At 44.8% G+C, this 71,315-nt stretch overlaps 2 protein-coding genes across 3 annotated transcripts in view; one reads left to right on the top strand and one right to left on the bottom strand.

The window, feature by feature from the left end:
* Positions 1 to 10,725: 10,725 nt before the first annotated feature.
* prrt4b (proline rich transmembrane protein 4b) lies at positions 10,726 to 50,442 on the top strand (the record flags this gene model as incomplete). The annotated part of the gene is made up of 3 exons (XM_080754344.1): positions 10,726 to 11,815; positions 32,081 to 32,254; positions 48,338 to 50,442. The coding sequence occupies 3 exons, from the start codon at positions 10,726 to 10,728 to the stop codon at positions 50,440 to 50,442; spliced, it is 3,369 nt and encodes a 1,122-aa protein (XP_080610470.1).
* A 4,770-nt stretch (positions 50,443 to 55,212) lies between these two features.
* impdh1b (IMP (inosine 5'-monophosphate) dehydrogenase 1b) overlaps positions 55,213 to 71,315 on the bottom strand; it is a 56,353-nt gene continuing 40,250 nt past the window's right edge. For both annotated transcript variants that reach the window (XM_080754062.1, XM_080754063.1), the window contains 7 exons: positions 70,122 to 70,212; positions 69,510 to 69,605; positions 68,678 to 68,821; positions 67,825 to 67,969; positions 60,369 to 60,512; positions 59,768 to 59,851; positions 55,213 to 55,378 (listed from right to left, as the gene is read on the bottom strand). In XM_080754062.1, the coding sequence (XP_080610188.1) occupies positions 55,357 to 55,378; positions 59,768 to 59,851; positions 60,369 to 60,512; positions 67,825 to 67,969; positions 68,678 to 68,821; positions 69,510 to 69,605; positions 70,122 to 70,212 (726 nt within the window). In that variant the 3' untranslated portion in view covers positions 55,213 to 55,356. The remainder of the gene's footprint in view (positions 55,379 to 59,767; positions 59,852 to 60,368; positions 60,513 to 67,824; positions 67,970 to 68,677; positions 68,822 to 69,509; positions 69,606 to 70,121; positions 70,213 to 71,315) is intronic.

The raw sequence follows: 71,315 nt of genomic DNA, 5'->3' as shown, positions 1-71,315 counted from the left end.
CCTTGTATGTCCAAAACCATTCGTTTTTATCATTTAAAGAAAATTTAACTAAACTAGTGAAAACAGCCGATCTACAAGCACTTGTAGATCTGCTGTTTTCACTACTTTTGTGCGACAGCCTTGTCAGGCCTTGAGCAGGGCTTTACCTCGCGAAAAGAACTACAAATTTGAAATTTGGGGATACGTGGTTTCTGCCCGACAGTGACGATATGCTATTTCCGCCAAATGTTCCCCTAAGAAGAGGGATTCTGGGGCTTGTGTGGTCTAGTGACAAATCTGAAAATACTTCTTCCACAACTGATCATGGCTACTTCCTTGCCTAAACCAAGCAGTGATAACACTCATAACACCCTATGAGGATGAGGAATATTGTCACTGTGGGGTACTAGAAACCTCATGTGTGCAAAACCGTTACTTTTCAGGATTCAAATTGAAAAACAGCAAACATAGTAGATCTAAAATGGTAAAATGGTGCATTTATATAGCGCTTTTATCCAAGGCGCTATACATAGATTGTGCATTACATTCACCCATTCACGCACACATTCATACACCGGTGGCGGTGTATGGTGAATAGGCACCAAACCTATTCACCGGGAGCAATTAGGGGTTCAGAGTCTTGCTGAAGGACTCTTCGACATTAACTCAGGGGGAGCCCGGATTCGAACTCGGAACCCTTCGGGAACCCTTTGTGCTCTAATAATGGTTTCTCTACCCCTGAGCTATGCCGCCCCCATATCTACAATCTGTATACTTGTTTTGACGATTTTGTGTGACGCTGTAGTATGATCAAGTATTGGGCTTTAATTTACAAAACAAAAAAACATAAAAAGCTGAAATAGGCAGATAAGAGGTTTCGGTGGTGGACTGGTGTGGTGGCTAACAGTCAGATAGCATGTGTGTGTGTGTGTGTGTGTGTGTGTGTGTGTGTGTGTGTGTGTGTGTGTGTGTGTGTGTGTGTGTGTGTGTGTGTGTGTGTGTGTGTGTGTGTGTACCGCGTACAGCGTTGACATTCCTTTGTGGATTCAAGGCCGAGGGAGACAGATAGGACAAAGTTAAAGCTCCCCTCCCTCTGTGCCGGGAGCCGGGAGCATCAATGGGACAGAGTCACACACACACACACACAGTCAGCCAGCTGCACGTGGACAGACAGACACACACACACACACACACACATGCACAGCGGTCACATGTACAGTCCGTGGTCACAGACACACATACCAGCCGAGGCAGAGAGGATTTCACATGTTCTGCTCCAGGATCGAAAACACATGGAACACACGGTTGCACGTGTCCATACAGGCGCGAATACACACACACACACGTGTGCACACACACACGTGTGCACACGCACGCGCACACATAAATACCTTGAATGAAAAAGGGTTAGGAATACATAAAAACAAACCATAAACACTAATAGTATGGCCACTGCGCTGGCAGGACAGGGGTTAAATCACTCTATTATCCAATGGCGTGTCATTGATCGCGGAGCCCTCTGGTGTGGTTATGGCAGGCTTGTTAAATAGTAATGGCACTGGGCCCGAGCGGTCAATCCATCTCATTGGAGATGGGCCCTCCCTCGCTCGGTCCAGCAGATATCCATTTCAATCACTCGATTCGTGCCTCTAATTCGGTGGGCAGCTTGAATCACGTTATTTTATTTTCTTTCTCTCTCTCTCTCTCTCCCTTTCTCTCTATCTCTCTCTGTCTCTCTCTGCCTTTATCTCTTTACTTCACTCCCTCTTCATCTGTCACTTTCTCTTTCTGGCATGGGTTTAACCCATTCAGAACGGGTACACATATTGGGTATCATTATGTTATGCTTTAACTAATGAAAAATAGCAGATATACAAGCTCACAGCGCGGCACCGAGTGCCGCGCTGCGAGCTTGTAGATCTGCTATTTTTGAAAAATCGTGAAAATTAGAATTTTGACACGATTCTATAAGTGTCTTTTGAATCCTTCTAAGGTTTTTTTGAAAAACCTATGTTTCTATATGTCAGCAATCTGGCCAGCCATCATCAAAGAAAAGGTCCTTTTCACTTAACTGGAGCTAGTTAGTCTGTTCTTGAGAGACTGCTATGTCAGTATTTCTCAAACCTTTTCATGTCAAGGACCCCCAAAATGATATTTATTTGGCCACGGACCCCCTTCTCAAAATATTTAGTTCCAGGGACCACTTAAAAAAGACTTATATTCAAAGATTTTCACACATTTTCACGACTCTTCAAAAATAGCAGATCCACAAGCTCGCAGTGCGGCACTCGTGCCACGCTGCAAGCTTTTATATCTGCTATTTTTTCAATAGTTAAAGCATTCAATAATCCTAGGCCTAAATTTAATACGCTGATATGAGAGGCCTACGTGGTCATCGTGACCAGCACAGGGATGAAGGAGTTGCGTATAGCGATGATGATGAATAACTCATAATAGCGCGGGAGAGGAGTGATAACGCATCCCGCTCCCATGGGAGACATGTAACGGAGCTGCAAACGCAGCCTGATTTAAGCCAAAATGGCTGACCCTTCAAAGAGGAGAGAGAGAGAGAGAGAGAGAGAGAGAGAGAGAGAGAGAGAGAGAGAGAGAGAGAGAGAGAGAGAGAGAGAGAGTGATTGGAAGTGTGCAGTCGGTGCACGGCACCGGCACATGGCGCACAGACACGCGCGTGAACGGGTTCGTACTGTATTACCAGACTTGTGAGGACATAGTTTTTCTTTTCTTTTTTTTTTTGCTTAAAGCCTGACTTACTATACTCAGCTCATTGGGTCCTGTCAAGCCTGATTAATGCAGATTTAAGCAAAAACAGCAAAAAGAAAGAAAAAAGAAAATAGCAGACCTAGAAGCAGCTTACAAGGCTTGTGGGCTTATAGGTCTATTTTGTCAAGCTACCCAGTTACATGGCGAAAACAGCATGACTTGAAAGCTACATCATTCTGAAATAGTGAAGCTGATTGGTCCCTATCAGTGTCATATAAATAGAGAGTTATGACACTTACGTCGACTCCCATAGTAAGCGTGGAAAGCCTATTTACTCTATGGTGGGAAGCTAACTTAGCCTAGCTTACGCATGCGCACGCATGCACGCATGGAGCCTGTTCTCATTCCTAGCTAGCCTCTGCTGCTCTTCAGCCCCGTCCGCTCCCATTCTAGCCGAGGCATTTTCACTCGCTGGTAAGTAGACTAAATCACGTCTTTTTCACCCTTTTAATAATGTTATCTACCTTGGAGAGGCCTGTGAATGCGTTAACATGGTGAAAAAGACATGATTTAGTCTACTTACCAGCGAGTGAAAATACTTCGGCTAGAATGGGGGCGGACGGGGCAGGAGAGGAGCAGAGGCTCGCTAGGAATGAGAACGGCTCCATGCGATGCCACTTCCGGTCTGCAGCGAGTTCAAAGCGTGTGTCGTCACTATCTTTAGACCGCTCTGGTCCCTATGACATAGCATCATGTCCAGGAAGGGATGTACTTTCAATCAAGTACTGTACATCAAGCCGCTTCACGCTGTACGAAAACAGAAGGGCTCCTGCCCAACAGGCCACATACCTGTATGGCTCCTGCCCAAAGGGCAGGAGCACATATTGCTCAGGTTCCCAAGGTTGCTTTACCCCAGGAATTCTCAAACAGTTTTGTCTCAGGTCACCCCTGTAAATAACTGTTTCACCCCTGAATTACATTACCTTACAGCAACTTAAATTTATGTCATATTACGATACATAAATATGTTCGCATTATCTATCTTTGCATTACAGAACATAATTGAAAATAGCTTTATATTTGATGTTTAACCACTTGAACACCAGCATCCCTATTCTGGGTGGAGCATTTGCCAATAATAGCAGGTTTACGAGCTCATTGTAGATCTGCTATTTTTGGCAAACAGATTCTATCTAGTTGTAGAAAAATAACGCACAGTGCAAAACTAGAGGGTCTAAGTGGTTCAACTGAAGAGAGATTGATGAATTCCAAATATTATCAAAGTGTTCTGTGGCACCCCTGGACTTGCGTCACGGCACCCACTTTGAGAGCCATAAGAGTTACTGGGGGAAGTAGCAAGATATCGTCACTGTCAGGCAGAAACCTTGTATCTCCAAGTTTCAAATTTGTAAAGCCCTGCTTCATCAGACAAGGCCGTCGCACAAAAGTAGTGCGAGGCGTTGTGTGCTTGTAGATCGGCTGTTTTCACTAGTTTAGTACATTTTTTGAAATGATAAAAACAAACAGTTTTGGACATACAAGGTTTCCACCCGACAACGACGATATAATTACTGAATAGCTAAGCTACTTCCCAACACTGGAAACCATGATGAAAAGAACATGAGTTTGGACTATGGCCGTGTGTGAACCATCGCTAACAACTATCATGCCTGTTAAAATGAATCAAAGTCAGGATAAACAGTATGAGAAACACTCCAGTCTTCACAGATCACAGAGAAGAGGATGTTCCAAAGGTCACCTCACCCGCTCACCCACAACAACTGTTATTCTCTGTGTTATTTTTACAAGTCTCCATAGGATAGTTACTACAGGCATTTTAAAAACATTCACAGCAGCTAAACCGGTGATTGCTTAAATGCTTAAATTTAAAGTCCTTGGCACTTATTTAAATCAGAGAGTTTACCAATGGAACAAACCAAATGGACCAGAAACGGACCAGTAAGGGTAGCCTGCTTCCAGACCATTCTCCATCACTCTCAGAGTGGACTTTTTCTTTGGTCTGGAGCTGAGTACATGAATCGGGATTTATTTTTGGCCCGTCCAATGGGCGCGGGGGGTGGGGGTGGGTCTAACGAATATCCAATCCGCACAGCAGTTGAAACGATTCAAACGAAGTTCACACACACAGGCAGGCTGAGGAAGGCACACACACTGACACACACACACACGCGCGCTGATTTCACCAAGCTGTTAATGTTGATTACATGTTTCTGGTCGCAGTTCTGTGTGGAAGCAGTCACTGGCACAGACAGAGACACACACACAATCACACACACACACACGGCGACCGCGCGTTGCGTCCGCCGTACGTCGCGATCACTCGCACGCGGACGCGCGAGTGCACGCTCGCAAAAAAGTCCCTCCCCCGTAAATCGCTCAGAATAGGCACAGTTTCAGACTACTGCGTGAGCTGAGTCTGAGATCAGGCTACAGACAGTAAGGGTTCATTTTGTTAAATCATTTGGCCCTGAAACACCCCCTGGTTGTCCGAGAAACCCAAGGTTGACAATCACTGAGCGAGACAATTTTAATGGGATCAAGAACATGTTGGAAGATTCACAGTCAAATCTGTGTCGTTAATTTAACTCTGAGACGGTGCAAATGGAACCGCAAGAGTAAAATGACTGAGTAGCCTATGTGAAAGCTTTAGTGAAGAGTTCATTAGTTAAGTGGTTCTCAGAAAGGCGTGCAGGGACCCTTAAAATAGCATCAAAATCAGTTTAACCACTTGAACCCAATTTTATACTACGGCTATCCAAAAATAGACGATCTACAACGATGCGGCCCGTTGTGAGCTTGCCATTCTTGTTGCCAGGTTTTTTTTTTATTATCATTTTATATCTAGAATATTTAGCAAACACTGCAACGTTTTGAATCATTTTGAATTTCTTTAAAACACAAATCTTCTCTTCTGGGGGTCTTTTTCAGACAGAGGTTCGTGTCTGCATCAATTTGGGAGTCCTCGAAATGAAAAATGTTTGCGAACCATTGCATTATAGCAGGGGTCTTCAACAGAGACTCCTAGGGGGTCCTCAGAGTTTCTATATATTTTTTTACATTAACCACCAAAGCAATCCCTATTGGGGAACATTAGCCGCAAATAGCAGATCGCGCTGCGAGGCATTGTAGATCGGCTATTTTCGGCAAAGAGGTTTGGTTTAGACAGAGGGGAAAAGAGCAGACCAAGTACAAGTTTTCTAAGTATTGAGGGCTTAAGTGGTTATGCATATAATCTGCACGACAATTTTATACAATATTTAGTGGGAGGTCCCTGCTAAGGGGTCCTTCCTTGGGCCTGAAAAACCTTGAAGACCCCTGCATTATACTGACACAGAACCTGTAACACTTGTGTGAAGGTGGTACCACTGAATCCAACTCTTGAGAGGAAAGTGAAATGTGAGAACATGCACCAGCATAAATTATACACAATCCCCACACACTGTTAATAATTGATCCGTCGACGTGTCAAATTGCAGAAAAAAGGCAGAGGGATAATTTGCTCAGCGCAGAGCTCGCGGCTAATTGAAGCAATTTGGCGTGAGATAAAGAATTACCCAAATTTTCTCGACGAACCGTCTTTCTTCTTTTTGCAAGAGCGGCACTAAGTAGTTTATTTGCAAATTCCAGCTATGTTCATTGGATGTGTCTTGGGCTCTAAATCGTTTGCGCCTGCTACCCTACCGCAGCGTACATGTGTGGGCGACAATGTACTGTACAGTACAGTATGTGGGTACATAAATATGCCAAAGATGTATTTGCGAGTATGCATGTGTACACAGTGTGTGTGTGTGTGTGTGTGTGTGTGTGTGTGTGTGTGTGTGTGTGTGTGTGTGTGTGTGTGTGTGGGAGGAGGAGGTTGTGAGTGTGAGCCTTCCTTCAATGGAAAATGGATTTCACGGTATTCAGTCGAGTGTCATAACCGCTCGCTGATGTGTGGGCAGCTCTCGCCGCAAAACAAAACATTTCCCATAGTATACCGTTGGTTCTCAAAGTGTGGTCTGCGAGGGGGTTCCAGGGGGTCCCCACCAGCGGCCGCTTTTGGCCCACTGGGCCCACTTCCCAGTTCAATCCCTTGCTCCCTCAGAGTTGGTGTCAAAGTGTCTTTGAGCAAGACACTGAACCCTTACTCTATTGCTCCCGATGAGCAGGTTGGTACCTTGCATGGTTTCCTCCACCATCTGTGTGTGAATGGGTAATGCACAATAATGTAATGTAATGTAGCATACTGTAGCATCACAATCATTTGAACCACTTTCTCCATTTATGCAGATCTATGCAAATCTACAATCTCACAGAGTGCCACTTTGTGCTGTGCTGCGAGCTTGTACATCTGCTTTTATGTATTTATTTTAATCAAAAATTGGTTGGAAACCTTTGAACAATAATGGCAATGTTTAACATAGCATAAATGTTCTCTTCTGGGGGGGGCGCCCGCTGTCCCGGTCCAGGTGCATACCACATATAGGCTAATGATCCCGACAACCTTTGCTGCATGTCACTCCCTATCTCTCTCTGCCTGTTTTCTGTCCTATTTTCACTGTAATACTACCAGTAAGACTCCCTAATCGGGAGATAAGTGACCGCCAGGTCGCATACACAAACTTTAGAAGGCAATGGTAGGCAATCAGGAGGGAATATGGGGAATGGGACAGATCCATGTTGATGACATGACTTTAGAGATACTGTGTGTACCGCTTTGAGTGATTTTAGGCCAAAATCTGTAGGAGCAGTGTCCAAAAATGTGTTTTGCAAGAATCGGCCTCATGGTGGCGCTAGAAGAGGGGCATGTGAGAAATGAGGGGTGGATGTTGTGGTTTGGCAGCCAAGGAGTGTGTGTGCAAATTTTGGCATGGATAGGGGTAACGGTGGCAGAGATATGAGTAGGGGAAAAGTGTGACGTGGCGGACAGACTGACAGACTGACTGACAGACTGACTGACTGACAAGACAGCCGGTGGAGGTTTTGAGAGATACTAAAGGCAGGAAAAGCAAAAAAGCAAAAAAAGGACTGGGTGTCCCTAGCTGGCACAAAACATGTTCAGATGGGGGCTGCAGGGGGCTGCTACAAAAATGTTTGAGAACCCCTGCAGTACAGTCAGGGGCGTCACACCAAATTCTGGGCCCTGGGTACAAGGATTCACTGCGGGCCCCCCATGAATGTTAACTATTGAAAAACATCAGATATACAAGCTCACAGAGCTTGTAGATCTGCTGTTTTTGAAAAATCGTGAAAATGTGTGCAAGAAACTTATGTTTCTATGTCAGTGGTGCTCAAACGTTTTCATGTGACGGACCCTGAAGATGATATGTATTTGGCCACGGACCCCCATCTCAAAATATTTAGTTCCAGGGACCCCCCCCCCGGAAGCAAAATTTGAGTTACAAATGTTCGCTTAAAAAATACATATTCAAAGATGCACACATTTTCACGACTTTTCAAAAATAGCAGATCTAGTGAGCTTGTAGATCTGCTATTTTTCAATAGCTAAAGTTACTAGGGCCCCTCCACCTTGGGCCCTAGTAACTCAGTCCCACTTTCCTACCCCTTGTGACGCCCCTGAGTACAGTACATGTGCTTAGTTATACCTTCCAAACACTGGTGGACCCCTGGACCCCCCCCTCCCCCAACCCAAACCAACCCACAGAACAGAAAGTGTTCACATGGCTGTATAGCTGGTTCCTCCCCCAGGCAGCAACACAGCTACACAGTCATGCAGACCCACTCAGGTCAGCTCTGAGGTGGGACGACTCTGCTCTCCTCCCCGTCACCCCAGATCAAGGCCACAGCTCTGGCACACATAGACATCAAAGGGGGCTTGAGCCCCCTGCCTTTTTATCCATCTGTAAAAAGTGCCCCTCTCCAGACCATGAATGCAAGTAGTGAAAATAGCCAACCTCCAAGCTCATAACGCGTCGCGCTGTGAGCCTGCGACGCGTTATGAGCTTGGAGGTCTGCTATTTTCACTATGTTCACCAAAAGGCCCTTTTTAGATATTTCAGCCCCTGCCTCTCTAACATTCTCTGCACGTCCCTGCTTATAATAGTGGCTGATTGATCGAGTGCATGCGCGTGCCTGTTTGCGTGTGCGTGCACGTGTGCACGTCTGTGTCTCTCTATGGCTGTTTGCGTGTAACAGTCATGTCTGTACTGAACGCCGATGACATGAAATGATATACTGTATAAGTACGTCGTGCAGAGAGAAGAATAAACCAACTGGCAGGAAAAGGATCGAGGCTCATGGATTTTGCTGCGTGGGAAAACATGTGATTCAATCACAGAGCGATACTGTATCACCATCGAGGCAGCTGCAGGGGGGCACCGAGGCTGGCAGCTCCAGGGGCGTCACAAGGGGGGGGGGGAGTGGGACTGAGTTACTAGGGCCCAAGGTGGAGGGGCCTTCATTATTTTATATCATTTAGCTATTGAAAAATAGCAGATCTACAAGCTCACAGCGCGGCACCGAGTGCCGCGCTGCAAGCTTGTAGATCTGCTATTTTTGAAAAGTTGTGAAAATGTGAGCAAATCTTTGAATATATGTATTTTTAAGCGAACATTTGTAACTCATTTTGATTCTAGGGGGGGTCCCTGGAACAAAATATTTTGAGATGGGGGTCCGTGGACAAATATATATCATTTGGGGTGTCCTTCGCATGAAAGAGTTTGAGGACCACTGACATAGAAACATAGGTTTTTCAACAAAAAAAAAAGAAAGAAAAAGAAAATCTTAGAAGGTTTTGAAATATTCAAAGATCTACAAGCTTGCAACGCTGCACTCAGTGCCACGCTGTGAGCTTGTATATCTGCTATTTTTCAATGGTTAAAGCACAAATTGTGAGTGAATCCTTGTACCCAGGGCCCAGAATTTGGTGTGACACGCCTGCCACTGTGTTTTCAGATAGAATCGCAGAGAATCCTGGCTATTTTTCTCGCTCCCATTTGAGAGCAAAACACACTCCCACGCAAACATCTTTCTCTCACTCTCTCTTTCTCTCTCTCTCACTCTCATTCTCTCTCTCTCTCTCTCTCTCTCTCTGCTTTAAAGGACAAGTAAATCAGAGATTGAATGGGAACAGAGCTTTGGGAGGAGAGCACTTCTAAAAAGCACACAGGTTGTTGTTGTTCTCCCGGGGGGGGAAATTCCATTGGTGCTCCAGTCATTTCGCTGAGGCAACTGCTGGATAGTGACTTTGAACCAATCAGAGACCACCACCCCCCGCCCCCCAGCATTGTTACGTTGATGACAAGAGGGAGCCCCTATAACTCTAGCCCCCCTTCCCCCTAAACGCACAGACAGGCACGTGCACACATAGACATCAAAGGGGGATTGAGCCCCTGCCCTTATATCCGTCTGTAAAGAGTGCCCTCTCCAGACCATGAATGCAGTTTTTACTATGGTGAAAGAAATGCAAATGCCCCTCTTTCCATGCCATACCTGAAGGCAGCATTTAAGAGAATTACCTTCTCCAAAGTAAACTCATGAACTTGAATGCAGCATCTTATGTTGAAATAATTGCCCTCTCTGTGTAGAAATCCATGCCCTTACGCCACATGTCCTGTATTCACTTGATTACACATAGTTTAATGTGGTTTCAAGTACCGAAAATAGCCGACCGCCAAGCTCACAACGTGTTGCAGCGCGACGCATTGTGAGCTTGGATGTCTGCTATTTTCAATATTTCCACGTCGCTAATTCAAATGACACCCGCAAATGGAAACATGCTAAATTCGCTTTGTCTTAATGGGTATTTCTGATAATTCGCTTCCCTAATTCGAATAGGTTTATGGAAACGCCACTAGTGCCTCACTTTGTACCGCTCTGCGAGCTTGTGCATCTGCTAAAACCTTGAAAGTGTTTGAAAAATAATACTAATAGTCTTAGAACCAATAGTTTAATGGGGTATTGTGTTCTTGTCTTATAGGTCACGTGGGCAGAGCATTGGGGGCCACGGGCAGCAGGGCCAGGATGACCAGAACCATGTGACCGCTCCAGCCTCCGCTCAGCAGCATGCCTCGCCTCCGCCGGACCTGGGATCGGTGCTTCTGGTGCTGTTTGCTGCTCGTGGTTTACGGACGCCATACCCTCGCCGACGAGGAGGGCCTCTGGGGACCGGCGCCCTCCTCCGAGGAACCGCCGCGGGAACACACGCCTCCTTCTCCCAACCAGCCTGGTTCTGCTCTGCCAAAGTCCTCCTCGCTTCCGTCGCCGCTGCCGCCCGGCCCATGGCCCGGGGACTCGGAAACCGAGAGCGAGGCTGCCGCGTCGACCGACTGGTCGACGGAACCGATCGATCGCTTTTCAGAACATTCAGGTTCCGGGGAAGAGAGCCTTTCTTCCTCCACGTCCAGGCCGCCGACCACCTCTGCTCGGGAGCACCTCGCCAGCGCCACGCTAGAGATAAGAACCGACTCCGTCCCCAAAGGGACATCAGGAACCCCACGCGGTAGCGTGATCCGGAGTGACAAAGATCCTCTTGTCTCAGTCTCTCTCTCCCCCGACAGCACTTCTATCAGAGATATGCCATTCTCCCACAGTCCCACCGGCGCACACGCTCCGGCGCGCACGGCAACACATACCCTCCCACCGCCAGGCTCTGCACAAACCGCAGAGCACAACGTGGATGCCAGCGCCGACGAACACCTCCCGGAGGAGCCCGCCGCTGACAAAGAGGAAGTTGCAGATTCTCAGACAGAGCCGTTGACAGTCGCTTCAACGGAGCGGCCAGAAACCACAGTTCCCACCGCTTTGATATCGGTAACATACCGACCCATGACAACAAACCCAGGCCTGCGGGAGACCACGCTGGCCAGACGGCCGCTGGGGTCCGTCACACCTACAACCCCGGGAACAATGTCCGCCACAACGCCAAGGAAGTTGACAGTTAGCGCTAGCATTACCGCCAGCACCACAGTGACGGACGTTCGGCCCACTCGGTCTGAGCCGCACTCAGGCGTATCCGAGGCCAAATCTGGGCCGGTGGAGGAACACGTCTGGATGCTCACCAGCGCCGCCGCGGTGATCAAAGACCAGCGCGTGTCGGAGGAGGCCGTTACAAGCACGTCTCGCGGGGCAAAGGTTAACTTCCCAATACCAGTAGGTAAGCAAATCAATGGCGGTTTGTATCAAATCAATGAATGTGATCAATCATCCGCAGACGGCTGGTGATTCCTTTCGATAAATGGCGATCAAATGGCGGTTCCGACAGTTCGATGTGATTGATGGCGTCCCTGACTTGCTAAGACGTCAATGGGAGCTAAAGCTGTCCATAAGTCCAAATCAATTTGAAATCCCCGTCAACGCTTCTTAATTACAAGATGTTAAAGCTATATAATCCGTAACATTTATGTCCGTTGTCTCTCTCCCGACACAGAGAGGTACTTGCAATGATGTCCAAACTCCAAAAGTGCCCGTCGTAAATAACATTATTGACACTTTCAACCATTACGTGTCCTACCCGGCACAATGGAAGAGTTGGGGGTCCACTTCTAACCACCGCAGATATCGTCACTGTCGGACAGAAACCTCGTATCTCCAAGTTTCAAATTCGTACATTTTTTCGCAAAGTAAAGCAGCTTCATCATACAAGGACATCGCACAAAAGTAGTGAAAACAGCTGATCTACAAGCACACAACGCCTCGCACCGAGGCGGTGTGTGCTTGTCGGCTGTTTTCACTAGTTTAAATCATTTTAAAAATGATAACAAAACAAACGGTTTTGGACATACAAGGTTTCCACCCGAGAACGACAATATACTACTTTGTATTGCACCATACTCTACCATACAGGTTGGTCAGAATAACCTTTCATTCACTAAAATAAGTCCAAATTTGCAGACTTATACGTTTAGCAATTCAGATGTTAAACCTACAGGTCTGCATCATCTGCATAAGCGGACTATAACGAGACAGAATAATTCACCTCCAACATAATATAACCGCTTACACTCTATTATTTGTCATACAACGAATAGTAGAATTTGCAATGCGCTGTAGTGCAATGCGCTGTGATATTGTAGATCTGCCATTTTCGCTATTTGGAAAAATGTGCACAAACGGCAACAGGGAAAGTGGCTAGATAGTGGAAGGTCACCAGCAATTTGCATCAATATAAAGGGATGCACTGCTCTCCGCGTGCACGGTGCAGAGCAGGAGGGGGACGCTGCGACGCCAGGTTATTTGGAATCGCTTTCACGTTGACATTGAGAGAACACCTCCTTCTCCCCCGTCCGCCCATCCCCCATCACTGCGGCGAAGCACGCATGGCGGAGGCCTGGCGTCTATAGCAGTCTTAATGACTCCTCACACGTATAGCCCCTCCTGCCGCCAGACACACATTCATCATAGGAGGGTCATAGGTGGCTGTGCTGAAATGATGAGGCGATTACTCTGGATACTCTGTGGTCTTCAGTAGGGATGGGACGATATGAACATTTCATATCACGATTATTGTGACGAAAGAAATCGCGATTTGCGATATTATCGCGATATTATCGCGATATTATCGCGATAATCAAAATCCATTATCCCGGGGGGAAACATTTGCCAAAAAATAGCAGATCTACAAGCTCACAACGCGTCGCAACGAGCTTGTAGATCTGCAAAGATAATTGGTAGATAGTGAAAAAAGGACCGTATCAAGGACATATATTATAAGTAACTTTTACCAGGGTTTAAGTGGTACCAGATATGCAGCTCAGCAAATAAAAGGTGAATTGATCCCAGTGCATGACGGAGGACGATATCACGATAAATCAGATACGATTATCGTGAGCGTTTTTTTATCACGATAAACGATAATATCGCGTATCGTCCCATCCCTAGTCTTCAGTGCGGCATGGTGGTGGGGCATCACAGAACAATACTCATGTACACACACTCCCCGATGAGAAGGGATTTGTACGTTTATGTCCCGGGTGTGTTGTTGTTTGGGTCGAAAGGCTGTTGCCTGTGTGTGCGTGGGGCCATGCAGGTTGTTGTTACGTTTGCGCGCTTCCCGGGCTACAACTCAGCTGCAGTATATACATCTGTACACACAGCTCACTGCTGTCATGTTATGTCTGGAGCAATCAGTGTTGTGTCTGCGCCTGCCCTAGCGTTGGGTTTCTCCATGGCAACGGGGACCTGGCTGCGGTGGGGGGAGGGAGGGGGAAGCCTTTCCGTATAGGAGCTGTATCAGTATTCCGAGCGCGCACTCAGCGAAAAGCGCCTCCATTCCTATGGGACCGTCCCGCTCAACGGTCCCCTGCTCATGGATGCTGAACATGCTTCTTGCCATTTAAGTCTCCCCCACCTCTCCCTCCTCCCTCGCCCCTCCCTCCATTTCTCTCTATCTCGCTCCTTCCCACCAGTGTTGATTTCGTCGACTAAAAATATGACGAAAAACGTTTGTCGACTGCGCTTTTTCACTGACGAAAACTAAATAAAAACTAAATAAAAACTAAGCTGTGATGACTAAAACTGAGACTAAATATATTGACAATTTAATAAAAACGTCAACACAATAAAAACTAGACTAAAACGTTAGGGAGGGACTAGTGGAGAAGACAGTAATTTATGTTTGGTTGCTCTCAGGTGTTGCGTGCTGAAAATAGCAGATCTACAAGCTCACAACGCGTCGCGCTGCGACGCGTTGTAGATCGGCTCTTTTCAGCACGCAACCAAGTGTAAAATCAGTCATTACGATGCCATCAAGGCCTGCCAAAATACATTTCAGTTGACTAAATCAACTGTAGATTTAGTCTACTAAAATTAGACTAAAACTAAAACTTTTCTGGTGACTAAATTATGACTAAAACTAAATTACATTTTATTCAAAAGACTATGACTAAAACTAAATCAAAATTTGCTGTCAAAAACAACACTGCTTCCCACCCTCTCTCATCTACCTCCCAGACTCCCCCCACCTCTCCTCGATCTGGAGAGCACGGGCGTCTCGATTGGGACAGAGAGTAGCTCGTGGCTTTATATCCAGGCGAGGATTAAACCGTGTTCCTCCCCCCAGCAGATCCTGTCTCTGCTAGGTAACAGTCTGGATTTCTGCAGCGAGCAGCGAACGACTGAGCCAATAACATCACCAAAGGACACGCAACAGCTGTGATGCTATAAATGATCACTAAGGGCACCTCTGCCATTTCCATGCACGTCATCCCACCATGCATGTTGTCCTCTGTGCACACGTTGTTCGCGCATACAAGTATTATTCTGGGAATGAGTACGTCTCGTAGAAATGCACGCAGAATGCCGCCAAGCGTGTTTCATTCTCAATTTGCGTGCCGGTGTCGTGAAAACAGCAGATCTGCAAGATCACAGAGCGTCGTATTTTTGGCATGCCGTGAGCAACACACGTGCGTCCCCAAACCACAGAAATACACAAATAGAGCAGACTATTAGCAACAGTGTGTTTGCATGGCGAACGTGAATGGTTAAGCAGCAGAGTAAAGCGGATGTGAACCACAAAGTAGGGCGCTTATCAGGCACGTGCACGCATAGACATCAGAGGGGGCTTGAGCCCCTGCCCTTTTATCCATCTGTAAAAAAGTGCCCTCTCAAGACAATGAATGCAGTTTTTACTAATGTGTAAGAAACGCAAATGCCCTCTTTCCATGCCATACCTGAAGGCAGCATTCAAGAGAATTGCCTTGTCCAAACTCTCCTGAACTTTAATGCAGCATCTTACAGTATGTTGAAAGAATTTTATTGCCCTCACATATGTAGAAGTCGAGCATTGAAAATAGCAGACCTCCAAGGTCACAACGGGTCGCAGCACGACGCGTTGTGAGCTTGGAGGTCTGCTATTTTCAATATTTTCACCAAAAGGCCCTTTTAGAAAGCCCCCGCCTCTCTAACATTCTCTGCACGTCCCTGGCGCTACTGTCTTACAATGCATACCCTGCATTGGGTTGTCTTCAGAGGGACGGCAAGGTCAACTGTAAGGAATGGAAAAGGAGGAGCGCGGAGGAGGCAAGGAGGTGAAGGTCGCGGAGGAGTAGATTGAGAGATTGTGTGGTATGTAGGATGAGGAGACGCGCGGGGGGGATGAAAAACGAGGTGCTTTAATGCGTCTCCGATAGCGATCATCATACATTTCCTCCCCAAGCAGCCTGATTTCTTCATATCTTTCTTCTCTCTCTCTCTCTCTCTCTCTCTCTCTCACACTCTCTCTCTCTCCTCTCATTAGCATATGATCCATTATTAGAGAGGCTGTGCGCTCGTAGCTGCACTCTATTTTTACTTGCACTACACAGTATTCCTTTGGCAGCGGCCAACAGTGCAGCAGCAAGCCTATACTGTATATATGAGAAAGACATGTCCAACCAGTGGTGGAAAAATAACTCAAATGTTTTACTTAAGTTAAAGTATCACTACTGCAAAGCAGAAATACTCTGTTACAAGTAGAAGTCCGTAATTCAAAATGTCCTTGAGTGAAAGTAGAAAAGTACCTCAAGTACCTCAAGATTGTAAAAAGTACAGTACTTAAAGGAGTAGTTCACCCCAAAATGAAAGTTTTTCTCTATTGATTACTCATGCCATGGAGACTTGAGTTCAATAATACTTTTTTTTGTTTTTTGTCACATTCCTAAGACAATAATTTGATTACAATAAATTTGCCCCCATCAATTCCGGATGGGGACCCAAATAATGTGGGTCCCAAATAGCAAAAAAATATTATTGAACTCAAACTTCCATGGCGTGAGTAATCGATAGGGGGAAAAAATCATTTTGGGGGTGAACTACTCCTTTAAGTAAATGTACTTATCGTCGTTGTCGTGTGAAAACCTCTTATCTCCAAGTTTCAAATTTGTAAGTTCTTTCGCAAAGTAAAGCCCTGCTTCATCATACAAGGCCGTCGTACAAAAGTAGTGAAAACAGCAGATCTACAAGCACACAACGCCTCGCACCGCGAGGCGTTGTGTGCTTGTAGATTGGCTGTTTTCACTAGTTTAAATCATTTTTAAAAATGATAAATCCTAAACGAGCGGTTTTGGACATACAAGGTTTTCATCCGACAACGATGTTATACTTTCCACCACTGCACATCCAACGCATTATCAACGGTGTAACCGATTGTGGACGTGGGACGCACGCCGAGCATGTGACACGGATACCTGCGTGACGCCCACGCCTCCCCTCGCAGAGATGATCACTGGGAAACAGATTAGGGGGAAAAAATTACACGAGAGCAGTGTTGTATTATGGATAAGGACAGGGGCGTCACACGGCTGGGAAAAGTGAGACTGCGTCACTAGGGCCCAAGGTGGAGGGGGGGCCTTAATTATTTTATACTTATAGGGTATAGCAAAAATAGCAGATATACAAGCTCACAGCGCGGCACCGAGTGCCGCGCTGCGAGCTTGTAGATCTGCTATTTTTGAATAGTCGCGACAATGGGTGCAAATCTTTGAATATATGTATTTTTTAAAGCGAACATTTGTATCTCAGATTTTGCTTCTGGGTGGTCCCTGGAACTAAGTATTTTGAGGGGTCCGTGGCCAAATACATATCATTTTGGGGGTCCTTCACATGAAAAGGTTTGAGCACCACTGTCATAGAAACATGTTTTTTTTTCTCTCTCCAAAAAACCTTAGAAGGATTTGAAATATTCAAGAAGAAGAATATTCATTCTTCAATAGTTAAAGCACAAAACAATGCGTAATAATGCGTTCCCAGTTCTCCCTATGAAGAACATTCACGGGGGGCCCGCAGTGAATCCTTGTACCCGGGGCCCAGAATTTGGGGCGACACCCCTGGATAAGGATATTATGGATACTTTCATCTTTTCATAATTAGTGGTCCTACCGGCCGGAGGTTCACAGAGTCCATGTGTTCTAATAAACGGGATGGATTAGGCCTGTTTGTCTTTAAGCTTGGACACAGCATGCAGTCACTGCGGCAGAGCTGAATAGAAGCGAGCCATATTATAGACCCCCCCGACTTTGGGGACCTTTCGTTCGTTCTCCATGCAAGGTTACTATGGCAACTTTAATTAAGCCCGACCGCCTTTATTTGTCAGCGCATGGTTGCTTGTTGGCTAACAGCGAACATGGGAACGGAGCGCGAGCGTTTCTCACGCTCACATCTGAAGAAATGTAAGCTGTTGTTCCTATTTTTAGGGCATTATAGGTGAACATTCTTATTCGTTTTTCAAATAATAAAAATTAAATAAAAAAAATATAATGTAAAAAAATCTAAGATAGCTTATGTACAATTTAGACAATTTAGGCATTTAGAGCGACTTATAATTGATTGATTGATTGAATCATTTATTTGGACAAACATGAATAACATTGATAAGTACAGACGACACAGCAGTGCATCCAGTCCAAAAAAGGAACATCCCCTTTTACGGCTTTGTTTATGTTGGAAGTCCTTGGTATTCAATTCATCGCAAAATAGTACAAGAACAACATTTAATGCAATTATAAAAAACATTATATGTACAGAGTAAAAACTACATTCGATGTAATTATAAAATACTAGAAGCTCGGCCGCCCTTCGGGCGGCCGAGCGTCTAGTCGGCGCCCTGGCCAACTCGGGAACAATGTAAATAGGGGATGAATGCCCCGTCCTTTAATGCAAACCCCATTATACCTGTTGTCATACAGTAGGATCTGTTTTGACCATCTGTTTGCGTGTGTCCATTTATGCCCATGGCTTGTGAGATGCGTCGGTTATCTCCATATAGAGATTCAACACGTGCAAAGTACAGGAGTGATGTCAGAATGAGTCAGCAGAAGTGATGTCAGAATGCCCATATGCCCATATATGGAGATCTCTGTATCTGTGTCCCCTTTATGCCCATATACGGAGATTGCGTCCATTTTATGTCACAATGAGTCAGCGCTTGCGCCGATACATCCATTTATGCCCATATATGGAGATGTGCGGCCGAGCATCTAGTCGGCGCCCTAGCCAACTCGGGAACAATGTAAATATGCCCATATATGGAGATCTCTGTAGGACCCGTTATGCCCATATATGGAGATGCGCGGCCGAGCGTCTAGTCGGCGCCCTAGCCAACTCGGGAACAATGTAAATATGCCCATATATGGAGATCTCTGTAGGACCCGTTTTGACCATCTGTTTGCCTGTTTGTCTTTGAGTCAGCAGAAGTGATGTCAGAATGCCCATATGCCCATATATGGAGATCACTGTATCTGTGTCCCCTTTATGCCCATATACGGAGATTGCGGCCGAGCGTCTAGTCGGCGCCCTGGCCAACTCGGGAACAATGTAAATATGCCCGTGTTGTCATAGGAGTGTGGGGTCATGTGGTGTACGTGATGTCAGAGCCTTTTATGAAGTGATGTCACAATGACATGATTTCCTCCGGAACAGCCTGATGTCAACAATCAGCTCCGCATAAGGAGATTCCGAACGTTTTGCGCCGTTTCGGAAAAAAAGTGCGTCGGGTCGGGTTGAGGCCCGGCACTGCACTCCGCGCCACGGCGGAGAACGTGCGTGCCGAATCTGAAGCCGGTGGGACGAACGGTTCTCGAGATACGCGGGTTACATACACGCAGAGATACATACACGCAGAGATTTGGAGATGCGCGGCCGAGCGTCTAGTCGGCGCCCTAGCCAACTCGGGAACAATGTAAATATGCCCATATATGGAGATCTCTGTAGGACCCGTTTTGACCATCTGTTTGCCTGTTTGTCTTTGAGTCAGCAGAAGTGATGTCAGAATGCCCATATGCCCATATATGGAGATCACTGTATCTGTGTCCCCTTTATGCCCATATACGGAGATTGCGTCCATTGTATGTCACAATGAGTCAGCGCTTGCGCCGATACGTCCATTTATGCCCATATATGGAGATGGGCGGCCGAGCGTCTAGTCGGCGCCCTGGCCAACTCGGGAACAATGTAAATATGCCCGTGTTGTCATAGGAGTGTGGGGTCATGTGGTGTACGTGATGTCAGAGCCTTTTATGAAGTGATGTCACAATGACATGATTTCCTCCGGAACAGCCTGATGTCAACAATCAGCTCCGCATAAGGAGATTCCGAACGTTTTGCGCCGTTTCGGAAAAAACGCGCGTCGGGTCGGGTCGAGGCCGGGCACTGCACTCCGCGCCGCGGCGGAGAACGTGCGTGCCGAATCTGAAGCCGGTGGGACGAACGGTTCTCGAGATACGCGGATTACATACACGCAGACAGACAGACAGACACGCAGAGACTTCTCGCATTTATAGATATAAATAAAATGAATGGGGGGGGTGGGTGTTCACTGGGAGTGACTACCTTCGCCTCTGGCCTCCTGAAAGGTGGATTTTCAGGGCAGCTTTGAAGGGGCCCAGCGAGCTGAATGTCTTAAGGGAAACAGTCAAGGAAGTCCACACTTGAGTGGCAGTATTGTAGAAGGAGAATTTACCCATATTTGTGCTGTGTGTTTGTATTATCAGATTGTTTTGTGCGCTCCCTCTGGTGCTGTGTGTCGCTAACTTTTTGGAGGTGATTGGTCAGACAAGCAGGTACCAGGGGCGTCGGTACAAGGATTCACTGCGGGCCCCCCATGAATGTTCTTCATAGGGGGAGGGGGTTTAACCCATTTAGACGGAGAACACATTATTACGCATTATTTTGTGCTTGAAAAATAGCAGATATACAAGCTCACAGCGTGGCACCGAGTACTGCGCTGTGAGCTTGTTTATCTGCTATTCTTGAAAAAAAGCCTTTGAACATTTCAAATCCTAAGGTTTTTTGAAAAACCTATGTTTCTATGTCAGTGGTGCTCAAACCTTTTCATGTGAAGGACCCCAAAAATGATATGTATTTGGCCACGGACCCCCATCTCAAAATATTTAGTTCCAGGGACCAAAACCTTTGTTACAAAAGTTTGCTTAAAGAATACATATTCAAAGATTTGCACACATTTTGACCAATTTTCAAAAATATCAGATCTACAAGCTCACAGCGCTGTGAGCTTGTAGATCTGCTATTTTTCAATAGCTAAAATATAAGATAATTAAGGCCCCTCCACCTTGGGCCCTAACTCAATTATTGCTGTTTTTCAATAGCTAAAGTTACTAGGGCCCCTCCACCTTGGGCCCTAGTAACTCAGTCCCACTCCCCCCCCCCCCTTTGTGATGCAACTGGCAGGTACTGTGGGGGTTGAGGGCCAATAACAATGAGCAAGGACAACACAAGGTAATACATCAAATGCATAGAAACAGTAATCTAGGATCATAGGTAAACCAACCTCTCATCAGTCTAACATGACTGTGGTTGTGGCCAACTACCGGTATGTGGTTGAAATATGTCAAGAACAAAGCTGATCAATTGAGATGGATTGCGGCGCTAAGGAATGAATGCAAAATGCAGATGCTGCGTTGTAAGGTTACTTTGTTAAAAGCATAACAGATATTCCAGGATTAGACATCCGAGAGCCACAGGCAATTTCTATATGGCGTTATCTGTTTTCCCCCGCAGAGCCGATCGTATACCTGCTTCAATTTAATTTTTTCCTTATCGGTCAACTCATCCAATCACTCTGTGAAGCACAAGCCCCCCCCCCCCCCCCCCCCCCCCCCCCACACACACACACACACACACACACACACACAGGGGCGTCACAAGTGGTGGGGGGGGGGGGGGGGGGGGGGGCGGTGGGACTGAGTTACTAGGGTCCAAGGTGGAGGGGCCCTAGTAACTTTAGCTATTGAAAAATAGCAGATCTACGAGCTCACAGTGCGGAATATATGTATTTCAAATTTTGCTTCTGGGGAAAAAAATATTTGAGATGGGGGTCCATGGCCAAATAATACATATCATTTTGGGGGTCCTTCACATGAAAACGTTTGAGCACCACTGACATAGAAACTTAAGTTTTTTTTGAAACCCTTAGGATTTGAAATGATTTAAAACCGAGTGCCGCGCTGTGAGCTTGTATATCTGCTGTTTTTCAATAGTTAAAGCACAAAATAATTGAAGTGAATCCTTGTACCCAGGGCCCAGAATTTGATGCGACACTCCTGCGCACACACACACACACACACACACACACACACACACACACACACACACACACACACACACACACACACACACACACACACACACACACACACACACACACACACACACACACACACACACACACACACACACACACACACACACACACACACACACACACACACACACAACTGACAGAGATAAAACAGAGTGGCAGGATGAAGGGATAGAATGTCTGATTTAATTCACTGTTTACTATTCCTGGGAGAAGAAAAACGTGAACGACAGACTGTGAGTAATATCGCGCCCGGCTACAGTAGCAGATCAAGCTAACACGTTTGATCTGCTGCTGCTGCTGCTGCAATACAATACACACATGGACGTTATGAACAAGATGAGAGTCCGCACCAGAAGCTTTGCTGTCTGGGAGTGGGACGTGTCGTTCTAAATCCAATTTATATCTCCCACCACGAGGTAATCCCATTAGGGTGATGGTGCAGAGATGCACTAACCGTCCTGGAGGAGAGCCGATCCCTTTTGAAGAATCACTTTGTACCGTCTTAAGCCTGTATCATAGTCGGGTCCGCGGTGGAAGGCTTTACACCGCGGTGTAGTCTTTTCGAGTCTTTTTGAGTCATGAAACTACAACGTTACATCATTCCTCACGGTGGAGAGCTTTCCACCGTGAGTCCCAACACATCTCTCTGTTTTTACTATCAGACAGGCAGGCTCTACACCCCGTTCACTGATTGGTCGACCTGAACCGGTCTAGACGGGGTAAAGGACTTCACCGTGGGCCGTGACTATGATGGCCTGCACTTATTTTCTGACTTGAGGTGGAAAGCTTTCCACCTCAAATTTGCGGTGGATAGGTCTCCACCGTACACTCTGATACAGGCTTTATCGTCACTGTCGGGCAGAAACTTGGCTGATCAATTGAGATGGATTGCGGCGCTAAGGAATGAATGCAAAATGCAGATGCTGCGTTGTAAGGTTACTTTGTTAAAAGCATAACAGATATTCCAGGATTAGACATCCGAGAGCCACAATGGGCAATTTCTATATGGCGTTATCTGTTTTCCCCCGCAGAGCCGATCGTATACCTGCTTCAATTTCATTTTTTCCTTATCGGTCAACTCATCCAATCACTCGGTGAAGCACAAGTTTCAAATTTGGAATTTTTTACGCAAAGCCAGCCCTGCTTCAACATACAAGGCCGTCGCACAAAAGTAGTGAAAACAGCAGATCTACAAGCATTTTTAAAATGATAAATACAAAACAAACGGTTTTGGACACACAAGGTTTCCGCCTGACGACAACGTTATTCAAAGCTACGATCCGTACGTTGAACTGTGTAAAGATGCCGAGATTCGAACCCGGGTCTCAAGCGCGGGAAGGGACATGAAAACTAGCGTTAATGTTGATGTAGTTAGTCATAGTCTTTTGAATACAACTTAATTTAGCTTTAATCATATTTTAGTCATCAGATTTTTGGGGGTTTTAGTTGACTAAATATCATACAATTTTAGTCGACTAAACTTAGTTGATTTTGTCGACAACAATATTTTGCCAGGCCTTGACGGTGTTGCAATGGCTGATTTTACAATTGCATGCATCGTCACTGAAAAAAGGTATAGTTGACGGACATTTTTCATCATAGTTTTGGTCTTCAGGCAGAGGCTCTGAGCCACTCTTGGGAAGGTTCTCAAACCATTCAGGCCGCAAGACCTGTGTGTGTGTGTGTGTGTGTGTGTGTGTGTGTGTGTGTGTGTGTGTGTGTGTGTGTGTGTGTGTGTGTGTGTGTGTGTGTGCGTGCACGAAGCTGGGTCTGAGCCATTCCCAGTGTGTGGACTTTATAGAGACATGCAAGCAGGGGTGTCACACCAAATTCTGGGCCCTGGGTACAAGGATTCACTGCGGGGCCCCCATGAATGTTCTTCGTAGCGGGAGTGGGTTTAACCCATTTAGACTGGTAACGCATTATTACACATTATTTTGTGCTTTAACTATTGATGTCTTTTTTTGAAAAAAAACGATGTTCCTATGTCAGTGGTGCTCAAACTATTTCATGTGAAGGACCCCCAAAATTATATGTATTTGGCCACGGACCCCCATCTCAAAATATTTAGTTCCAGGGACCCCCCAGAAGCAACATTTTAGTTACAAATGTTCGCTTAAAAAATACATATATTCAAAGATTTGCACACATTTTCACGAGCAGATCTGCTATTTTTCAATAGCTAAAGTATAAAATAATTAAGGTCCCTCCACCTTGGGCCCTAGTAACTTAGTCCCCCTCTCCCCCCCCCCCCCCTTGTGATGCCCCTGCATGCAAGTGTTCCGCCCGAGGACGACGTCACCGTGAAATATGAACCAGGTCACTGGCCTCGAATAGCAAACAGTTTATCAACGACACATACTGTACAAACACACCCATGCATGTTTCTTCTGGATGTTCCATTCAACACTTATTGTACGAAACACGACAGGCCGTTTTAACCACTTGAATTATTTTCATCTTTTACTCGAGGGGGACAACTACCGTCTCAACTTGATGTCATTTTGTCCATGTGTGGTCCAGCCCTATGGAATGTATGGAATGCATGTGCTAATAAAAAAACATTAATTTAATTATTCAAAATATCGTTTTGATGCTCATGTTAACCGTAGGAAGTATGGACAAATTACATCATCACCTTGCGTCTGGCGTTATTGCCCCCCTTGAATAAATTGAAGAAAATATTTAAGTTATTTTGCATTTAGGATTTTAGTTGTAATGTACCGTTGTTCCCTATTGAGCTTGGCACATTTCCTGGGGCAAGCTGCCCAGATCACACGTCACACGCGTCTTCTTATTTTTTCACTCTCAAAAAGCACCTGCAATGTAGTGCATTTGAAACTACATTGCAGTGCACATCATGGGGTGATCACTGCTTGCCTCCTGTGAATTGTTTTATTTTTGTTTATTTTCTGTTTATTTTGTTGCTGAGTGAAGTCATCAGACAAAGTGACATGAGTGAGATGAAAAAACCTGGGTGAAATGTGCCAATCTCAACAGGAAACAACGGTATTAAGGCATAGGCTATAAGGCTTATTAGCCAGGGAAGTGGTTATTTGGATTAATTGTGGTTCTGTACAGCAGGATTTCTACAATGAAACCCAACCCAATTAAGCTCTAATACGGCTCCCTGTTGAACCAGTGATGCTGTGATGTTGCCATGTCAGCGCGCCTCCATTCTTGCTGATAATCAGTAAATGCCGCCTACCTGTGGTGTGCTGATGACTGTCCTCAGTGACAAATAGACCAAGACTGCAGCACTCTACCCTCCCCCGATTCCTGCATTAGTATTGTGTTGATAAAGAAATGAAAAGAAAACGGACGATTGTGGATGTTTCAGTGAGTGTCAGTGAGTTTCCTCATTTAAACAGGATTATGTTGAACCCGTTTGGACCTGGACAGCTATGTTGTGATACCTTCCAATCGGGGAATGCGGGAAAGCATCTGTTGGGCAGAAACCTTGTATCTCCAAGTTTAAAATGTGTACTTTTTTTTAGTAAAGTAAAGTAAAGCCCTGCTTCATCAGACAAGGCTGTCGCACAAAAGTAGTGAAAACAGCAGATCTACAAGCACACAATGCCTCGCGGTGCGAGGCGTTGTGTGCTTGTAGATTGGCTGTTTTCACTAGTTTAGTTCATTTTTTTAAATGATAAAAACAAACTGTTTTGGACATACAAGGTTTCCACCTGACAACGACAATCTGTGTCATTTTAGATATCGCTGCTGTCGGGCAGAAACCAAACCTCTTATCTCCGTAATCCCTAACTCGATCATTCTACAGCGTCACACAAAAGCATTAAAGGTAGCAAGTCCACTCCACAGCTCGAAACGTGGCTTTGAGACATGTTTCGAGATTGTGAATGATCTGCTACTATTTCTGCTTTTGTATTTGAATCTTTAAACGTAACAGTTTTGGACATAATAATGAGGTTTCCGCAACAGAGACGATAATGCTATAGCAACATTATTTATTTTAAAACCTTTTTCAGACAACGTAAAACAAGGTTAACAACATGAACGCCACTTTGTGGTTTCGGAGGCAACCTGGAGCCGGGAATGTTTGATGGAAATGTCAATGAGAGCTGGGTGGACAAGCATAATAAATAAACAACATCTGTGAAATGAAAGAACACATATCACAGATTGTCTCCATGTGTTTTCTTGTGTTTTTTCAATGTGCACACTATATATAATTGGATTGAGGTATCTAAAGAGCACAGAGTCAGTTACTGACAAGCCTGTTATCCAATTACCACGACGGCAGCTGGCAGTAGGAAACTTAAGAAACGTAAGATATGTCTTCTTTTATTTTCCTGAAAAAATATCTGACACAGGTAGCAATCATGATGAAAAAGTGTTAGTTTCCTAAGCGTTGGCTGAGGCTCTCAATGCCTAACATCGAAATTCCGGCTTCCAGTTAAAGTCGCACTGCGACGGAAGTGCTCCACTTGTGACACCTCCGTATGGTGACGCATTTCCTAGTGAAACGAGCCAGGGAGGCAGGACATAGCGCTGGGAGGAATGTGATTTGACGGTCAAAAAGTAGGAGGGCCATGACTTATTGGAGAAATTAACATGTAAAGACGGGTAGCGCTGGCGCGGTGAGTGTCACAGCTTTTCCGTAGTAGCGCTCCTATAGACGTCGGCCGCGGCTTGTGATTGGCTGAGGCCAGCGCTCCGCTGTGCGGAGAGGACAAACAGGGAGGCGGGGGAAGGGGGGAGCTCCGCGAACCAGCGCAGTGAACAGTGGCTCGTGGGGAGTTATTGAAGTTGAAATAGTTGGAAGTTGATTGACACAGGCACCTGTCAATCATTCTGACCTCATGAATTATTAAGTAGAGTCAACGTACGTCACTCATCACGCGTTACTTTTTTGTTTAGGGGTGTACTTAGGGCTGTAATTGTTTTGTTATAATACACAAACACAGGAATTTATAACTTTTTTGGCATGTAGTGTTAGGTATGGCCATATTATCACTACAGATATGCTCTACAGCAGGGGTCTTCAACGTTTTCAGGCTAAGGACCCCTTACTTGAGAGAGTGATGAAGCAGAGACCCCTACAATCTGTTAATAGATTCCATATAGTTTCATCTTTTGACAGCACAATCATCGGTGTATTGTCTTCAGATATTTAACCACTTGAGCCGTCATTACCTAATAAATTTGAACTTTTACTCTGTACTTCGTCTGCTCTTGTTCCCCTCTACACCAAGCCTCTTTGCCGAAAATAGCCGATCTACAAGCTCACAAGCTTGAGCTTGTAGATCTATTTTTGGCTACAGTTCTCAGAATATGGACACTAGGGTTCAAGTTGTTAATATAAAAAGGATTGGAAGATTTGGAGGACCCCCTGTAGTAACTCTGAGGACCCCCTAGGGGTCCCGGACCCCCTGTTGAAGACCCCTGCTCTACAGTCTGTGTCTATAGTGCATGCTATGAACATGTCCGTATACCTCATTTACATAGCCTAAGCTCTTCCTTGGTTCTTATTATGTGGTTTCTAGTTGCTGGGAGCGACGTATACAGCAAGGATCTATTAGAGGTCACTGCTGCTGTGTGTGTGTGTGTGTGTGTGTGTGGGGGGGGGGGGGGGGGGGGCATGTGCACAGGGAACTCTTCGTCCTCATTTAATGTCCCTCCTCCACCTCGTTTGGTGCAGAGCTCGTTAGCCTTGCTAATTAAGCATAGCATTAAAGCCACACACAGCTCCTCCTGCCCGGTCCCTAAACGCTGCGGTGATGTGGCAGGACCGGAGGAACGTGCGGCTCACCTTATGCTGTGTCACTTTCTGACCAAACAAACAAAACTCCATCTGATTAGCATGCAGCGCCACAAGTCATTACCATTGTGAAAGAGCAACTTATGAACTAGTAAGACGCCTCAGGGTGACAAGCAACCTCAAGGGCGAGGACGCGGCCATGTCTTGGCCATCTGGCCAGTGATGTATATCGGACCTGTTACCCATATATGGAGACCCCTGGTACCCATATACAGTATGGAGATTCATGTATTCTATATGGAGATATGCTGTGAGTGCCCAAACATGCTTCCTCATTTATTCGTTATGTGAAAGTCCTATGACGTCTATGACATCTGACATCATACAATCACTTTATGCCCATACATGGAGAACCCTGTCTGTAGAACCAGCCACACAGATATGGGCTGTCTTGGCCATCTGTCTTGGCCATATATGGATTCTGTTAGGTATGTGGCCGATGTGGCCTCCATATGCATTCCCATATGAAGTCTGTTAGATATGGGCTTAATATTGATGACATCAGGGAATTCCATATATGGGCATAAAAGGGATTCTGTTAGTGTGGTTCCCCTGACATGACAGTGATGTCAGAGCGGAAAACCCACCTTTGCTGTTTCCACTGTGTTTGTATCGTTCCAAAGTGGGTTTCTTGGGCTACTCTGATTGGGTGTAGGTCTAACCAATAGAGTCCATTTGAATAGTTTTTGTAACCTCGGAAAACCTCCGCCCCGGAATAATTTCTTGAATGCACCAGACCATGCAGTGTGATATTATCTATGCGAGGCTAATTAAGCTATATGAATTAGAGGAAATGTATATACTGTATACTGTAGGGCTGAAGTGGTTAATGTATGTTTTGTAAATATAATCAAAATCTACAAAGTCACAAGTGACTCAAGTTTTCAAATAACTGAGTAGCCTACCATATTCTCCTTTTGAAAATTGGAAATAGTCAATTTGTACTTAAGTATAGTTACTTTCCACCACTGTGTGTTACACGTGTGGCGATGGCAGTAAATACTGTATGTACGACGGTGTGTGTGTGTGTGTGTGTGTGTGTGTGTGTGTGTGTGTGTGTGTGTGTGTGTATCACATATGCCCACGGAAAACCTGACACGTACAGTGTGTGTGTGTGTGTGTGTGTGTGTGTCATGTTTTCCAGCAATGCTCATTATTCGCTGTGTCCTTTGGCTGAGCCGGGCGTCCAGCTGTGCAGGGTCAGCAGTACAATACAGTGATGAGTGGGATAGACTGTGGATACTTTCACACACTGGAGATTGACTTGGGGCACACACACACACACACACACACACACACACACACACACACACACACACACACACACACACACACACACACACACACACACACACACACACACACACACACACACACACACACACACACACACACACACACACACACACACACACACACACACACTTGTGCACAACCTGGGGGATTCCGTGCACAGACTCGGGCCTGTGCACACACAGCATGAGCATTCTTGTGCACAGCCGGCAGGATTCTTGTGCTCAGCCAAAGAACAGATTGAAATTCATACTGTAGCTGTTGAGTAGAAATATATCGTCGTTGTCGGGTGGAAACCTTATGTATGTCAGAAATCTGACCTTTACTTAAAGATTTAGTTCACCCCCCAAATGTGTTTCTATTGATTAGTCACGCCATGGAGACTTGAGTTCAATAAGATGTTTTTGTATTTGTCGCATTTCTAAGACAAAAACAATGTTATAGTAAATGTATTGATTCCGGATGGGGACCCAAATGCATTTGGGTCACCATCCGGAAGCAATGGGATACATTTATTGTTATCAAATTATTGTCTTAGGAATGCGACAAAAAATAAAAAATATCATTGAACTCAAGTCTCCATGGTGTGAGTCATGAATAGAAAAAAAGTCATTTTAGGGGTGAACTACTCCTTTATGCAATGTGAGCAAAAGCATCTGAGTTGCGCTACAGACCTCTTGCTCACACAGAGAAGGTCCTGAAAGTGAGTGAGAGGTGCGTCACTGGTTATTTTTTAGAATCCACTGGCTGCACACAAAAATAGTTTAGCAGCCAGCAGCCATATTTGGTGTGACTGTTCCCTTAAGGGCTTTGCACACAGGAGTGTTGCGTTATTTCTGTTTGCCAATTATTTTTTACCGCATGCAAAAAGACGCACGAATCGAACTGGGTTCGATCTAAAAAAAAACGCACTGCCACAGCCACTTAGTTCGTTTTACAATGGTCTTTAACAAGGATTTATATATAGATTTTTATAGCTAACGGCCACCAGGGGCGCTCTAGGGGGAAGCAGGAAGGACACCTGCGGCTTATAGTCAGGTGGGGCCTATATACTGTATGTAAACTAACTAACTAACTTCTAAATTTAGCTGGTGCGGCTTATATTCAGGTGCGGCTTGTAGCAATTATGGTACATCACAGGTTTACAAGGTGCAGAATGTGCGCTATGAGCCTGGCAGCAAATGGAACAAGGCTACCCTCTTTCAAAAGACTCTGATGATGAGGAGATGGAAAAAGCTTTGCTTTGCCACCCACCCCACCCCCTTACAAGACAGATGACGTAACACCGGGTCTGGAAGCACAGCGGACCAAGCGGTTTAGCGACAGCAACATTTTACGAATGTTATTTTTAAAACAATTTGCCATTTATTAAACGTAAACCAAAAAGCCGAAACATGTCAGATCTAATAAGCTTATCGTCACTGTCGGGCAGAAACCTCGCATCTCCAAGTTTCAAATTTGTACGTTCTTTCGCAAAGTAAAGCCTTGCTTCATCATACAAGGCCGTCGCACAAAAGTTGTGAAAACAGCAGATCTACAAGCACACAACGCCTCGCGGTGTGAGACGTTGTGTGCTTGTAGATCAGCTGTTTTCACTATAGTTTAGTTCATTTTTTTTAAATGATAAAAACAAACGGTTTTGGAGATACAAGGTTTCCACCCGACAATGACGTTATGGATCTGATATTTTCAGTGCATGACACTGGCACGCAACTAAGTATAAATAATGTTCCGACCCATGAACCTATAATCTCTAAATACCTGATCCTTGAAAACATCTCTCTAAAAAAAAGGTCAACCATAAAACAACCATTTATCTTCTGACCTGGAAAATGGTCCATCTCTCAAATTCTGTAATTGTGGGGACATTTGGTCCTCACACAAGTATAGTAACACACACACACACACACACACACACACACACACACACACACACACACACACACACACACACACACACACACACACACACACACACACACACACACACACACACACACACACACACACACACACACACACACACACACACACACACAGGGAGAGGGAAATGTAATTAGACTGCACAGGGCCTCACGACCGGCCATGGATGACCGACTACGTGCTGGAACCTTTGACAGAACTGGGTTAAGAAATAATATTCCATCTCTTCTGTTCCAGTCTTCAAGCAGGGGATAGACAGCAAAACCACCCCCCTCTGGGAAGGGATTAAGATAAAACTATATTAATCTGTTTCACACTTTTATAGTCATTTGACATTACTATGAAAGTGTGCTTTCATTATATTTTGTGAAAGGTTCACCTGTGTACATCGCAGCTGTCCGCATGCCAGTACGGGAAAAGCCACCAATACTGCCTAAAATGCTGGCGTCAGTATTGACGAGTATGCCAGTTTGTGAACAATCCAATACCACGTAATGTATCATGTGATGACATGTAATTTACAGTGATATTTTGAATGTTTCAGTTGATGTTGCACATATATTCTGTACTTATTCACATTATTATTTTACAAACTTATAGCTGTACATTAACAATTATTAATGGAATTTGTATTTATTACTATAGATCAGTGGTTCTCAAACCTTTTAATTTTAAGGACCACCATAAATCTGTACAAATGGAACCAAATGGACTCTCAAGGGTCCAACTGGTTCCATTTGTACACACTCAGAGTTATAGATCTGTAAGGGTCTATGGAACCGTGAGGGTCCCTGGATTCCACTTTGACAACCACTGTCCTAGATTTGTTTGAATTACACACTCGCTATATCGACCGATACGCAAGTATCGGAATCGTGAAGAAAAAATATGTTTTCGGTACATGGTGTATAGGGCTGTCACGATTATGACACTTTACATGACGATTAATTGTCACTCAAATAATTACGATTACGATTAATGATTTAATTGTGTTTCTATCATTGACAATTACATTTCTGTTTGGCTTTTAGTCTTTGAAGTTGCACATGGCAATTATGACACAAAACTTAAATATACAAAAAAATACTGACATTTGACAACTTCACACTTAAACATTGATAGTGGAAATAGCCGATCTACAAGCTCACAACACATCGCAATTGCGTTGTGAGCTTGTAGATCTGCTATTTCCACTGTTTTTGAAAATGTTTGAAAATATATGATCATTTTTCAACATGGAAACGATTATGACGATTATGCAAAATAATTGCGATTACCTCAAATGATTGCGATTAGACGATTATGTAATAATTGTGACAGCCCTAATGGTGTACATCATGTCTTCCCAGGTACACCAGGCCATAAGAACGAGGACGAAACAACACCCACAGACGTGTCCATGTCACCGCCAACGTTTACGGGTGTAGCTACACCACCACCACCACCACCACCACGCACAGAGGTGTCCACTCCAACGCCTACAGACGTGTCCGTGTCGACACCTACAGATGTACTGTCTACAGGCGAGTAGGCCTCACACCTTGCATGCATGAACACACTCACACACACACACACACACACACACACACACACACACACACACACACACACACACACACACACACACACACACACACACACACACACACACACACACACACACACACACACACACACACACACACACACACACACACACACACACACACACACACACTTTAACAATGTCCACATTAGGGAGAGCATACAGTACACAAATATTGTAGGTGCAGTAAGGTTACATTCACAAAAAAAAATCTTCATGAATGATACAAGCATGTAAAACAAGTACTCTATGTAGTCTATGGGTAAAAGTAGCAGCATCTCCGCCATATATGGCGGCTGCCAATTATAGCAAAGACAGCACAATACTTTGCCAGCCTTTTTGCCTCCTTTTTGGGCATCCCACATTGTTGAAACCCTCTTACAACCAGTCTGTGGGTAAATGTTCTAGTCTGGATCACCAGAGGAAACGAAGTTCTTAGTTGCGCACTGCAGTGTTGCTTGGTGTTAAAGTGAACTCTGTAGTTGTTCTCACGGGCCTGGACCTACTACGGGTGTGGTTGTTGTTGAGATGTTAAAACAACACCACTTCACCTCGGTGTTGCCATTCTTGCGCGTGCGCAGACACACACGCTCATTACCGATACTAAACCCTAAGGAGACAGTTACAACCATTTTACAGCTAATTCCTCTCCAAGCCATTATAACCGTTTGAGTACACATGTACTGTAGGTGCAATCTGTCAGAGTGAAAGCAAGTGGTCTAAAGAGGTCTAGTTTCCACTTCATGCTTTTGCTTGGAGTCACTAATTGCTTCCTGGGGGAGGCGAAGCAAACAGCTCGTTCAAGCTGCGGTCTTTAATAAATGACTGATATGAGTGGGAGAGAGAGAGAGAGAGAGACTTCCTTGCTTCTTTGCTATGGGTAAATAAGCGTTGGCATTTGTCAGTAAAGTGATTTCATGTTTTGTGCTCATTAAAGGATTCACTCTGAACCCCTTTTTCGCGCGTAGCTGCTGTAACCTACATTACCTAAGCCCAGAATAGCAGAACTGGTCGACTGCTTTTCAAAAATAGACACTTTAAATGTGCCACTCTGCTGAAGACAGCATGACGCCATGCCCCACTGGTTCTGGTGTGTCACAGAAAGAGGGTGGCGGGAAGAGAGTGAGAAAGAGAATATAACACAATACCAGGAAGATTCCCTAATCGGGAGATAAGCGACCGTCAGGTCGCATAATGTTGCATAATGTTGTCTGTAAAAAGTAACCTCTCATTGTGGCGCTATGGGGCATGTGAGAAATCAAAGTTTGGCATGGATAGGGGCAACCGTGCTGGAGATAAGAGTCTGCAAAAAGCAACCACATGGTGGCGCTAGAAGAGGCCCATGTGCAGGTAGATGTGAATATTTTAAGTGGCATGTATGCCTATGTGTTGAGGGAATGTGTGTGGCTAATTGCAAAGAAAAGGCAAGTGGTGTTCATGATTTGTGTTTTTTTTTAAAGGGAGCAATCCAGCAAACCAGTTTGGTGGTAAAATCTACGTAGCGGAAATCCATCTGTGAACCTGGTCAATCATATTTCTGCAAACTGGTCGAACATTTTTGCTTTAGTAGAAGTGCTGCGGGTGTTTTCTGTCTAAGTTGGCCCATTTAGACCTGAGGACAAATCTACAAATAAGGCCTTCGAAATCAATAGGCCTAAGGCTATTCTCAATCTTTTTTTGTTCCAAGGACCCCCAAAATGATATGTGTTTGGTTGTGGACTGCCCCATCTCAAAATGTTTTGTGCCAGTGACCCCCAGAAGAGAAGTATAAGATTTTTTAAAGAATGTTAAAAAATAGCAGATTTTTTTTTTTTTGCAAGCGCATGCTAGTTGGCTGTGACATACAGTATTTGTATGTCACGGTATATTTTTGTATACGGTATATTTGAGTGCCTTTTCAATGGATGAAACGGTTAGTAGAGGTCTACGCTTTTTTTCTACAAATGTCTGCACGTCATACTATGTAGAACACATCACTGATTGAATGACAGAACCATGCATTGTCTAATATTCAGGAATAGAACAGTGCTTGGTATTGGTCTTGCTCTCTTCCATGTGGTCATGCACATGAACCGTCGCAAAACCTCTCATACTGTAGTGGAAGATGATGTATAGATACTGGGACGTCATGCTATGATGTGATCTTATAATAAAAGCCAGAGCTTTCGCCTTTTAATCTTGTAATGATAAAAAGGGACGGTTAGTTCCCTTTGAAGCTATAAATGAAAGGCACTAAATGTGACCCTATCACTGCTGTGACGAAAACAGGAGTCATCCCAGTAATGACATTACGTTGTCAGATATAGCATACGGTAATGGGTGGGGTGATTAAGACAAACAGAGCACAGCGGGTATTGCTGGAACAGAACAGAGGGGCAGTGGTGGGAAAAGTACTATATTCTTTAAAGTATCAATACTGCAACGTATATACTCTGTTACAAGTAAAAGTCCGGAAAAAATGTAAAAGTAAAACGTTTTAAAAAAAGTATTGGCATCAAAATATACTTACACCAGAGAGTGGATTCCCGATTCCGCCAATGTATTTCAATGGGAATGGAGCGGTTTCCTGCCAGTAGAGGATTTCTGCAACAACAACAAAAAAAAATGCTCCATTCTCATTGAAATGCCCTGGCGGAATTGGGAATTCACTCTCATTGCTAGTTTGGTGTGACTGTACCCTTAAGCCCGGATCATAGTCGGGTGTTTTCGAGTCTTTTTGAGTCATGAAACTACAACATTACATCATTCCTCGCGGTCGAGAGCTTTCCACCGCGAGTCCCAACACATCTCTCTGTTTTTACTATCAGACAGACAGGCTCTACACCCCGTTCACTGATTGGTCGACCTGAACCGGTCTAGACGGGGTAAAGGACTTCACGGTGGGCCGTGACTATGATGGCCTGCACTTATTTTCTGACTTGAGGTGGAAACCTTTCCACCTCAAATTTGCGGAGGATAGCTCTCCACCGTAGACGCTGATCCGGGCTTTAAAGTACCAAAAGCAGAAAGTATTCATTATGGAGAATGTCCTGTTTCACAAGTTTTGTGAATGTGTTGCGATAGATCGGCCATTTTCAAATGGCCGAAACGTATATAGGGCATACATGCTATAGGCAAATGTATGTTTGTAATAACAGTAATACAAATCTACAAAGTAACTAGTAACTAAAGTTTTCAAATAATTGTAATGGAGTAAAAGAACAATATTTGTCTTTGCGATGTAGAGTAGAGGTATATAAAGTATTGAAAATTGGACATACTTTAGTAAAGTAAGAGTACCTCAAAATGCTTAAGTAAATGTACTTTGTTACATTACACCACTGAACAGTGGTGGATAAAGTACTCACATTTTTTACTTAAGTAAAAGTATCAATACTGCAATGTAGAAATACTCTGTTACAAGTACAAGTCCAGAATTCAAAATGTACTTGAGTAAAAGTACGAAAGTATTGGCATCAAAATGTACTAAAAGTAACAAAAGTAAAAACACAAAATGTTTGAAAATAGCAGATCTACAAGCTCACAACGTATTGCGATGCGACGTGTTGTGGGCTTGTAGATCGTCTATTTTGAAATGGCCAAGGTATAGAATAAAGTAGCTAAAGTGATTAATGTATGTTTTATAATATTATAATTTATATCTGCAAAGTAACTAGCAACTAAAGTTTTCAAATAAATGTAGCGGGGTAAAAGTACAGTATTTGGATGCGAGATGTAGTGGAGTAGAAGTAAAAGTATTGGAAATACTTTGGAAATTCGAAATACTAAAGTAAAGTACAAATACTTCAAAAGTATACTTAAGTACAGTACTTAAAGGGGCACTCCACCACTTTTCAACCTATCTTCATATAATAGGTCCTCACTAATGTTCATGATAAAATATCACAATTCTTTTCTACTCAGTTTGGGTCTCATAGGAGAGCTGTGGGTGGGTCAAATCCTTCTACCGGTGACATCATCAATGGGAAATGCAAGCTAATAGAAACTGCAGGCTTTCTATTCCTGAAAAAGTTGCAATGTTAAAGTGGAAGCCATTGTTCTTGTGATAATAAAAATCTAAATATTTTTTTTCAAAAATATTATTTTCTTTTTTTGTCAAACGATGATGTCACCGGTAGAAGGATTTGACAGCTCTCCTATGAGACCCAGACTGAATAGAAAAAATTGTGCTATTTTATTATGAACATTAGTGAGGACCTATTATATGAAGGCAGGTTGAAAAGTAGTGAACTACTCCTTTAAGTAAATGTACTTAGTTAATTTACACCACTACTGAAAAGAGGGGTGTCATGTTATGACAGGATGGCGGTATGTCCATGTTTACTTTCCATGGGGGCGATGATATCTCTCTCTCTGTCTGTCTGTCTCTGCATCTCCGTCGGGCCGCGTGGAAAATGTGATCAGTCAGAGAATTACTGCCGTGTTTATCACCTCGCTCCGGTCAATAAACGTCCCTTCTGTGCTGCTGTCGGCCAGCCAGGCGGACTGGATTGAAGGGTGTTGGAAGTGCTGGAAAGTAACTAGGGCCCAGGGGTCTTCAACAGGGGGTCCGGGACCCCTAGGGGGTCCTCAGAGTTACCACAGGGGGTCCTCCAAATCTTCCAATCCTTTTAATATTAACCACTTGAACCTTAGTGTCCATATATTATACCTTAGTATCCAAAAATAGCAGATCTACAACCTCTTTGCTATTTTCAGCAAAGAGGTTTGGTGTAGAGGATAAAAAGAGCAGACTAAGAACAGAGTAAAAGGTCAAGTTTAATAGCTAATGACGGCTCAAGTGGTTAAATATTTGAAAACACAAATCATGAATCCAAAATACACTGATGATTGTGGTGTCAAACGATGAAACTATATGGAATTCATGAAAAGGTTGTGTGGGGGTCCCTGCTTCATCTCTCTCTCAACTAAGGGGTCCTTGGCCTGAAAACGTTGAAGACCCCTGAACTAGGCTACATGTTCTCAAGCACTGTACTTAAGTAAAATGTCTACTCTACTGGAGTATTTCCAATTTTCAGCTCACTTTTACTTTACTCCACTACATCTCGGAGACAAAGATAGTACTTTTTCTCCAGTGCAAATATAAGAAATGTTATACATTTTTGGCTATTTGAAAATAGCCGATCTATAAAGCGCACAACGCGTTGCAAAAGTAAATCTGCTGTTTTCAAAAGATTTACGATATTAACTTATCTTGTAAATTGTAATTGCAGTATTGATACTTCTAAGTAAAACATGTGAGTCATTTTTCCACCACTGGTGATGGCTGAATCACAACAGAACAGGCTGTTTCGGCTACACACTGTGGGAACGAGCCGTGTGACGCCATCAGATGAAGTTATATTTTCAAGAGGAGTGATAATTTCTATTGGTTCGTCTAGTCTAGTCAGTCTGAAAGGTGGAGCGGGGTGTGCTTTCTTTTTCAGCTGGCTGTCTGTACGTGTGGAGTCAGTGTGCATCAGTTGGAAAACACCAGAAGCTGCCATTTCAAACAACCTCTGTCTATTCCAAACCTATTCCAAAACAAGTTGAAAACTAGTAGTTCATTTAGCTGGACCATGGCAGAATAAAGGGTTGGGCCTCTATTACGTTACTTTAGGCTACATTGGGCTAGTAGGGCAATAATAGCCTATCCACAACTTTCCAACATCCCATCGTGCATTGCGCAGAAGGTGTGCGGCAGCTTCCGGCGCTGCAGCCGAGTGTGATCTACAAGCTCACAACAGTTGCATCTGCGACGCGACGTGAGCTTGTATGTCTGTTGTTAAACCGGAAGTGTCCTTCAGATAATGCTTCAGTAAATTCTCACAGAAACAGTTGGATACAAAATAAGCAGTGGTGGAAAGTTACCAATGCATTTAAGTTTGTCTACTGCACTCAAATTTTGAGGTATTGCTTTTTGCTTTACTTGTGTATTTCCAATTTTCAGTACTGTTACTTCCACTCCACTACACCTCAGAGGCAAATTTAGCTAATTACTTTGAAATAACTATAACTAAAACATTACTTTTGGTACTTTAAGTATATTTTGATGCCAATACTTTTGCATGAGTTGAGTGTTTCTAAATTGCGGTACTTATACTTTTACTTAAAGGACCAGGTCACCTCTGGGACAACCAGATCTTATTTTATTGTTGTGTGGGACACGATCAACACAATCCTGAGTTATTTTTTGTGTTCAATCTGTGTTTTTAGATATTTTAGTATTTCAGCCGATTTCAGCATGCTACAACTGGTCATATGATGCAAAATGCATCATATGACCAGTTGTAGCATGCTGAAATACTAACATATCTAAAAACACAGATTGAACTGTTTGAACACAAAAAATAATTCAGGATTGTGTTGATCGTGTCCCACACAACAACACAATAAGATCTGGTTGTCCCAGAGGTGACCTGGTCCTTTAAGTAAAAACCACTGGCAATAAAAAAAAGTAATGTCAAGCGAAGCCCCGTTTCCATTTTGATTCTCATTCTCAAAAAGACTACACAGGGGTGCGGTGTAAGAGACAAGGCCACTTTAACACCCTTAAACCAGTTTGCTGAAGGGACAGTTCTGTGTATCCGTACACCCCCATCGTTCTGTGTACTACAGCTACTTCACAAATCACCTCTCATGGGGAATTCTCTCATTTAAGTCTTATTGGAACACAGGTCCCCAAAGCCTTTGTTTATTTCTTCATTACTTTATTTCACTGCTAGCCTAAAAGATAAAATACCGAAAAAGGATGGTGGCTGTCCAATACCTGTGGTAATAGTCAGAGAAGATGGGATTCTCATGAGTTCCCTGGCAAATCACCCAGACACCCCAGCACTACCTACCACCTCCAGTTCTCCAGTCTTTAATTGGATGAAAAAGCGAAGCCTCACCGCTGTGTTCATCTGGTAGCCTTCACTCGCAATTATGCTCACTTCAGAAAAAGCAATTTGGTACAGTTTGTGTGTGTGTGTGTGTGTGTGTGTGTGTGTGTGTGTGTGTGTGTGTGTGTGTGTGTGTGTGTGTGTGTGTGTGTGTGTGTGTGTGTGTGTGTGTGTGTGTGGAGAGGCCTGATGACGCATACTGAAGAGCAGGTTTTGAAGAAGGGCAGACTTCACAGTTTAACCCATTAAAACTGGGAAAGCAAAGCATCTGTCATTTTAGATTTTAGCTAGCAACATATGTTTTTTTCAGAAAACTCTTCTCTTAGAACTGTGGTTTAGAACGACTTCTCAAAAATAGCACCTCCCTGCAGGCCTAATGGGGATGTCCGTGCAACGTGTCACGGCAACCGGATGCTGTGTTCATGATTTGAGTCATTGTGTACAAAACGCGTGTTTCCTAAACCCACCAGGATTGAGTTAAGACCCGCCTCGCGGAAACGCGAGAACTTCCAGGAGTGGCTGAAATCCTTGCCGGTCCGGACGGTGTGGATAAAATCAGACCTAGTGAAGGCATGAAGACAATCTTGTACTGAGAAAAGCCTGCATTTGCACAATGCACAGCTATTTCTCACTACAGTGCTCAAAATAAACTGTGCAAAAAAAAAATTACTTTGTACTAAAGGGAAAACTTTTGTAACTTTGCTAAAGAGAAAAACGTACTGAGAAAGCTATTAATTTGTCACTACCGTGCTCAAAATAAAAACTCTTACTGATTATCAGTTAAATTGTTATAGTTTGGATATGGCTTTGGGCATATTATGCTATGTGTATTATTGTAATGGATCAGTAGGTAGTAGGTAGGCCTATTGTATTGCTTTGCACTAAGAGCACTATATGCACTTTCATACTTACGATTATTGAGAGAGGCGTTTCCGCGAGGCGGGTCTTAGCTCAAGCCTGGTGGGTTTAGGAAACACTTGTACAAAACGGGCCATGCCTGCAAACTTTGGAAGCCAATCTTCTAGGCCAATGAGGATGGAACATCTGACAGATCTGTCTTGATCACATGACTATAGAGATAATGTGTACCAATTTGCGTGATGTTTGGACAAAACATGTAGGAGTAATATTAAAAAAAAGTGTGTTTTGCAAACATCTGCCTCCTGGTGGCGCTATAACAGGCTGATGTGAAACATTTGGGGCAGAGCAGGTTCTGCCTTGCTTGACCTCCATGCCTTTAGACAAAAATAGCTAGCTTAGTGTGTGAAAATAATAATAATATTTGTTACTAATTACCCTAATGCTCCCGCCCCCCGGTTAGAAATTCTGGAAACGATAGAAAGCAATCAAAAGTGCAACATATGTATTTGAAATGATAGTAGAGTTAAAGTCATAATATTCAAAAAGTATAATTACAAATGTACAGATACTCACAAAATGTACTTATTGTTAAAGGGGAAAGACCACCCATTTTCAATATTGAACTATGTCATTAATATACCTTAGAGGAGTTGTGTGGAAATAGAAAAAAAGTTCCCACCCCTTCTGTGTTGCCTAGAACTGGAGGATTGATTTGGGGGTTTGTATTGTAAAGTACAACTTCACACATTGTACTTTACAATATTTACTATATTAATGACATAGTTCAATATTGAAAATGGGTGGTCTTCACCTTTAAGTTCGCTGTGAGGGTTAGGCCTACTATCCACCGTTGCCAATGAGATTCTCTATTCAACACCAGGGAGTGGGACTGTAGGAACATCATAAACATAGGGAATGACATTCAATATCTGTCCATTAAACATTCAACAGGCCCCCATTTAAAAAAAATAAAAAAAGAAAAAAAAAGAAACACTGCATCAGTGCAAAAACAAAGCCAGTCAAAGCCCCTCAAACACTCTGCAACTCATCCCTGATTATTAAAGCCTTGCCAGACGGCGCAAGTCTGGCAGTGAAATGAAACCACTGCGTCATGCTGTGAGACAACGTTACAACAGGCTCAGATTTCATATCAAGGATTTTAATACGTTTTCATCACAGCCCTGCCGCGGTGACAGCGACTTAACACCGGAGACGAGAGAGCGAAGGCGGAGGAGGGATAATTACCACGTGGTGTAGCAACAGAGGACAAGCATCTGTCGGACAGAGATGTCTGAGCTGAGATTCATGGGAAGCTAGAAAGGTAGAGCAGTGGTTCTCAACCTGTGGGTCGTGACTTTTGGGGGAGGGGGGTCCACAGATGAAAGTAAAGTGACAATGTAAGGAGTTTTTAGACCTTTTTTAGAAAGAAAAGGAAAAGACCATTAATGCATCAAACGTCATCAAGAAACTATATGACAAAAACTGGCCAAATAGGCAAAAATAATATAAGAAAGAGGCATTTCCACAATATTTATCTGTGGAAACGAAAATGTAATGCCTCAACTCCTATATTCCAAGTGCTTATCATATTTGAACAAGCTCAAATATGATTTTTTGGTGCATGGTTCACGGCCTGAAAATGTTGAGAACCACTGAGCAGGCCGGGGTTACCAAACTGGGGGTCCCCAAATGATTTTGGAGGGGTCCCCAGATGATTTGCATGTATTGCATGATTAGTTTTCTCACTCAACAGTAAACAAACCAACATACATGGTATTTGCACATTCCTAAAGTGACAATTTCAGTACTTTTAAGACCTTTTTGCCAAATTGTCAACTATTACGTAAGAGAGGGGGAAAACATTTACTGGAATGTGTGAGGGGTCTTCAACAGGGGGTCCGGGACCCCCAGGGCGTCCTCAGAGTTACTACAGGGGGTTCTCCAAATCTTTGTATGATAGAAACTATTTTTCCCCCTTTTTTATATTAACCACTTGAACCCTAGCGTCCATATTCTGAGAACTTTAGCCAAAAATAGCAGATCTACAAGCTCACAACGTGAGCCTGTAGATCGGCTATTTTCGGCAAAGAGCTTTGGTGTAGAGGGGAAAAAGAGCGGACTAAGTACATAGTGAAAGGTCAAGTTTATTAAGTATTGACAGTTCAAGTGGTTAAATATCTGAAAACACACATTAATTAGATATGGAATCTATGCACAGATTGTGGGGGTCCTTGCTTCATCCCTCTCTCAACTAAGGGGTCCTTGGCCTGAAAACGTTGAAGACCCCTGCTGTAAAGGAATCTGAAACAGTCTGTCCTGTAGCCCTGCTGCGACCCATGGCTAGATAAAAATGGTAAATGCTGCATTTATATAGCGCTTTTATCCAAAGAGCTTTACAGAGATTGTGCATTACATTCACCCATTCACGCACACATTCATACACCGGTAGCGGAGGAAACCATGCAAGGCACCAACCTGCTCACCGGGAGCAATGTCCTCATATCATATCCTGGAGGGACGACTGCTTTGTAAATATCAACATAGTTATCGTTAAAATACTTTGAGAATTGAGATCTTTGGCACGATTGGCCTATAGGAGTTCACAGGATTAGCTGCAGACAGACAGACAGACAGACAGACAGACAGACAGACAGACAGACAGACAGACAGGACCGAATGCAAGAGCGGAGGTAATAATTCCCTGGAAAATATCTGCTACTCAGGGTTGGTGTGTCATCACTAGCTCTCCAGGGCACTCGACTCTGCCATGGCAGCTTCCTGATTGGATTGGAGTGGAGAACAGTCTCTCTCACACACACACACACCCACGCACGAAAATAGATCTACAAGCTCACAATGCGTCGCATCGCAACGCATTGCGAGCTTGTACTGTAGACCTGCTATTGTAGATCTTTGTATTGTAGATTTTCAAATGGCCTAAATGTACGGTATATAGCGCTGAAGTGGTTCATTAGTGTATGTTCTGTAATAATCCAAATCTATAAAGAAACTAAAGTTTGCAAATAATTGTTGGCGAGTAAAAGTACAATATTTGCCTCTGAGAGTAAAAAAAGTACCTCAAAATTTGTACGTAAGTACAGCACTTGAGTAAATGTACTGTACAGTACTTAGTTACTAATTTACACCACTGCCAACAAGGCACACACGTCACAATGCTCGCACACACGCGCAACACACAAGAAAACACATTATTCACATTAATCAAAATGAAAAGAGGCTTCAGGCATCACCACAGCCCTGTTGGAGTGCTTCAATCAGCCTCCAAGGCATCAACCCCCCGCTAGACCCTCTGAAGCCTGGGCCCCTGATTAAGCCCGGGAAAAAGAGTTGGAGAGGCCCTCATTGCGCGCTATAGAGAGAGATCTCTCTCTATAGCGCTGCTGCTACTCAAAGATTTGCCATTTCAGATCATGACAAGTGACAAGCCAGTCGGCCAATTACTGTACATGAGTTATATTCCGTCGTTGTCGGGTGGAAACCTTGTAGGCCTATGTCCAAAACCGTTTGTTTTGTATAAATCATTTTAAAAATGATTTAAACTAGTGAAAACAGCCGTACTTGAGTATAATTATGTACTGAATTACAGCAACGAACGAACGAACGAACGAACAGCTCAAAAGACAAGTGAAGATAAGGTTCTTTGAAGGAGTAAAAGTGTTCCAGGCCAAGTGTTCCAGGCCTAGAAACCCACCTATGGAAGTTATTTCAAGGATATCCACAGACAAAAGCAGCACAAAAGAGATGACCACGACCGTCTCAGCTAAGGGTGGGACGGGAAACACAGCAGGAATAAAACTTCTAAAAGGGCATTAAAAGACAGATGAAACAGCCCTGCACTGACGTGACTTGACTCCCGACCACACGTATATTTCCCCCCTTGTTGTTGTCAGGAAAATAGGCCTAGATGTGTTTCACGTATATATTCCACAAAGATTTAGGGTGTTGTTTTGTGGTGACCATGTCTGCACGTTTACAGTAGTCGCCATAACTGGCACGGCGGTATTCATCACTTCCCACGACTTGCAAGACACGTACAGAAATACTTGTTTCACCATCTGTCTTCTTTGGCCAAGAGTCTCTCCAGCAGTGTTGTTTTTGACAGCACATTTTGATTTAGTTTTAGTCAGCCTTTTGAATAAAATCTCATTTAGTATTAGTCATAATTAAGTCTCCTGAAAAGGAATCTACAGTTAATTTAGTCAACTAAAATGTATTTTGGCGGTGCCTTGATGGCATCGGAATGACTGATTTTACACTTGGTTGCATGCTGAAAATAGCAGATCTACAAGCTCACAACGAGCCGCGCTGCGACGCGTTGTGAGCTTGTAGATCGGCTATTTTCAGCACGCAACACCTGAGAGAAACAAAACATAAAATGACTCTCTTCTCCACTAGTCCCTCCCTAACGTTTTAGTCTAGTTTTTATTTTGTTGACGAAATTGTCAATATATTTAGTCTTAGTTTTAGTCATCACAGCTTAGTTTTTATTTTCGTTTTTGTCAGTGAAAAAAACGCAGTCGACAAACATTTTTCGTCATCGTTTTAGTCGACGAAATCAACACTGGCCAAGAGTCTCTCCAGCCAGCCTTTCTACTGAATTCATCCAGTGTGTGTGTGTGTGTGCGCGGGGGGTGTGGGGGGAGCGAGAATGACGACTCTCTCTCTCTCTCTCTCTCACCTGACTTGGCAGTGGCTCAAGAGGTAGAGCAAGTGCTATATATACTTGCACGCAAGCACACACGCACGAACACACCTGACTTGGCAGTGGCTCAGGGGGTAGATCAAGTACTACAGTATATAGCCTACACACACACCTGACTTGGCAGTGGCTCAGGACGTAGTATTGAGCAAGTGCTATTATTACACACACACGCACACTTCTCTTACTGTACCTGTGAGGTGGACAAAAGGGCATCATTTTTAACCACAGGCCCTAAAAGCTAAGTCTGTACTAAAGGTGGCAGGGGCTCAGCAGGTGGAGTGGCCGCTTCTCCGCAGCTAGTGCCCTTGGGGAAACAACACTGAAAATCTCTAACTGTTCCCAATGAGCATGCTAGCTACTAGTGCCTTGCATGGGTTGCCCTTAGTGTGTGCGTGCCTGCGTGTGTTATGCATGTTGTAAAGTGTTTTTGGCTCAGTCCAGTGGAGATCCTGCATGCAGAGTTCTGCAAAACTATAATCCGGGTACAAAGAAAAAGCCCAAACTCTGCATGCAGGGCTGAATTAGGACAATATCCTTTACTTTTAAATGTACAAAAAAGATCTATTAAATTCTGGAGCCATATTAAAAAGAGTGACCCCGCCTGTTACCATTATAAAGCCCTTGCCTACCAAGAATTGAACATGCAAAGGAGCCCTCTGTCAAATGGTCATGAAACTAGCTGACCTCTCACCTTCTGACATCACAAACCCCAGCCAGCCTATCACTCAGAAGATTAGACCTAACCAAATTATAACTAAAGAAAAAGATAAATACATCAGTTATTGGAATGAACTTACACAATCACAACACAAACTAGAAACATATTTGGCCCTAAACAGACAGTACACTGCAGTAACTGATAAAAACCTGAGAAAGACATTGACAATGTACAGACTGAGTGATCATGGTTTGGCAATAGAGAAGGGCAGACACAGACAGACCTGGCTGCCCAGAGAGGAGAGGCTGTGCTGTCATTGTGATGAGGGAGCAGTAGAGACAGATTTACACTTCCTAACAATGTAAAAAATACACAAACATTAGGGAGGAATTCTTCCCAAAAATTGAAATAATTTGCCCAGAATTCAGAAGTATGACAGAAAGGGAGAAATTGCCACTCCTTTTGGGAGAAATGAAAGAATGTGCAGTTTTAGCTGCAAAATATGTAAATTCCTGTCACAAGAAAAGGGACAACCAGTAGGACACATACTGTATACCATGTTTACTTTACCGCACCATCTCCTTTATGTACTGTAATTTCATTGATTTATATTGTTATATTGTTTGTTGTTTGTCATAATTGTATTTGTGCTTTGGCAACATTTGTACAATTTCATGCCAATAAAGCCAATTGAATTGAATTGAATTGAGAGAGAGAGAGAGAGAGAGAGAGAGAGAGAGAGAGAGAGAGAGAGAGAGAGAGAGAGAGAGAGAGAGAGAGAGAGAGAGAGAGAGAGAGAGAGAGAGAAAGGAATGTTTTTTTGTATCTCTTTCATCTCATAGGGAAAAAAATAGTTATTTAACTCATCATAAGCTGCTTATGGGGCAACCTAAACAGCTTTAATCAGTAAAGCTTCATATTGTATGCATGTTATTGTGTATACCCTCCATCGGCCATCTGTTGTATGATACATACCGTTAACTCTCAGCAGATATCCTGCTCATTAGCTCTGTCTCTCTATGGAGGGGTGATTGCATGTCTCCAGTGGTGGAAAGTACATTTACTCGTGTACTGTACTTGAGTTGTTTTGAGGTATTTTGACTTTACTTGAGTATTTCCAATTTTCAATTCTTTTACTTTTACAAAAAAAAAAGAAGCCGTTTCGAGGGATACAAATAACTAAGCGATTTAGCATTGTACCCCACCACTCGCCCTCGGAGCTGCGGTGGACCCGCTAGTCCGGAATTGTCCTTTAATGGGTTTAAGTGGTTAAGTGGGAGAGTTTCTTAGACTTTCAAATCAAATCAACAGAGAGGGTGTCCTTCCGGCACAATAGCAGACTGTCTGAGTGTCTGAGTTATGTCCTCTTACTATCCACACCTTTCACACAGATTTAATTTCTTTGCTAAATAGTTACTATATCGATTTTAAATCATTGAATCGAATCGTATCACCATGAATGAACCAATATCGTCCATGTATCGTATCGTCAACCATGTATCGTGATATGTATCGAATCGCTATTAAAATGTATCGTTACACCCCTAGTAATGTCTTATGGAAATAAATACAAATGTTCCCCCAACAAGAAATGGAAAACGTCTTTTATGCCCCATCTGTGAGACATTAGGTCGGGTAATGGCGCGTGCTAAAGTCTCATTCATGTCGCCTCGCAGAAAAAATGGATTGTATAAACACGTACGCGTTACAGTGTAGACGAGTTCCACAGACCCTCTCGGGTTTGTGCTCATGCAAACACATCGTCAGCCTATTTAAGGATTTAAATGGTCGCTCGCTCCTCTCTCTGCCCGGCTTTCCAGGCCAAACCACTTAGAAGCGACCATTTCCTCCGCTGTGCTAACGCATGCCTCACACAATCACAATTAGCTGTGTGTGTTTGCATGGAAACACCAGATGTCGTATGGGGAAATCTACACACAGTCATCGTGTTCGTGAGGCATGCGCGCATGCACGTTAGCAGGCTACAGTGTTAGTGTACTTATGGTCAACTTTTTAGGACTGCAATTCTAGTATTTCTATGTCATTTTCTTTTACATTTATTTCCAAAAATAGACTAATATATTAAGCTCACAACATGTGGATTTGCTACAGTATATATATATATATTCAGTGTGACACAGACCAACGACTATCGGTATGTATGAACCACTCCACGGCATAACCCTAACACCACTGCCATCTCCTTGTTTTGAGCCCAGCCCAGTTTGAGGTTTCTTACAAGCTTTGGGGCCTTTATACAGGATTAGCAAATTAGTTGGGAAAGCATGCTTTCATGGTCCTGGCTCAGGTCCTGTGTGTGTGTGTGTGTGTGTGTGTGTGTGTGTGTGTGTGTGTGTGTGTGTGTGTGTGTGTGTGTGTGTGTGTGTGCGTGTGCGTGTGCGTGTGCGTGTGCGTGTGTGTGTGTGTGGGCTCAGAATGAGTGGAAACTAGTAGGCTATCCATTCTCATGAGTAGCTTATTAAAATAGGGTGTTTCCTACACAAACACACACAGATTTAAACAATCCTCTTCATAAGCATGATATTAAACGTTTCCTGTTTGCTGCTTCACCCCTGGTGTGTTCAGTGATTCCATTGTTTTGCCATGAAGCAGATCATGTTTATGGAGGTTTCATAAAACATAGGGCCGCGACCCACTTTGGGTTGCTGACCGGGTTTTATGGTTCACAAATGAAAATTCCCTTTTTTTTTTATTACCTTTCCTTCTTTTCTAAAATGTTTTTTCTGGAAGCTGACAATGCATCTCATTCATTCATGCTGTCATTTTTGTTTGGGTCCTGGTGGAGATGCTAAATGTCTCTTAGTCTTTTGGGACCTTAGCTTAAAAAAACGTTCAGAATCAATCACTGGATACATGAATCAAAGCTTAAAGTTCATTCTTCATGTTCTTTTCCAGGTGGTCCTGCTACTGAAAGGCCGTACATCCCTCCAAACACAGAGGACTGGCTGATATACGATCCAACAGAGAACGACGTCCAGCTCCTCCCGGACTGCAATCAAGAGCGTTCCGGAATCTGCAACCTCTCCACCACCTGGGCCTCCGGCACCAAAACCACAACAACGCCCTTCGATGACGTCTCCACCGCGGCAAACATCACCACCGCCACCGGCGGCGGCAACCATTCAATCAACAACAACAACCCCTTCCTGACGGTGGCCCCACCCATGCTGGTGCCCCTGTACACCGACTGGAACAGCGCCATGGCCGCGTGGGGCGCGGCCTGGGAAGCGCACGTGTACGGCGTCGGGTGCGCGTTCGCCGCCGTCGGCCTGGCCTCGGCGCTCAACCTGCTGTGCCTGCCGCTGCGCTGCCCCTCCGGCTGCGTGTACTTCGCCCTGGTCAGCCTGTTCCTGCTGGGCGCCGGGTCCGCCCGGGCCTTCTCGCTCCTGTACGACGCCTACGGCCACGGGGACCGCCTGACGGGATCGGCGGAGGCAGCGCTGGCGCTGCGCGAGGCCCCGTTCCCCTGCCTGACGGCGGCCTTCGGCCTGGCCTTCCTGCTGCTGTCCATGCGCTCCCGGATGCAGCTGTCCTACTCGGCCTTCCAGAGGCCCTGCTTCCTGGCCTGCCTGGTGGCGGTGCACTTTGCCGCCGCGTTCGGCCCCGCGGCCCTGCTGAAGGTCTACTACCGGCAGGGGCAGCCGCCGCTCTGCCTCTCCCTCGCGCTCGTCTCCCGGGGGGCGTTCGTGGCGCTGGCGGCGTTCCTGCCCGCCGCCTACTTCGTGTTCTACGTGTACGTGCGGGCGGACTCCAAGCACATCTACCACCTGAACAACACGTCGCCGACGCCCGCGGAGCGCTACAACCGCTGCCCGTTCGCCGAGAGCCGCGACTGGGACCGGGCCGCGGCGACGGTGTGCGTGTCGGCGCTGTTCTGCCTCGCGTGCGCCGGCTTGCAGCTGTACGCCATGCTCAACGCGATGGGCGTCGCGGGGGGGGAGGAGGTCTTCCGTCCCTGGCCCTGGTGGGCCTTCCAGCTCAGCTGCAGAGTGTGCGAGCTTGGGGTCTGTCTCACGCTGGCCCTGGTGGTGGCGCAGCCCATCTACTGTGCCGATCACCTGCCGGCCGCCGGGAGCTGCTGGACAGAGCTGTTGGCGGCCAAATCCCCAATCCTCCCCAGCAGCTACCAGTGGACGCTGAGCCAGCAGGAGAAGCTCGCCATCGTGGACACGGGCGGCCTCGGCGAGACGGAGAGCCTCCCGCTCTACACGCTGGTGGACGAGCGGCTCGGGAGCAGTCTGAACGGACTGGACCTTCTCTACCACAGCAACCGAGCGCTGGCCTACCGAGACCTGGACTTGGACCTGGGTGCGCCGCGCGCGGGAAATCCCAAGGCGACGTCCGGCGGCTCCTCCTCCTTCACCAGTGACTCCACGGCAGACCTGCGACCACCCTCGCCCATAAATCTGCGCCGCAGCATCGACGAGGCGCTCTTCAGCGAGGCCCTCTTTCCGATGAGCCTCTTCAGCCCGATGAGGCCCAGTCACTGCAGTGATCTGTCCCTGACCGCCCACAGCATGCTCCCCAACGGCGGCAAGGCCCTCCGCGAGACACTCTTAACCGACCCCGGCTTATATCGGACCTCCTCCTGTGTGGAGGTGACCCCTCGACCCCAGCCAACGGAAGACGGCATCGTGGGAGCTCTGCCCTCTCCCTCCCTGTCTGTGACGTCCAGCTGTTCCTCGCCCGAACGATGGCGGGGCAGTTCGTCCTCCTGCTGTTCCCTGTACAGAGCCTCGGTCGGGGGCTCCTCGCTGGTCCTCTGCCCCAGCCCTGGAGGCCACCACGCTCGGCAAACTCCCCAAGACAGGAGCTCCTCTGGCCACCAGCAGGGCTCCATGGACCTGCAGCGGTGCTACCACCCTCTGGGGTCGGCCTCACAGGAGAGCCTGGACCTGGACTTGTCATCCGAAGCGGAGCGCTCGGTTCAGGAGGAGTTCATCACCGTGTGCAGGCAGATCGATGCCTCGAGTGTCTGCAGCGAGACTATTGATTTATGATCGATCACATAAGGGCTACAGGCTTGTTGAGGTAGATGTATATGTAGTCGCTCGACACCTTTCGCTTTTGACAAAAGCGATGCTTTCGGAATTAATGTCCAGAGACGTTTGACGAAAAGGTTGTGCAATGGAGGTTTGAGTGAAGCCTTTGGTGTCTCACACAGTGGTATAGTTTGGCTTTTCTTCCAGCCTATTTGAATGTGAGTGGTAGCTTTGGAAAACACTGAGAATATGGTCATATGATGCCAAAAGTTAACATTTAAAAAGGCAAAACCTTTTGAAGATTTTGAAGCTAAAATACCATTATTTTGATGTGAGGAGCTGAAACGCTTCACAGAAGACAGGTTGCGTCCGAAATCATCTGATAATTTTGCCAATAAGTTAACCACTTACTCTGCATAGGGCATTGCAGTGGTGGCCATTGTGTGGTGCCACAGAGAACAACCCCATTCATTTCCCCATAGAGATCTTTAAGCCTGGACACAAGCCATCCAGGCTCCTGGTGAATCATCATGCCCATAACATTCTGACATTTAGTTTGACTCGGTTCCACAGATAAATAGTGAAAATAGACAAACTACAAACTCACATTGCGAGGCGTTGAGGTTTTAGATCAGCTATTTTGCCAGGCACCTTTTTACAAAACTTGGAATTAAAAAGATCTTAAGTCATTAAATTTAGAAATGTGCATATGCCCTGTACACTTATGTGTTGGTTTATTTACTGTTGAGTGAGAAAACAATGTTGCACATTAAAGCTATTCACCTGGGGACCCCACTAGATAATTTGGGGGTCCCCGGTTTGGAAACAACTGCTCTACATAGAACTCCTTATAGGAGCAAATGAGTGAATTATTCCAGACGTAGCCATACGGTATATTTCTGACACACAATACAAGATCGCCTCACATCAAAACGATGGCATTTAGGTTCCAATTCAGTCCCTTTATAAAGGAGTTGTTGATAGGTTCTTAAGAGGTGGTCATTTGTGATCGTCTATAGAGGGGTCCAATTGCTACAGAATGTTACCACCCCAAAAGTAAATTTGTTAATTGACTTTTTTCATGTTTGATAACCTCTCTCTCGTTTGATACTCTCAAAAAAAAAAAGTGTTGTGGGCAATGTCTTGCTAAAAAGGGGAAAGAAAAGTTCATTTGTACACATTTTTTATTGCATTCCAATAGATAATACTGTGATTGAATTAAGCACTTATTAAAACAAGACTACTGATATTAAGTGATGTTTCTGGTATCAATTTAGAAGGATTTGTCATTTGATATCTTGATGTACTAGTGGGCTGTTACATTTTGTCGGATCTGAAAATGCTCGACTCCAGGGGTCTTCAACAGGGTCCGGGACCACTAGGGGGTCCTTAAGAGTTACTACAGGGAGGCAGTTAAATCTTTGTGTTAAGGGTACGTGGTGGAACGTAACCATGGTAGGAACTTTAGCTCAAAATAGATGTACAAGCTCACAACGCCTCACGCTTGTAGTATTTTCGGAAAGTGATTTGGTGTCAAGTTTACGAGGTATTGAAGGTTTACGTGGTTAAATGTCTGAAATAAACAAAAACTAAAAACATTCATTTGTGAAACAATCTGTGAAATCTGGCAAGTGTAATCTGCAACAGTCGTATACAATATGTAGTGGGTGGTCCCTGCATGCTTCATCTCACTCTCACCTAAGGGGTCCTTGGCCTGAAAAACGTTGAAGACCCCTGACTACACAATACAATACTTCACTTGCAGTAATGGTATAGCAGTGACCCCTGCTGGCAGAATGCATCCACTGTTCCACCTTTATTATTAAGTGTTATACAGTATTAGTTATATTGTGCTTCTGGATTCCTGCTCTGAACTTGCAGACACCATTTTGTATGGTCCGGCTTACTAATTTATTTAAAACATTCCATTACTTTTGTCTCAAAACATTGTTTAATAAAGAGTCTTTTTTTTTTTACATTTTGCCCCTCGTTTACTCAAGATATAAGCTCGCTGTATTACAATTTTGTTATTTCACACCAAAATGAAACCACACAGTCCAAACACAGTTTTGACTTTTATTTATTCTCCTTTGCAATATTGAATGGCAAAGTCAACCTGTGTTGTGTAAACATGATTTGTTAAAAATCTTTTCATGTTTTTTATTTTTTGTATTATTATCTTTTCTTTTTAATGGAATCTGATTCACTGTGAGTTGGGAGTCTTCAGTCAATAACGGCAATTGCTACTCAATATAAATCCAATATTTAGCCAAAGAGGGCTTAAAAAAAAGGAGAGGAAAAACTAAAACAAAGTAAATGTACAGCCTAACCATGCTTTTTAGATTTAGACTGATGGAATTCCCAGCTCATGGAGAAATCAGATCCATTTAAAAAGCCAGCTCCAGATGTTACACTGAACAGAAGTGCTGCTGCTGCTTGTACAAGGTACAAATGTCTCCGTGAAGATTTTGCATACAATTCAGGTCAACTGCAAGAGCTCCGTTATGTCAAGTGCGCCCTCTAGAGGGCAGTGTACATCAGCCACACAACACTGAACGCCACAGTGACTCCTACGGGACACCCTAAAATATCACGTCTGCCATTACATTTGGGCCTAGAATTATTGAATGCTTTAACCAGTGAAAAATAGCAGATACACAAGCTCACAGCGCAGCACCGAGTGCCGCGCTGCAAGCTTGTAGATCTGCTATTTTTGAAAAAGTCGTGAAAATGTGTGCAAATCTTTGAATATAGGCCTATGTATTTTCAAAGCGAACGTTTGTAACTCAAATTTTGCTTCTGGGTGGTCCCTGGAACTAGATATTTTGAGATGGGGGTCCGTGGCCAAATAATTATAATTTTGTGGGTCCTTCATGTGAAAAGGTTTGAGAACCACTGACATAGTAGTCTCTCAAGAACAGACTAACTGAGCTCCAGTTGAGTGAAAAGGACCTTTTCTTTGACAAGGTCTAGCCAGATTGCTGACATAGAAACATTCAAAAAATCTTAGAAGGATTCAAAAGACACTTATCGGGTCAAAATTCAAATTTTCACGATTTTTTCAAAAATAGCAGATCTACAAGCTCGCAGCGCGGCACTCGGTGCCGCGCTGTGAGCTTGTATATTGTGAGCTTGTATATCTGCTATTTTTCAATAGTTAAAGCACAAAATAATGATACACAATAATGTGTACCTGTTCTAAATGGGTTAAAAAAAGGACATCCACTTACGAAAACATTTTGAAAAGCTTACTCCTAAGAAAAGCTGAATGATAACGGGCAGGGCTGTCGATAAAAAGGGAGGCGAGGGGCGTGTCTTGTAGAGTCATGCACATCAATGCATTTCCAGGGTGTTAAGACTTCCTGTTGTGTGCCGCCTTTTAGTACATCCCCGTTTCAAGGCATATCGCTGGTTAAAAAATAAAAAATAAAATAAGGAAAACATAAAAAAAAAATCTGTGACACGATTGGACAACCTGTGCCAAAATCTTGCGCAAGGACTGGAATGAAATGCGATGTTCAGGGTAACAGGCGACTTGATGAGATCATTTTGGTTACAGAGTGTCAGTACAACTTGGCAGTACATACAATTAGAAAACAAAAAGCAGAATATAAATATATCCATGTTGTGGCTTATTGAAAAAAACTAAGCATGCATATAAAAAACAAAGAAAACCTTCATGCTCAACTTCCCGCAAGTCTAGATACAGCTTCATTACAAACAAAAATATCTTAAAGTAATTAAACCCCTGGGCAGGGAAGTTCTCCCCATCAGCAAATTATAATTTCATTGATTGACTGATTTGAGTTTGAACGTTCCCGATGTGCAGTTGAGCCTGCGGTCCCCTTAAAAAAAAAAGAAAAAAGGACAGGACTTTTTTTGGTTCAAGTCGTCTCTGAATGTTTCAACGCATTGGGCCACATAAGGAAAAGTCTCAACTTCAGGCATTAGCCTCGTCAACTGGATTTAAGTGACACCTTGGGGGACTCAGGGATGGCATTTATGTAATAGGGTGCCAACAGCCTTTAATCAAGACTTCAGTTCATACCTCAGACACTGAGCCTTTTAAAAAGGAGAATCACAGATAAACAATATTATGATGTGGTTCTCCTCCCGGTAATCACCATCTGCATATATATGTTAATAAAAACTCTATAAAGGAAAAAAAATAAAAAATTAAAATAAAAGGATTGCAACTGATTGCACACAGAACTTAGTCGGGTCAGACTATAGCGTCTGTTTCTGCACAGTAGGTAACAGACAGTGAACTGGGCTCCTTTGAGGCTTCTGACATGGAGCTAGCTGGTACGGGTGGATCATAAACAAAAAGAAAAGTAAAAAAAAAAAAAAGAACATTCTGGTGGAATTTAAGCCATGGTTTACTTCGGGTTTCACCAAGGAGAGGACAAAACAACACAGTGTTCCTCCGCTAGGATTGACCACAAACACACACACTCACAGTTCATTCTCTCAGTATCAACACGTAAACACACACACACACACACAGCTCATTCTCTCATTGGTATCAACACCCAAACACACAGACACACTTGGGACTGGCTGCATACTCATAGATATGTGGGGGTGCGTGTCTTTGAGACAACCCTGATGCTCCGCTTCTCGAGTGCAAAAGTCCCAGCGGGGTGTGTTCTCCAGGTGACGACGGTGTCATTCGTCAAATTCTCTCACCTCGTTCCCCGAAAAGCCCCCGCCCCCCGATATCACTGCCCCCTCCCCCCTCCTCCAGGGCCACTCGGTTCAGAGAGGGAGAGAGAGAGAGAGAGAGAGAGGGGGGGAGGGAAGTGAGGGAGAGCAAAGAGGGTGTTGTTTGTGGGTGCTTGTGGGTGTCAGGAGGGTTGGTTCCGTTTGGTCGCTGTGGGAGTCGGGACGTCCGGTGGTGCAGCTCTGGTCCGTGCCCCTCCGCGCCCTGGCTCAGTAAAGCCGCTTCTCGTAACTGTCGACATGGGAAGGGGGCGGAGATAAAAACCTTGAGATTCAGCATCGTCGAATACTAATCGGGAGATAAGCGACCGTCAGGTCACTTCATGTACCGCTTTGAGTGATTTTAGGGGACAGATCCATGTTGATGACATGACTCTAGACATACTGTGTACCGCTTTGCGTGATTTTAGGGCAAAATCTGTAGGAGCAGTGTCCAAAAATGTGTTTTGCAAGAATCTGCCTCATGGTGGCGCTAGAAGAAGGCCATGTGAGAAATTGAGGGGTGGAGGTTGTGGTTTGGCAGCCAAGGAGTGTGTGTGCAAAGTTTGGCATGGATAGGGGCAACGGTGGCGGAGATATGAGTAGGGGAAAAGTGTGACGTGACTTGAAGTGACGTGACTGACAGACATACAGCATCCCCATTTACAAACCTGTCCGACCCGAGAAGCGACTTATTTTCTATCAATTACACACCCCATGAAGCTTTGAATTCAAGGAGACTCCTACTGGAGTAGGAATCTCCTGCCGGTCATCAAATGATTGGCTTAGGAATGCGTCAAAAAACTAACAAATCTCTATGAATTCAAGGCTTCAGGGGTGTGTAATTGATAGAAGTAAGTCATTTTTGGAGTAGACTACTCCTTTAACTATTACTTTCTCCAACTCAACTACTTGTTGTCGTTGAGTTGAAAAATACGCAGAAGAATAAATACATGGTATCATAGTGTCCCTGAATTTGCCAATCTGGTAACATAGCTATACTTGGATGGGCCGGGTCTTACTGCAAAAACAACATATTTTCAACACAAAAATAGAATGTGAACCACTTTTTATTTTTATTTTTTGCATTTTTCAGTTGAAGATGTGTCATTTTTGCCGCACAACATGGCCATTTGACAAAAGTATATACAATAAATTCATCTTAACTCATTGAGTGCCAGCGCCCTCTAGGGGCCATAGAATGCCAGCGCATCTCTCATAGGCGAGCGCTTTAGCTTCCAGGACCTCACCTTCCAGGACCTCACGTGCTCATGTTCATGCACGTCATGGAAATGTCCCGGATGATAATGCTAACAGAATGGCTATTCCCATTTTGTCATCTAAAAGATCATTTTTGGGCGATTTCGCCGTAAATAAACCTCGCGCCGCTTCCCTAAAGACACAATCCAGAGATATAAGCCTTCAAAGATGTGGTCTTTCATTGGATTAGGCGGAGATTGGCGATTTCGTTCGCAAATAACGTCCGGCCGGGACGTTGCTAGCTTTCGGCTAGTAGCTAGAAAAATCAGGCCAGGCTTCAGAAGGCCTCTTATCATTTTATTCCATTTCATTAAATATCCCGGACTAGTTCGGGATAGGCACCCTGGAATACGTCGCGCCGCCTACAATGAACATTGGGTGAACATTAGGGGGGGTCTAAACTTTATTTTAAACCATTTTCAATGGAATAAATCGTCGGAGCATCTAGCGTCTCTCGTTGGTGAGCGCTGGGCGAGCCGGGACCACCCACGTTGCTCCAAGCAGCTCGGGGTAAGTAAAATAGCAAATAAAAAATTGTTTTTGATCCCGAATATTCCGAACTAGTTCGGGATAGGCACTGTATGAGTTAAGCGCCATTAGGGAATGTAAGGGTTAAAGAGGCTGGGTTTGAGCACTTAAAGCAGAAATGGAGAATGGGACAGCAAGGGGATAAAAATCACAGCTTAGATCAGGGGTCTTCAACAGGGGGTCCGGGACCCCTAGGGGGTACTCAGAGTTACTACAGGGGGTCCTCCAAATCTTCCAATCCTTTTTATATTAACAACTTTAACCCTAGTGTCCATATTCTGAGAACTGTAGCCAAAAATAGCAGATCTACAAGCTCACAACGCCTCGTTGTGAGCTTGTAGATCGGCTATTTTTGGCAAAGAGGTTTGGTGTATAGGGGAAAAAGAGTAGACCAAGTACAGAGCGAAAGGCCAAGTTTATTAGGTAATGACGGCTCAAGTGGTTAAAAATTCACAAATTGACATGAATCCAAAATACACTGATGATCGTGCTGTCAAATGATGAAACTACGGTATATGGAATCTATGAACAAGTTGTGGGTGTCCCTGCTTCGTCTCTCTCTCAACTAAGGGGTCCCTGGCCTGAAAACGTTGAAGACCCCTGGCTTAGATTATAAATACATATTAGAGATGTGTGCAGCGACTCATTTCACAGAGTAGAAGTTTAAATGACGATTTCCAAACAGAACACATTTAAATCTACAGGGCCAAAAAGTATATAAAAGATTTGTTTCAAATGCTTAATATAGTATTCAAATGTTATTTTAAATGCAGCAGAAAGTACATTGTGAGCCAATGCATTATGCTCCAAGGTTATCCTATAAATCGAAATCTGCAGCTGGTTGACTCAGCAAAATTAGTTCATTCAGAAAACTACCAAAACCTATTCTTTCAGAAAACTATCGATAACTACCAGACCTTTCAAAAGACCCTCACTGACGTCACTATAACCCGTGCTCCATTTTGCTCAGTGCCACAACGGGCGACGCACGCTCTCATCAGACTACATTCCCACGTATACGTAACTCAATACCAGGGAGGTCAAAAAACTGAGGAGGAGGGTAAAGTTTAAACCTTCACAAAGTTTACAGTTTATGCATGGTACTTACATGGGACATATGCATATCTATGACGAGAGAGAGAAAGAAACAAGGACATTCTTTTTTTATGCTTGGTGATGTCACTGCCAGAAAGTTGTGCTCTATGCCAGGGGTCTTCAACAGGAGGTCCGGGACCCCTAGGGGGTCCTCAGAGTTACTACAAGGGGTCCTTCAAATTTTTGTGTGATAGAAACCTTGTTTCTCTTTTATATCAACCACTTGAACTAGTGTCCATATTCTGAGAACTTTAGCCAAAAATAGCAGATCTACTAGCTCACAACGCCCGTTGTGAGCTTGTAAAAGCGGTAAAGCTCGGCAAAGCGGTATGGTGTAGAGGGGAAAAAAAGAGCACACCAAGTACAGAGTGAAAGGTCAAGTTTATAAAGTATTGATGGTTCAAGAGGTTACAGATCTGATAACACAAAATGACATGAATCCAAAATACACTGATGATTGTATTGTGTTGACAACCGATGAATCTATATGGAATCTGGGGGTCCCTGCTTCATCTCTCTCAGCTAGGGGTCCTTGGCCTGAAAACGTTGAAGACCCCTGCTCTATGCTAAAACTACTACTTAACTCTTTTACTGCTAAACGAACGCTCGTTTTTTTGTTTGTTTGTTTTTTTGCGTGTCCCGGCCGCCACAGCCTGTCTGAGCTAGCCTCGCAACAGCCAGACTCTCCCAGGGGAGAGTCTGGGAGTCCTCCGTAGACAATGCATTACGCAATGACGTAGTTACTATACTTTGACTGACAGGTCTAGTCAGGAGTCATCAGCGCATCAAAACATCGTCGGGAGAACATCAAATCTACGTCTTTTCCAGATAGAAATTCCAAAGGTGCAAACTGTTGTTCGTTTTTAAGTTATGAGATGCCGTAGATTTCAGATAAAACTTTGCTTAATGCAGCTTTTATTTGCGATTTGTGAACTCGCATCGGACATGGGGTCCGCCATGTTTGTTGTCAAAATGCGAGAGCTGTAGCAGCCGCTCGACCAATCAGGAGCGGTGTGAGGCGGGTTCGCTCGAAATGCAGCCTTTTGATTGGAAATTGAGAACCTATTTCTCATAAAGAGACTCGATGGGAGGAGTACCAGACCGAGAAAGGAAGCACATTGGTGATGACGTAACTCGGAATGGCTTGCGAGGCTATGTCTGAGCAGCTGAGGGGTGGAACGGGTGTGTACAGTAGCAGCAGCTCCCGTAACGCTCGTCTGTTATCTTCAGGGCACATAAACAGTAATGGCGGCGGGATCACTTCTTTGCTGGTTTTCTCAGCCTGGATCTACTTTCTCTATTTCTATGTCTGAAAACTCACGCAAACCGAGGGGGAGGAGCAGCCTCTCGCTCTCTAATGGATGCGCCCACACTGTTGTGGTTTTTGTCACTGCTCCGTGAGAGAGCCGTTTTACACAAGACCGCGATAGGAAATAATGGATGGCCATTTTTCTATAAATTCACAAAGGTAAGCTACTTTGATGACCATGAGCAGAATGTAAACAACCTAAAACATGTAAACATGGTGGCAAAAGAGTTAAGCTCACAAACATGTTGTGAGCTTGTAGATCTGCTATTTTCCGTTGTGCAACACCAAGCATACCATGCGTATACGTTCAGCACATACTGTATAGAGGCCACGGCAATTTGAGAGTTTCGCCCACAACGACATGCCCAAAATAGGGAGACCAGGGCTAAGTCAGCGTGGTTGTGTTCATCTACGTGAGAGTCTGTGTACGGTGCGGTATGCGATACTTACGAGTGCAGGCCGTGAACGCCTCCTTCCACCTGTGCAGACGTGGTCCTCTTCTCAAACTTCAACTCTCCAGAATACATCATGGCACTGAGAAACGTACAGGAGACAAATGATGCTCAGTTTACCGCCGCAAACTCATCAACATTGTAGTCAACACGACAAGGGAGAGGAGTGCATAGTTGGTTGCATGGGTGAACCTTTTTTTGTAATGAGAGCGAGTGATTTAAAATGTCACATTTGGACAAGCAATCTATAACAGTTTGTAATTGTACTTGTTTAACAAGGAATGGACTCTGAATAATCCTGTGGACTTCCTTCCTTTCCTGCACAGTTACAATGTACTTTTACCCTTTATATATTGTGCAAATCAACTTAACTAAATGATATATCAGGCAGTACAACAACAAAAAGTGTGACAAAATAATGTGCTGCTGCGACCAACTGAGAAAGCAGGCAAGTGACAAGCTTATCTGGAGCCCTGTTCGGGCTGAATGCGTTTTGGCATTTTCAGCGCCCTCCAGTAGACAGAGTGCAGACATAATATTGAAACGCATTACACAGACAGGACAAGAGGCCTCATTAGAACAGTGGAAACGCTACTCACCGGAGCACAGAGAGGCTCTTGGCTCCAATGTCCTGGCAGCCATGTTGGATACCGGCTATCAGGTAGGGAATAAACTTGTGGATGGACCCCTTGTCCTGGACGGAGCCGGACACTCCCTGGGCGACCTTCACCTTGTCACCCTCACTGTGGACGAACATCCAAAATTTACAAAATGTAGCAATAAAACACCCGTTTTCAGGACTGGTTGTTAGACGTCAGAGCTCTGGTAGGGCAACTACGCGAGCTTCCGCGGGATTGTTCTATTCCCATGTGCAAGAACTCATTTGGACAGTCTGTCTTCTCAGTAAAGAATTCTTTTGGACGGTCTGTCCCCTCAGTAAAGACCTCATTTGCCTTCTCAGGGGTGCGAAACGTTGTAACTCTTTGCCTACGATTTGATTGGCCATAGTACCGATCAGCACTACTAGTTTTTCAGACTGAACATCTAGTTTAGTGTTTTATACGTTTTGAAATGTTAACTTTAATTCTATTTCATACCTTCTAACCGCCAGAGGGCGGTGTATGAACACCGTGGATATACATCACGCGCATGCGCTGAGGTCGAATTCTAATAACAACATAGTCACTCGTGACCCCGTGTGCACGTACACTGCCTACATAGGCATGACATGCACAAGGAACATCCTCTTTCATCTTTTCGCCTCAAGGCGCAGGTCGATGTGGAGCTCTGTGCTTGGAGTCTCGCAAACCTTCATGGTGGCCCATCATATTGGCTCACCGTGGGTGGGAGCTGCGGTATTCGCCCTCCTAGAGACTGCGCAGAGCCTAGAAGTCACCCCGCTTATATCATGGTTCGTTTGGGAACCATGGTTACCATGCAGCGTCGCGCGGGTGCGTGCTAATGTTTACTGCTAGCGATAGCTTGGCATGGAGGACGGTTTTCGTCCCACAGCTGAGCGCTATCGTTGGCCAGGCATGGCTGCGGGAGTGGATCATTGGTAAGTATTGACTGGTTTCTAACCAGTGTAGCCCTTTGTTGTGTAGCCAACTGCTAATACTAGTGTCGAGAGCGCTCGATAGAGCTAGAATGGTACGCTGTATATTGGTTTGGGGACCCACGTGAATAGCACGGTCTGCCGTTCACTATAGCGACGATAGCGGTCTTCGCTACACAGCTATTAGTTGAACCCTGCATGGCAGCAGTGTGTTTGTGAGTGTTTTGGTTGCCATTAGGCAGCGACGATAGCGGTCTTCGCTACACTGCTGTTGGCTGAACCAGCGTGGGTCTGCGGCTAGCGTTAGCAGAGAGCGGTGTTCGCTCCAAAAGACTAATGTTGGCCGTTGTCTACAGCATTGCACGGGTTGCTTGCATTTGAGTGCGGTGTATGCCCCGCCGCTATTACTGGCTGTATCGTGGTTGGATACAGCATTGCACGTGCTGCTTGCTGGGGGCCTATATCGTTTGAGAACGGGGTAAGCTACGTAAGCTAACGTTGGCCGCTGTGTGGTGAATTGAATACTGAATACAGTATCGCACTGTCTGCCGTTCGCTGTAGCGCCCGCTATAGCTGCAATTATTAAACACTGTATGGCTGGATAGTGTAATGTTGGTAAGCATCTACTGCATAGTACAGTGGTCTATCAGTCTGGCATTCTATGTATGGGTTAAGAGAAGGTCTCAATGGAAGTGAGCCGCAAGGCTTTCCTGCGTTTCCTTTAGTTGACCGTGTATCAGTGAACTCTAGGAGCGGTCTTTGCTCCACAGTTATTATCGTTGTACCTACCGTAGTCGGTCATCTGTACGTGACATCCTTGCCATGATATGCCATCTATTACTTGCCTTGTATAGTACATTACTTAACAGTAAGTGGGTGTTAACCTAATAGTTTTGCTAAAACTATTCACTCAGTGGTGCTCTAGCTCCCTGTCGGCATTGGCTTAAATATATGGTTCCCTTGACAACAAGGTGTCAAGATGTGCTGGCTGGTGTCTTTCAGAAAGCCCTCGGGACTTCTGAAAAGCATTGGACCGAACGGGAGTTCGGAATTTTGCACGTCGGAAAACACAACTCACCGAACATTTCGGTCATAGTATGGAGAGGCCTTTAGTTGGCCGCTGCAGAGCTTGTCCAGTGCTTGGTAGCAGGTTGCGTTTAGAACACAACAATGCATATAACACACAACGATGTTGCATTGTGTGCTGCTTTGGTGTCTCCCAGAAGGCGTTTTTCTGCCTCAAACGGGACGGCAGCCACAGAGCTTGACCAGTGTTTGATAGCAGTTTGCATTTAACACACAGCAATGTTGCGCTGTGTGCTGTTTGGTGTCTCTCAGAAGGCTTTTTCCACCTCATGAGGCAGCCACGGGTCAAACTGGTCGATAATGGATGAGCCCTTCTCTCCAAATATGGTCTGCTAAGAGTGGTGCACTTAAATGCAGGCATATCACCAGAAATGTGGCACTGGGTCGCCTGTCGTTATTGGACGGCATACTGTGTGTAGTGTGTACCTATTGCTGCTTGCACTCAGGGTTATGTTCAAGACAGCGTACACTACCAGATGGGTTTGTGCCTACATGGCCCAACTTAGCTGTGTGTCAAAACACAGGTGAAATTGTAAACGCTGCTCAGTACTGACTTACTAGCAGGCTTTGCACCCTATACAGGCATATGCAATGCGGTCTGTACATGGGGCATCACAGCTGGAGGGTATAACGCTGTGTATATGGGCCTTGATGCTGATGCCAAGGTTACTGTGAGTAGCCGGCTGGCGAGCGTCTTAGCTAGAGTGTGGTTCACTCTGCTGCTTTCCAGATGATACCATTCTGGGCATGACTGCAAACTGCCATTATGTTACAAGCGTGTCTCTCCTACCCATCGCTTGGTTAACATACTGTGGGTACTCAACAACGTGGCTTCAGTGGTCGGTAGCTTGGCTCTGCACTGAGAGTGTATTGCACTCTACTACATTTGCCAATGGATTATGGCAACAATTGACCGCTATCCCAGGTTGAGGCTGCTCCTCTGATGTACATGTTCTGGCTGTGTATTGTGAGCTTCGGCATGGGGGCCAGTCCCGAACCCACCCACTGGGGGCCTTGTCAGCCATGAGCTATAAAGCCCAGTATGGCTGGGACATATTGCCAGTTGTTGTCAGCTCTGCTTCTCTGGGGGTGTCACTAGTTGAAGTCTCTGAGATAGGTGGCACTGTCCGTACCCCTGGGGTAGAGTTACTGGTCTGCTAACTAGAGGCGTGCCACATCAGCTGGAATGGGATGTATTGGACGATCCCTTAGTTACCTTATCCTGGCCCTCTGGTCTGCAGGTATTGATACGCCGACTTGGCACCTATGAGTGTTATGTGGCTCTGGGTGTTTGCATCCAGGATATTTTTTACTAATGTGTAAATAATGATTTGCGCATCGTCTACTTGGGTTGTTGTGGCGAGTGTGACTCTTATTATGGTGGCCCTGGCTTGCCTGGGGAGCCAGATGCCTGAGTTGTCCCAGGTCTAATGCTAGTCATGGCCAGCTTTCGGTCCAGGTGTGTCCCTGTCTGAGCCCCTGATAGCTCTCTGAGTGCCGGTGAATGAGCTCACTGCTCTTAAAACTGACAACAGACTCTGGTCTCTCTGGGGCTGTCTTCATTTCACCCCTATACGTGTAATCCATAGACCTATGTCTTGGGCCTAAGATGCACCACAACATGACAACCAGTGTCGTCATGGTGCTGGACCAGCGTGAAGCCTCTGCTTTGGTAACATGCGGATTCCGGGTATAGCATTTGAGAGCGGTGTCCGCTCCTCCGCTATTGTTGAGCTGTATCGTGAGTGGATACAGTAACATCGTTCTACATGCTGCTTCCTGGTATAGCATTTGAGAGCGGTGTTCGCTCCTACGCTATTGTTAGCTGTATCGTGAGTGGATACAGTAACAGCATTCTACATGCTGCTTCCTGGTATAGCATTTGAGAGTGGTGTTCGCTCCTACGCTATTAAGCTGTATCGTGAGTGGATACAGTAACAGCATTCTACATGCTGCTTCCTGGTATAGCATTTGAGAGTGGTGTTCGCTCCTACGCTATTGTTAAGCTGTATCATGATACAGTAACAGCATTCTACAGGCTGCTTCCTGGTATAGCATTTGAGAGTGGTGTTCGCTCCTACGCTATTGTTAAGCTGTATCATGAGTGGATACAGTAACAGCATTCTACACGCTGCTTCCTGGTATAGCATTTGAGAGCGGTGTTCGCTCCTACGCTATTGTTAAGCTGTATCGTGAGTGGATACAGTAACAGCATTCTACATGCTGCTTCCTGGTATAGCATTTGAGAGCGGTGTTCGCTCCTACGCTATTAAGCTGTATCGTGAGTGGATACAGTAACAGCATTCTACATGCTGCTTCCTGGTATAGCATTTGAGAGCGGTGTTCGCTCCTACGCTATTGTTAAGCTGTATCGTGAGTGGATACAGTAACAGCATTCTACATGCTGCTTCCTGGTATAGCATTTGAGAGCGGTGTTCGCTCCTACGCTATTAAGCTGTATCGTGAGTGGATACAGTAACAGCATTCTACATGCTGCTTCCTGGTATAGCATTTGAGAGCGGTCTTCGCTCCTCCGCTATTGTTGAGTGGTATCGTAAGTACCTAGGCAAAGCTATCTGCTGGTACTCTCGTCATGGTTTCTGAATAGAGCCAACGGCTCCAACAACTGGCTGCATGTGTCTGCCTGTCTGTTTCAGTGCAGCTGCAATACTGCAGGGTAACCTACCTTCAAGTAGAGCTGCCTTGACGAACCTGAAGTGATACTGTCTGTCAGTCTGTGTACTATCATATGGCAGATAAGCTAAGGCACCTACATACCTTAGCCACAGGAGGTTCACCTTGGTGAGCACTAGTGTTAAACTGAATAAGTTTAAGTTGGGAGGCTACTGCTGCCTCATGAAGCGACGTGGCTTCTTCATAGAGACAGGATCTCCGGTCACAATTGGGCTGCGGGTGCGTTGAGCATCCTCACTCAGGTCATCATCAACTGCTTAAGGGACTACTGCCATTCAAGCCTACTGTGGGAAATAACTACGCTTGTGTACATCCTATGCCAGGGAATTCCATGCCAGGAGTGTACACTGGGCTATAGTTAAGACAAGGGCCACTATGCAAGTTAGAGCATTGCTCTGTGCTTAATACTGCTTGAGATATCTGCGGTTGATGTTGTAGAGAGTGATAAGCCTCTACCATTGGGACATTCTCCGCATTTGGCCCCGTAGGTTTGGCATTTGGCCGCTCCTCCGCTATTAAGCTGGTGTGTCAGTGGATACAGCATTGCAGGTGCTGCCTCATGGTATAGCATTTGAGAGCGGTGTCCGCTCCTCCGCTATTGTTAAGCTGTATCATAAGTACCTAGACGGTTATCTGCTAATACTCTCATCCTCACTGCTGCATCTGCAAAGTGAGTAGGTGGGCTTGATGCCCCGCCTATTGTCAGAGACCCTTAGGGCAGCATCCCAGTGGGTCTGGGTTTACCATTTGGCAGACCCCTCCTTACGTTCGCAAGGGCTTTCTGCCCGTCACGTTACTTAACCTATCGATTTGTTAGGTTGCTCAGGCTCTGTTGCGGAGCAAAGCGGGTTGGCACAAGGTGCCATTACTTGTTGCATACTCTGTTGGTGCCTTTAGGACAGTTTGGCCTGGGGTATGGCCAAGGCCTCTCCCTCTGTGAGACGGGTGTTAAGGCAGACCAGGAGATGGTCTTAGGTTCGGCAGCCTGTTGGGCTTAAATCTGTGGGGCGGTTGCCCGTAGTCACCCGGTCCGTCCCTCATCTTGAGTGGACTGCTGTGGTGTAGTCTAGTCAATCTGCAAACCGACCTCGGTAAGCGCAGATTCCTCGTGACCATGTTGATATGCGTTATCCACGGTGTTCATACACCGCCCTCTGGCGGTTAGAAGGTATGAAATAGAACGAGAGTTATGCATATAACTATGGTTCTATGAATACCGGATAACCGCCAGAGGTGTCTGTCACTCGGAATCCCGACGAAAAGATTTTCAGGAGGATGTTCCTTGTGCATGTCATGCCTATGTAGGCAGTGTACGTGCACACGGGGTCACGAGTGACTATGTTGTTATTAGAATTCGACCTCAGCGCATGCGCGTGATGTATATCCACGGTGTTCATACACCGCCCTCTGGCGGTTATCCGGTATTCATAGAACCATAGTTATATGCATAACTCTCGTTTTATGATGGTAATCTCTAATCTGAGAAGGTCTTAACGGGTTGAGACCTTGCCCCAATTGTAGTGTAGATATGTCATAGATAATCTACATCACAGGCTTGCCACACAGTCCCATATCCACATGATTAAAGTGTTGTATTATAAAACGCAGTCCAATTGTTTGTTTGTTTTTAAACCTGAATATTAGCATTCTATCGTTAAGAAATGTGAAAATTACTCTCAAAAGTGAAATTGGCTCCATTGTAAGCAATTACAAAAGGGGAGGGGATTGGTGGGAGGGGTTGGTGTTTGACTGACAGACGGACCCTCGCACGCCTGTTTCTGCGTGCGGAGAGTCTGCACAGCTCTGTGTTCAGAGAGTGATCATGTACATACTTTACTGTTGTTCTTAAGATTAAATCCAAAATTAAAAAGTACACAGACCTGCCTGTGCATGCTTGTTTGAGCTGCACGCCCGCACATAACGTGGGTACACATATCGATTAAACACCATTCACATCGGCCGTTTCAGGCGGGGGCCTATTAACATATGAAAAATGTAAAAGAACGGCGAAAACAGCGCAATTTAACATAGGAATCAGACTGGATGCGATCGATCTGTCACTCCTCTCCTCCCCCTCCGAGTCCGCACTGGCTGTAAGCTGAGATTGTAAACAACTACTTGAACGGTCCTTAAAGCTGATTTGCTTGTCATTAGACCCACCTGCACCTCCGACTCTCATTGGATAATACATTCTTGTACCGAAGAAACTCGAAGATAGCGCAACCTCATTGGATCCACTAGAGTGAGACATTGTGCACAAAGCCTAGTACAAATAGCCTCCTAAGTGGACGCCGGACGAATCTCGCGGACGTCCTGTTCACCCGCAAGAGTGAGTTGCTGGGACAGATAAAGGGCGATAATAAAGTAGATTTTCTCCTTTTTTGTGTCGCTGAAAAAAGCCACTTTAGTATAACAATTTTGTTAATATTATGTGGCTTGTGACGATCGGGTCCAATATTTAGTTCAGTGACCATGGAGCAAAATAATAGTTCAGAAGCTGTGTTCACGTTAGCTCTCTCATTGTAAATGAATAGACTCCAAACATGCTTCCGCCTCCTAAAAAGGTATCCACCTACGCCACGCAGAAACGGGAAGTACGGGTTTGTTCCGCCCTTTTGCTATCGCACTCTTGGGTTCAGATTACAACACCAGACCAAGAGAGACAGTCTGCTCAGAGAGTGGGCGGGGTCTAAGGGCTGGAGCCAGGCTACCCTCAGTACCTGAAGTAGCGTTTCTGGCTGCTGGTGCTCTTCTCCATGGCGTCCAGGGAGCCCATCCCGCGGTACTTCTTCAGACGCACGCCGTCTGAGAAGAAGTACTCTCCTGGTGCTTCCGTGGTTGCCGCTAGCAACGATCCCATCATCACTGGAGCAGGGGGTGAAAGGAGAACGAACGGTTACTGCCGAACCGCTTAACCCTACCATGACTTAACCTGTTAAGACCTTAGGCTTATTCTACACAAGCTACAGTACATCAGTGGTTCTCAGACGTTTTCATGTCAAGGAACCCCAAAATCATATGTGTTGGGCTGCGGACCCACAGCTGCCCTTTAGGATTTAAAGGACAACTTTGTTTTTTTACAACAAGGGTTCATATTTTAGATAGTCATTAGAGAAAAGAAAAGATGAGTGTTAATGTGTTTTCATTTACTTCTTTCTATCGTTTTAGTAATTTTAAAGATTTAGATTTGCATGCATGCATGCATGCAAGTGGCTAAATATGTCTTTTTAGACACAATAAGCCCGTTCCCAAGATGCACTGCAATCCTTCATGGGCAGATGTGACTTATGGAGGCTGGAAATGGTAACAAAGAAATTGCAGGCTTATTGTGTCTAAAAAGACACATTTAGCTAGTTGTACGCATGCCCCCGCCCACTGAAATCAAAATACTAAAATCTTTAAAACAATCGAAAGCAGTAAATGAAAACATTTTAACAGTCATCTTTTCTTTTCTCCAATTAGAATCTAAAATATGAACCCTTGTTGTAAAAAAAAAACTAAGTTGTCCTTTAAAGCAATATGACAAACAACAATAATCTAAGTTTGCCCGTCGCATGGCTCTTTAAACCTCACCTGTCGATGCCCCGAGGGAAAGCGCCTTCACTACGTGCCCAACGGTCTGGATGCCGCCATCTGCGATGACGGGTACACCAAAACGCCTGGCGTACTCTGCCACTTTGTACACCGAGGTACCTTGGGGCCGCCCGCATGCCATGACTACAGGAGGAGTGGACAGAAAAATGTATCAGCCATCGCCATTCACCATGGCATTTATACAAGCAAGACCTTTGCACACCTAGGGGTGTCAGAGAAGACTAATGGCAGAACGCAGAAGAAAGTCCTCCAGTAGACCGTCTTCAAACAATGTTAATTGTCAAAAAAACTATGACGAAAAATGTACGTCGACTACCTTTTTTTACTGACAAAAACTAAATAAAAACTAATCTATGGAGACTAAAACTATGACTAAATATACTGACAATTTACTCAAAAAATTGAAACTAGACTAAAATGTTAGGGAGGGTCCAAGTGGAATCCAGTAGAACTATTAAGTCATTTTATGTTTGGTTGTGTGCAGGTGTCAAGCTCACAATGTATAGCAGCGCGACACATTGTGAGCTTGTAGATCTGTCATTTTCGGTAGGCAGACGAGTATAAATCAGGCATTTCAAAGCCATCGCGGCTAGCCAAAATACATTTCAGTCGACTAAATCAACTGTATATGATATTTAGTCAACTAAAACTAGACTAAAACTAAAACATTTCAGATGACTAAAATGTGACTAAAACTAAATGGCATTTTATTCAAAAGACTATGACTAAATAAAAACGTAAGTGTAAAACATCAACACTGGTCCGAGGAATGTTAATGTATTCCATCAAGAGGGGATGTTGGGTACCTTACCTTCCTGTGTGATGCAGATGGATCCACAGCCCATGCCCACCCTGAGAGCGTCGACCCCTGCATCGATCAGGTTCTTGGCCTGGGCTGCTGTAACAACTGCAGACAGAGCAACGAGCACACAACTGCATCAACCACATGCATGAACCCTAGCGCAGGGGTTTTCAAAGTGGGTGACGGGGCACCCTGGGGTGCCGTGACGGCAGTCCAGGGGTGCCGCGAGATAAGTTGATAATATTTGGAATTTATTTGGAAGCTTAAAAAAAAAGATTTAGTATCATTTTAAACATGAAGTACAAAGTTATTTCCAGTCAGTTCTAACCAAAATGGCTATTATCTCAACGTTTTACTCGCAATATAATCTCTAAAATATGCTATAAATATAAGGTGCTGGGAGTGAAGATTATGAATATAATGTAGGGGTGCATAAATATTTCTGGGGTGCCCTGAGCCAAAAAAAGTTTGGGAACCCCTGCCCTAGCGTCACCCTACTCTGGGGGCAAACATTCAAAGGAGAGGAAACCATCGAAGGAACATTGGAGAGAAGTTGAAGATATCTTCTGCTATAACTCACGAGTACAAAAATAAGCGCTACAGTAGGATTCATACACTCACCATTCCCTCCCACAACTTGCAGTTCTGGGTATTTCTCTTTGATGTAATGGATCATGTTGATCTGATACACCGAGTTGCCTTGTGAAGAGTCCTGGAAAGTCAAAACAACACTGTTAGTCGAGTGTTCTCAGCAAACTAGGACAACTTGAGACGAGGCAGGAGACTTGTCTTCATTGATATCTATGTCAGGGTTCTTCAACGTTTTCAGGCCAAGGACCCCTTAGCTGAGAGGGAGCTGAAGCAGGGACCCCCAGATTCCGTATAGTTTCATCGTTTGACAGCACAATCATCAGTGTATTTTGGATTCATGTCAATTTGTGTTATCAGATATGTAACCACTTAATAAACTTGACCTTTCACTCTGTACTTAGTGTGCTCTTTTTTCCCCCCCATCTACACCAAACCTCTTTGCCGAAAATAGCCCAAGCTTGTAGATCTGCTATTTTTGTCTAAAGTTCTCAGAATATGGACGTTAGGGTTCAAGTGGTTAATATAAAAATGGAGAAAAAAGGTTTCTATCACACAAAGATTTGAAGGACCCCCTGTTGTAACTCTGAGGACTCCCTAGGGGTCCCGAACCCCCTGTTGAAGACCCCTGATCTATGTTATATTAATTAGCTATTTCTGTTTGACATTATTTGAATGAGGATATCGCAGTAAATAAATGGTCTGACTGAGGGCAAGGTACACTGCACAAGCTTTAGCACATGGCACAAGTTTAACAAGCTCCAGAAATAGTTTTGTACATATTGGTGAATATGCATGTCCGTCCTATCATCAGAAAGAACACGCATTCTTTGAAGGCGTCAGTGTTTCAGTTAGAGTAGCCAATAATGTTTTTAGACCCTTTTTCTCCCCAATGTAGTCGTTATCCCAATGTTTTCCTCCCCACACATATTTCTGTGTTGTCACTGCTGTTGTATCCTACTGACTCACCTGCCAGTGAGGAGCCCCTACCGGGAGGACGTAGAGCCTTTCTTCTACTCCTCCCGCCCAACACTCCCTGCTGACAGGTGCCGCCGCAGCCCGTAGGAACACATGCAGTGACAAATATCACCCTCCCTGTCCAGCTTCCCCCGAACACAGGCCAATTGTTTTCGCATAGACGCCCGACAAAGCAGGATGCACCACGGTGGATTCGAACCCACAACCTCCGTGGTGGTGGGCAGGGACTTTACCACTGCGCCACCCGAG

The sequence above is a fragment of the Nannobrachium achirus genome (genome assembly GCF_963921795.1).
Source record: "Nannobrachium achirus genome assembly, chromosome: 23".
Taxonomy (NCBI): Eukaryota; Metazoa; Chordata; class Actinopteri; order Myctophiformes; family Myctophidae; genus Nannobrachium; species Nannobrachium achirus.
The sequence above is the reverse complement of the archived record's forward strand: the minus strand, read 5'-3'. Positions and strand labels throughout refer to the sequence as shown.